Here is a 71,420-nt window from a genome sequence, read left to right on the forward strand (position 1 = left end):
CCCATCATTTTCTCTTTTGAGATTTCTCATAATTTGGATGTTGGATCTCTTGAACTGGCTTTTAACTTTCTTATCCTTTTCGTCCCATTTCCATCCTTTCTCTTTTTTCTTTTGTACTAGTTTTTTTTAGAGGTGATGTGTTTGGCTCTAGCAAAATATCTCCCAAAACAACCTTTGACAAAGCTGAGTTTATCCTTATTGAAGGAAGGGAGAACACAAATTGATGGAGTCTTAGCCCCCTGAGGTATTCCTGAGACTTTGCAACCTGATTTAAGGCAGGTCCGTCGATGCCAGGGCTTGATTAGGATTGGACAAGGGTTAACAGTTTAGGATTGGGAGTCCCAGCTAGGAAGGGTTTTGAGATGCAGGTTTCAAAGACTCTAGAGGAGTCTTGATGCTATCTGTAGGTAAGCTCAGCATTTACATGGGTTTGCAGGGAGGAAACTCCTGGAATAAACAATATCATTTATACTTTTCATTGCCTCCTGAAAAAGTTCCCTGTAATTATAAAATTATACTTGTAATGAGTAGAATGAAACAAAAAGTAAATACTTACTGTAAACAGTAAGCTGTGTGGGTACAGATGGTTTCAGTTATCAGAGGTCTCTATCTTATTTTCCTTCCTTTCTGTTGAATTTTTCACTTCTACCACAGTATTTTCAATTTATAAGAGTCTTCTTCTGAAAGTTCCTTTTAAAGGTCTTTTTTCTTTGAGGGGACAAGATATCTGCAAGGACAGATGATAGAATTTTTTAAAACAAGTTTTCCCGCGAGCTTCATGGCCTTAACGTCTTCTGGGTCTCTGTTGGTGTCTGTCATTCACACTGGGGCTTTCCTTGACTGAGGATGAGCCCGGGCTGTATAAGAGGAGCAAGGAAACCGGAGCGGAGCAAGGAAACCGGAGCAGAGCAAGGCAGGGTAGGAGGCTGGGCTTGTCAGTGCAGGCTGATCATATAGGATTGCAGGGTTCTGCCCCTCTTGGGCTCCAAAGTTTTCCCACTGAGTAATTATCCAGGTGCCTGTGGGTCAAGGAGAGTGTGGGGCAGGCCTGGTTGCCAGCGTTCTCAGACTGGAGTGGCAGAAGGGGGCTGAGACATCACCATCTAACACTGACATTAACTTAGTTCCCATTTTCAGTACGGTATTCCTGTACTAGCTACGCTTTTTGTTTGTTTCCTCACACTCTCTCTTTCAGGGACATCTGGTACTGCCACCACCTAATCTTTCCTAGGGGTTCTAAAAATTGGCTTGTGAAACTTCTCTGGTTGTAAGAGTCCACCTGCCAATGAGAGGACACAGTTTCAGCCCCCGGTCTGGGAAGATTCCACATGCAGCGGAGCAACAAAGCATATGCCGCAGCTACTGAGCCACGCTCTAGAGCCTGTGACCCACAACGAACAGCAGCCCCGACTCGCCACACCTAGAGAAAACCCGAGCGCAAGAATGAAGACCCAGCAGAACCAAAACTTTTACATCTTAAATCTAAATAACTAAAATTAATGAATTAATTAAAATAAAAATTGGTTTACTATGGCTTCCTCCACGAATAGCTTAGGGGATCATTACTCTGCTAAGTCAGTTTCCACAAAATGTGGTTGCTGTCATCTGCTTACCCAGGTTCTTCGTCTTGTGGGTTTATACATTTTTAAGTTACTGTGCTTTCAGAAGACTTGGGATAGGCAGCAGAGATAAATGGATAGTGTTCATCCAACTCTGACTTCCCTGGTGGCCCAGATGGTAAAGCGTCTGTCTGCAATGCGGGAGACCCAGGTTCAATCCCTAGGTTGGGAAGATGATCTCCCTGGAGAAGGAAATGGCAATCCACTCCAGTACTATTGCCTGGAAAATCCCATGGACAGAGGAGCTTGGTAGGCTACAGTCCATGGGGTCGCGAAGAGTCTGACACGACTGAGCAACTTCACTCACTCACTCGTTCAACTCCATTTAACTAGGAATCTGCATTATGTTCCTAAGGTCCCCTTCAACTCTAAATCCTATGATTTTTATTACATTTTCATTAAAGCAAGAGTGAACATATTTGGGAATAATTCTGAAGCAAGAATAACAGGATTCTCATGTCCAAATGTATTAGGAGAAGAGAGGGAAAAAATAAAAGAAGAGAGGGAATTTGGTTTTTTTTTTTCCTTCCCAATAATCAATTTGGGAAGGCTTCATGGAAAAGGCAAACTTTATGGAACTATTTATATGATAAGAAATACACATTTTGACATGGAATAGATGAAAAAAATTTAATAACTAAACCTGAAAACTTACTTATTTACACATTTTAAGAACAGCAGAAGTGAAATAAAAAAAGAAGTTGGGTGAGCCTACAGCAATCTTATTTTTTATCCAGAGTGCAACAAAATGAGGGAGGAAAACAAAACAACAACAACAAAAAACAACAACAGCAATTGCTTAAAGAAATGGAAAAGCCAATCTTATAAAATTCATAGGGAAATGCAAGGAGCCTTAATCAGCCAAAACAATATTGAGAGAGAAGAACAAAGTTGGAGATCTCACTCCCAATTTCCATACTTACTATATGGCTATGTGGTAAGTCACTTCAGTCATGTCTGATTCTGTGTGACCCTATGGACTGTAGCCTGCCAGGCTCCTCAGTCCATGGGATTCTCCAGGCAAGAATCCTGGAGTGGGTTGCCATTTCCTTCTCCAGGGGATCTTCCTGACTCAGGTATCCAACCTGCGTCTCTTGTATCTCCTGCACTGGCAGGTGGGTTCTTTACCACTAGCGCCACCTAACCTAAAACAGTGTGGTCCTGGCATAAGGACAGATATATAGACCAACAATATAACTGAGAGTCCAGAAATAAACCCATACATCTATGGCCAAAAGATGCCAAGACGATTCAACAAGGAAAGAATAATTTCTTTCATAAATAATGCTGGGACCACTGGATATACCCACATTCCTACTTCATAAAATATCTGAAAAATTAATTCAAAATAAATCAACAGCCTAAATAAAAGAGCTAAAACTACGCTTCATGACTATCTCACACACATATACACATGTACAAGTTTCACAGTGACCTCAACTCTAGCAATATCAAATACAAACACTTCATATTCTCTCATGATTCAGTACCATCTTGTATATTTCCTGCCCCACCCCTGGAATCAGCCATTTTTTTCAAGGACTCCTAGTATGTTAGAGAAGGATGGTATTTGGAAAACAAGATCTGGCTACTAGATGCACTTATTGCTGCTACTAGGGCATCACTGCTTCCAGATTTTTTTCAGAAGACAGAGCTGGGAAGTCTATGAATGTAAGTAGGTGTGTTTCTATGAATTCATACCAACACTTCCAACATCAATACAACACTTCGGGGTTCTTTTGAACCTTGCCTCTTTCCATGTTTCCTTCTCCAACAGTGAGAAATCTGGCTCTCATAATCCCAAATGTATTATTTGCTCAATTGACTTTCTTATTTGCGCAATGTAAACAGCCTCCCAGCCCTGTTGTTTGCCTCCTCACCTTGCTCTTGGACATCACTACACACAACACCAAAGTGCTCTGCTCAGTGCCTTCCTCTCCACTTTGGTGTGTGTGTCCTGGGGTGCAGGACAGCTGCCACGTCACCACCATGCCACTTACTCCCACCATGCCTCCACCTCACTGCCTCCATGCTGGGGAGGAAAGCAAACGAAATGAAAGAGAAGATTGAGGGTTGGGGATTGAAAAAGGACGGCAGATGTTCTCTCATTAAAAAAAAATATATATATATATGTATATATATATATAGCTCAGGACCTCCCTGGTGGTCCAATGGCTAAGACTCCAAGTTCCCAATGCATGGGGCCCAGGTTCAATTCCTAGTCAGGGAACTAGGTCCCACATGCCCCAACTAAGAGTTCATATGATGCAACTAAAGATCCCACATGCCTCAACTAAAACCTGGTGCAGCCAAATAAATAAATTTATTTCTTTTGAAGAAAAGCTATGACAAACAAGACAGCATACTGAAAAGCAGAGACATTACTTTCCTGAAAAAGGTCTGTGTAGTCAAAACTATGGTTTTTCTAGTAGTCATGTATGGATGTGAGAGCTGGACCATTAAGAAGGCTGACAGCCGAAGAATTGATGCTTTTGAACTTGAGAGTCCCTTGCACCATGAGAAGATCAAACCAGTCATTCCTAAAGGAAATCAGTCCTGCACATTCATTGGAAGGACTGATGCTGAAGCTGAAACGCCAATACTTTGGCCACTGATGTGAAGAACTGACTCATTGGAAAAGGCCCTGATGCTGAGAAAGACTGAAGGCAGGAGGAGAAGGGGACGACAGAGGATGAGATGGTTGGATTGCATCACGGACTCAATGGACATGAGTTTGAGCAAGCTCCCGGAGTTGGTGATGAACGGGGAAGCCTGGTATGCTGCAGTCCATGGGGCCGCAGAGTCAGACACCATTGAGTGACTAAACTGAACTGATTTCTTTTAAATTTCAGATAAACAGCAAAAAAGTCTTATTAGTATAAATACATCCCCAATAATTGCATGTGATATACTTTAACTCCTCAAATTGATTGTTCACCTAAAAACTGGGCTCCTTGTATTTTTATTTGCTCAATCCAGCAACCATATGACCATATTGTGAAAGGTTTTAATAAATATAAGAATTCAGACTTCATTCCATAGCTAACAAGGATCCATGAAGACTGTAGCACAAAGAAGGGGCCATAGTAAAATGGTATTTGAGACCAGCCAGAAGACAACATAATGGACATGAAATTTTAGCAAGCTCTGGGAGTTGGTGATGGACATGAGTTTGAGCAAACTCCAGGAGTTGGTGATGGACATGAAATTTTAGCAAGCTCCGGGAGTTGAAGATGGACATGAGTTTGAGCAAGCTCCGGGAGTTGGTGATGGACAGGGAAGCCTGGCATGCTGCAGTCCATGGGGTCGCAAAGAGTTGGACATGACTGAGCAACTGAACTGAACTGAACTAAGAAGACAACAGCAACTGTCCTGGTAGGAAATTCTGAGATATAAGACAAGGATGGTAGAAGGAAAGAAAAAGGGTAGGATCTTGTGACTGGTTACAAATAGGCAGATGAAGAATGAGAAATCCAATATGACAGATGTTTAGTCTGGATGTCTAGAAGAATGACAGCTACTGATGGAAAGAGACAGGTCTGGAGGAGGAACTGCTTCGGGAAGAAACAAAACTAGGCTTTGAGATGATGCTTGTATATGTAAGTGAATGTTAAAACAGGAAAAAATAAGTCACCTCTTCTTCAGCACCTTCTCCCGGGCACTGCAAAGATGGGATGTTACTCCTTATCCTCACAGCCACTTTGCGGGGGAGGTATTATCACCACAGTTTTCTTATGGACAAAACCAATGTCACCGGCAGGCGGCAGAGTTAGGATTTAAAGTCCCAGGTCATCTAACTAAAGTCTGGGTTTATTTCCTCTACTCCACACTGCCTGGGATTAGAGATATAGAAGCAGAACTCCAGAGAAGTCAAGTTCTCTTGCTCCATCAACAATGCCTTGTTTAGACCCTTGGTTATCACTTCCCCTCCCAGTACCCTCTGTGAAAATGTCCTTCCAATGATGCAGTCATTATTGATGGTGATCACTTAGACTTCCAGTGGTGGTCTTTGGGGTCCAAAGACTACACAGAGTCAGAGAAGAAAGGGACAGAAAGAGTAACCTGTTCTTCAGCTCTACAGCCACATTTCCCCCTCAGTTCTGGAATATAGTCTCTTAAAGTTTTTCATGAATATGGAACTTTCTTTTCTAAAATCACACCTTTCTAAAGAAGCTCAAAACTTGATCATTGGTTCTAGCTGATGTATAAGCTTGCTGTTACCTCGTTTTTCTCTTGCTCCCCATCCCTGACACCTTGGCCCCAAACTCCTCCCCAAACAGTGGAAGTCCTCGTGCATGTCATTTCACGTGTGAGGCTTACCAAAGTCATCCTGTTCCCACTGATTCTCTGAAGTGCCACTGACTTCTCTAGCAGGGCAGTGGTTAAGACTCCCTGCTCCCAATGCAGGGAGCACAGGTTTGATCCCTGGTCGGGAACTAAGATCCCATGTGCCATGTGGTGTGACCAAATGATTCTTAAAAATAAACAAAACAGTTCTAATATCAGTGCTTTTTAACATAGAGTCCTAAGAAAACAAAGCTTGAAGCAGAAGATTTTGTTCTGAAGCTTTGTTGATGGGTGGAATTCTAAGGAAGAAAGTATAAGAGAAAAAAGAAGTGAGGTAGGGAAAAGGTGAAAACAACATAAAGGATGTGTTACCAAGATGGCCATAGCTTCACCGCAAAGCTGGCTGCTTGACCATGGCATTGTGTCTCCAGGGAGGGGGCACTTATGAAGCCATTATTTCTCAGAACAGCCCATCACACAGGAGGAGTGAGCAATGCTGACTCCGTTCATCTCCTGTCTCTCATGGGCTACGTTTTATCCATCCCCAGACAGAACTCCCCTACGCTTCTGGACTGTATTACTCAACCCCCACCCCAACCCCTCCCAGGTAGCTTCTTGGGAAGCCAGAGCCTCTGCAGTCCATTCCAGCCAAACTCCCGGCTCTTTAGTTCTTCCTCCTGGTCAGTACTGCCTGTGGGGAACCCTCAGTTTGTGAGGGCTAGACGGGAGCAGGGGCTGTTGCTTTATGACTGTAGGATAACTGATAGGGTTTCTGTGAGAACTCAGTCAAGTAATACCCAGTGCCTGGCATTCAGTATGCACTCAGCAAATGTTAGCTACTCTTATTAATAGTAATTAAGTGAAACTTTTGTGTATGATCGTCTTGTGATCCGTACACTGTTATGAACATCCTCCTCCAGTCCCTCCCCCTGCTCTAAGCCTTTGTTAGGCACCACGGGACTCAGTCCTCACTCTGATACAGACACATCTGAGTGGTTCAACAATGCCATGGGCAGTGGTCCACAGCAGCGGGGGACAGTCAGGCAGCCAAATGGATTTGCAACAAATTGACAACAGTGGTGGCCACTGGCCAGGCAACACACAGCTATGCAATGGAGCTGAGTATCTTACCTTTAAAATATACATAACTAGCAATAATGCCTTTCATTGTTTTGCCACCTTAAAAAATTATTTTAAACATTTAACTTGTCTCTGAAATCCATTAAGGAAATAAATTGTTATTTTTTTGTTGTTGTTTATAAATCATAGCCATGTAGCTGAAGGATAATTTGCCCATTCATGGAGTCATAAATTTGTTTCTGAAACCATGAATACAGGAGACCTCAAATGTCAAATGAATATCTGAAGGATAATACTCTCTTTGGGAAATTTGCTACATGATCCTCTAAGTTTGGTTAATCATAAATAAATATCCTTCACTTAATGATTAATTCAAACCTTAGTCTTGTCACTGTGGAAAAGAGGGCTCCCTTCTCTATGTTTTCTTTATGAGACAGTCATTGCCATGGATATAAGGCTTGCTTCCCTCGATGGAACAACAGCTCTTGACAAATGGAAATATGATTTCAGCAAAGAAATTGCTGTTCTATGTGTTACAAATGGCTTCAATATTTTGTTTTGATTCCTGTTTAAAATATATGGAAAGGATTTTTATAGTCAAGGTAAATCTGTGTGATGAATGTGATAGACATGAGCCTTGAAACAGTCAAAAGTGAATTTGGGGCTTTCATAAAATATGCTTTTACTGTTCTGTATATAAGAGCTGAACTTTTAAAGATAAAAACTGATAGAAGTTATGATCTAATAAAAAAATATAAGTTGTAACCTGGGTGGTTTCTAGTGAATTTCCTAAATCATGCTTTTCTTAGTGATGATAACAAGTGTTTATCAAGAGAGTCTGGTACTTGTTTGAAACCTTTTGATGGCCTAGTTGCCCCTGCTCCTGGATCTACATCATCTCCATTACCTGAAAACAGCTTTGGCTCCATCATTTCTGATCTTTGGTGTGGTACCTTAAATGTGGTACCCTCAGGCCACCCTCAGCAACTACCAGCCAGAACTAACCCAGTCCTTTGCCCCATCCTTCTGAGACTACCTTTGGCCTCAGGAGAGGAGTTGGGACATGAAGCCAGGTGCCACTGAAGCTGCAGAGAGATATAAGAAATATGTGGTAGAGTTATGCAGAAAGTACTGAACTTAAAGTTGAAAGACAGGAAAGAGAAATAAAGTCAGGGAATCAAGGAGAGAACATTCCTTAAACATCTCTGTGTTTCTATGCCTTAAAGTTAGGAAATTTAATCCCCACAACAATCCTTTAATGAAGTCATTAATCTTCATTAGTACAATTGTGAGAACAGCGGCTCTGAGAGGTTAGGTACCTCTTTCAAAGTCACTGAGCTGTAGATTTCTTAGGGAAAGCCTGTAGATCTCTGTGGTCACTGTGTACATGGATGAGTGGCATGAGACAGTGGTAAGGAGACTGGATGAATTCCTACTTAGCTATTTAAAAAAAAATGAAATTTTGCCATTTGCAACAATGGACCTGGAGGGTATCATGCTTAGTGAAATACGTCTGATAGAGAAAGACAAATACTGAATGTTATCACTTACATGTGGACTCTAAAATATAAACTAGCGAATATAACAAAAAGAAAAGGACTCAGAGATACAGAGAATAAACTAGTAGGGGGATCGGCCATTAAGAGATACAAACTACTATTCATAAAGTGAATAAGCTACAAGGATATATCGTATACAAGGAATATAGCCAATATTTACTTGTTATTTATTGATTTTTTATTTTTGGCTGTGCTGGGTCTTTATGATGCCATGATGTTCGTTTTCTGAATGTTGAGCTTTAGGCCAATTTTTCACTCTCCACTTTCACTTTCATCAAGAGGCTTTTTAGCTCCCCTTCACTTTCCACCATAAGGGTGGTGTCATCTGCATATCTGAGGTTATTGATAGTTCTCCCGGCAATCTTGATTCCAGCTTGTGTTTCTTCCAGTCCAGCATTTCTCATGATGTACTCTGCATAGAAGTTAAATAAGCAGGGTGACAATATACAGCCTTGACGTACTCCTTTTCCTATTTGGAACCAGTCTGTCGTTTCATGTCCAGTTCTAACTGTTGCTTCCTGACCTGGATATAGGTTTCTCAAGAGGCAGGTGAGATGGTATGGTATTCCCATCTCTTTCAGAATTTTCCACAGTTTATTGTGATCCACACAGTCAAAGGCTTTGGCATAGTCAATAAAGCAGAAATAGATGTTTTTCTGGAACTCTCTTGCTTTTTCCATGATCCAGAGGATGTTGGCAATTTGATCTCTGGTTCCTCTGCCTTTTCTAAAACCAGCTTGAACGTCAGGGAGTTCACGATACACGTATTGCTAAAGCCCGGCTTGGAGAATTTTGAGCATTACTTTACTAGCATGTGAGATGAGTGAAACTGTGCGGTAGTTTGAGCATTCATTGCCTTTCTTTGGGATTGGAATGAAAACTGACCTTTTCCAGTCCTGTGGCCACTGCTGAGTTTTCCAAATTTGCTGGCATATTGAGTGCAGCACTTTCACAGCATCATCTTTCAGGATTTGAAACAGCTCAATTGGAATTCCATCACCTCCACTAGCTTTGTTCATAGTGATGCTTTCTAAGGCCCACTTGACCTCACATTCCAAGATGTCTGGTTTTAGATTAATGATCACATCATCATGACTATCTGGGTCATGAAGATCTTTTTTGTACAGTTCTTCTGTGTATTCTTGCCACCTCTTCTTAATATCTTCTGCTTCTGTTAGGTCCATACCACTTCTGTCTTTATCGAGCCCATCTTTGCATGAAATGTTCCCTCGGTATCTCTAATTTTCTTGAAGAGATCTCTAGTCTTTCCCAATCTGTTGTTTTCCTCTATTTCTTTGCATTGATTGCTGAAGAAGGCTTTCTTATCTCTTCTTGCTATTCTTTGGAACTCTGCGTTTAGATGCCTATATCTTTCCTTTTCTCCTTTGCTTTTCACCTCTCTTCTCTTCACAGCTATTTGTAAGGCCTCCCCAGACAGCCATTTTGCTTTTTTGCATTTCTTTTCCATGAGGATGGTCTTGATCCCTGTCTCCTGCACAATGTCACAAACTTCATTCCATAGTTCATCAGGCACTCTATCTATCAGATCTGGGCCCTTAAATCTATTTCTCACTTCCACTGTATAATCATAAGGGATTTGATTTAGGTCATACCTGAATAGTCCAGCGGTTTTCCCTACTTTCTTCAATTTGAGTCTGAATTTGGTAATAAGGAGTTCATGATCTGAGCCACAGTCAGCTACTGGTCTTGTTTTTGTTGACTGTATAGAGCTTCTCCATCTTTGGCTGCATAGAATATAATCAGTCTGATTTTGGTGTTGACCATCTGGTGATGTCCATGTGTAAAGTCTTCTCTTGTGTTGTTGGAAGAGGGTGTTTGCTATGACCAGTGCATTTTCCTGGCAAAACTCTATTAGTCTTTGCCCTGGTTCATTCCGCATTCCAAGGCCAAATTTGCCTGTTACTCCAGGTGTTTCTTGACTTCCTACTTTTGCATTCCAGTCCCCTATAATGAAAAGGACATCTTTTTGGGGTGTTAGTTCTAAAAGGTCTTGTAGGTCTTCATAAAACCATTCAACTTCAGCTTCTTCAGCATTACTGGTTTGGGCATAGACTTGGATAACTGTGATATTGAATGGTTTGCCTTGGAGATGAACAGAGATCATTCTGTCATTTTTGAGATTCCATCCAAGTACTGCATTTCAGACTCTTTTGCTGACCATGATGGCTACTCCATTTCTTCTGAGGGATTCCTGCCCGCAGTAGTAGATATAATGGTCATCTGAGTTAAATTCACCCATTCCAGTCCATTTTAGTTCCCTGATTCCTAGAATGTCGACGTTCACCCTTGCCATCTCTTGTTTGACCACTTCCAATTTGCCTTGATTCAGGGACCTGACATTCCAGGTTCCTATGCAATATTGCTGTTTACAGCATCGGATCTTGCTTCTATCACCAGTCACATCCACAACTGGGTATTGTTTTTGCTTTGGCTCCATCCCTTCGTTCTTTCTGTAGTTATTACTCCTCTGATCTCCAGTAGTATATTGGGCACCTAATGACCTGGGGAGTTCCTCTTTTGGTATCCTATCATATTGCCTTTTCATACTGTTCATGGGGTTCTCAAGGCAAGCTCAACATTCAGAAAACGAAGATCATGGCATCCGGTCCCATCACTCCATCGGAAATAGATGGGGAAACAGTGGAAACAGTGTCAGACTTTATTTTGGGGGGCTCCAGAATCACTGCAGATGGTGACTGCAGCCACAAAATTAAAAGACGCTTACTCCTTGGAAGAAAAGTTATGACCAACCTAGATATCATATTCAAAAGCAGAGACATTACTTTGCTGACTAAGGTCCGTCTAGTCAAGGCTATGGTTTTTCCAGTAGTCATGTATGGATGTGAGAGTTGGACTGTGAAGAAGGCTGAGCGCCGAAGAATTGATGCTTTTGAACTGTGGTGTTGGAGAAGACTCTTGAGAGTCCCTTCGACTGCAAGGAGATCCAACCAGTCCATTCTGAAGGAGATCAGCCCTGTGATTTCTTTGGAGGGAATGATGTTATAGCTGAAACTCCAATACTTTGGCCACCTCGTGAGAAGAGTTGACTCATTGGAAAAAACTCTGATGCTGGGAGGGATTGGGGGCAGGAGGAGAAGGGGACGACAGAGGATGAGATGGCTGGATGGCATCAAGGACTCGATGGACGTAAGTCTGGGTGAACTCCAGGAGATGGTGATGGACAGGGAGGCCTGGCGTGCTGCGATTCATGGGGTTGCAAAGAGTCGGACATGACTGAGCGACTGAACTGAACTGAACTGAACTGGGTCTTTATTGCTACTCACGGTCTTTTGCCGGGGTCCAGCCCTGGTGGATCCAGGGAATTCGAAGCGGGGACGGCGTTGGCATGAGAAAAACTTATTTATTTATTAATATAAGATTAGATTAGGAAGAAATAGTGTAGTAAGAGAATTAAGTGGAGAGAAGAGGCTGATTAACTTGGGTTACGTGGAAAACCAATAAAGTTCCAGACAAAGAGCTTGCACCATCTACATTAGGCCGCTGGCGCCTGTTTGAATATCGGAGAGTGCCCCGCCTTGGGCTCTGTCTCTAACGGATCTTAAAAGCCGGGACAAGTAAGTAGACATAGTGAGCCTCCACGCCCCAGATGGGAATTCAGCCTGAAGTTAGAGTAAAGAGGAGACACGGGGGAAACCAATCCAGCGACTGGCTCTCCTTCTATTGTCCTTCAAGGCCTTTTATACTTTTGATTATACATAGAGATCAATGGGTAATACAAAATTATGTAGTGTTCGCAGCCCAGACTCTTTCTGTATATCTTTTTGTATACAAAAGGTCTCAGGTGGTTTACATTATCTTCTGGCCAAGAGGCTTGTTACCACTTTTTGGCTCTCTTCCTTAATGAATGTTAATCTCATTTCCCCTAAGTGTTTTTCTTTAATCTGCATCTCCTTAAAGCGCTTAAGTTACATCTCTATAGAACAAAGGTGCAGTGGGTTATAACAAAGAAGATACTTAACTCAAAGATCTAATGTTGCTAATACCAGGTCTACTACTTGTTTTTCTATATACCAACTATATCTAAAAATAAAGGATATGAAAATCTGGCAGCAAGTATTGGCTCAACAAATGAAACCTTTAATCAGTCCTATCCTAATGATTTTGACTCCTTGGAAGCCCTTACATTCCTAGGATGTTTTAAGCTTCCTGTGCCTCCTGCACAGGAGGCCTCAAACAATCACATAGGCAGCTGTACGAGTCCTGCAGGCAGGCTAGAAAGCCATCAGAGGGGTTTTTGGATTGAAACACTCTTTCAAATGCAGAAGACTAAAGCCTTGAATTGAGTTTTTCAAGAGAATGTCAGAAGAGTGGAAAAGCAGGCAGATTCTTATTTTTGGGGGGTGGATGCTCAGGAAATTCCAGGGGGAAAACCTGAGGTCTGATTAGCCTTGCCATCAGAGCTCTGCCGCATGACATTGTCACGGGTGGAATTCCTCACGCTGGCTCCCGGCAGTCTTTCTCTAGTTGTGCCAAGCAAGGGCTTACTCTCTAGTTGCAGTACCCAGGCTTCTTCTTATGGCGGCTTACTTATCTTGCTGTGGAGCACAGGCTTTAGGGAGCGCAGGCTCAGTAGTTGCAGGATGTGGACTCAGTTGTCCTGCGGGACGCGGGATCTTAATTCCCAGACTAGAGATGAAACCCACGTCCCCTGCATTGGCAGGCAGATTCTTAACCACTGGACCACAAGGGAAGTCCCAGCCAATATTTTCTATTAACCATAAATGGAGTATAAAGTATAAAAATTTTGTATCACTGTTATACACCTATAACACCTAAAATACAATATTGTAAATCAACTGTATCTCAATTTTTTTTTTTTAAGACAGGAAAAAAAGAGATTGGAAAGTTAAATTTCACCCATATAGTGAAGAGTCTATACACTGTGTCTTTTCACTAAACTATACTAGCTTAGGTACTTGCTAGCTCTGTAACCAAGGGCAAGTGGACTTATCCTCTCTGTGCCTGAGTTTCCCTGTTTTAAAATAGAAGAGAGAAGAGTGATGCCATCATACATACCACAAAAAGTTTTGTTAGTTCCAATGAACTCATGTTAAAAAAAAAGAAAGAAAGAAAGAAAGAAATTCATTAGCAGAAAAATGCCTTACAAACTCAACTCAGTTCTCCTCTCTAGATGCAAAATTTCACAGTCCAGCTGTGAAATTTCGCAGTCCAGGAGCATACAACATAAACACAACTTACAGAAAATAACCACAGCAGTGTAACTCAAGGTTTAACTGTCTTGGTATATCAAAAGTCCTCCAGCCTACTGGAGAATACCCCAATTGCCACAATTTAATGGAAATGGTCTTGAACTACCATCCTTTATAAAACGAGAAGAACCAGCATTGTTTTCAATGTTTCTGAACTTCCTTGGACTATTTCTCTCCTTATAATTTTTAGCTCTGTTTTACTCCTGATGATTGCTCTTTCTCTGCTGACTCAAATGCTTATACCACACCATCTGTACTAGATACCATCTGGATTCTTGATCAAAATACCACTGGTACCAGATCATATATAGAGCAGACTTTTCCTACAGGTTTGGGGGCAAAGTTCATGGGGTTAAATATTAAGTATCCCTGTTCCTTAAATGACCTTTGAACTTTTCTTCCTGTAAATTCCTCACTGGACATCTATTCACAAACTAACCAGCATCATTCTGCTCCTTTTTATTTTCTTTGGATTTCATTTTCTACCTGCTACCCATACCCTTGCCAAACCTACTATACATATGTAGCAATAATAACAACACTGTACCAGGCAGTATAAGTGCTTTATGTATGTTCTTTCATATAACAAACACTTTCTTTCCCTGTGTTTGGCCCCTAGGTATCCAGGCCAAAACCCTCAGAGCTTCATCTTTTTTGTCTCAACAAATATTAAATGCATTTTTTGCTTGCTTGTTTGTTTCATTTTGCTAGAACAGTGCTAGCTCCTAGAGCTTTGGTAACAAATAAAACAGACTTTAGTCTCTGGCACCATGGAACTCCATATTCAAAGAGATGATAAAAGTAAAGACAATTCTGTTTTGAGAGACTTGTCAAAAACCTTGAGGTTTTTATAATAATCATTTTTATACTTGCTGCAATAGATGACAACAAAAAGACAAATAGCAAAATAAGACAAAAATACAAAGGATGGCACACAGCAGGACATGATTGGCACACAAGTCTTTCAGAAATAATAAATATTAATACTTTAGAAGCTGCTGAGATCATCTGGATTAAACTGGTGGACCCTGAGGCACTAGATTAGAGAGGTAAGGAAGGTAGGGAGGGCTGGGATAGGATGAAAATAGACATAGTGTTTGAGACCCTGGGATCAAATCATGATTCTTTTACTTACTATGTGACTCTAGGGAGCAACTCAATCTCTCTAAGTGTATATTTCCTCCTTTGGGAAACTGTGATAACAACAGTAACTTTCTTAAAGGATTGTTTTAGGAATTAAACGGAGGGGGGAGCAGGGGGAGGGTTTGGGGGAGGGTACACTCCAATCTCATTAAGCAATGCCAGAAGCCTGATAAATGCCAAGCAAATGTTCGTGTATAAAGGAGCAAATGCTCTGCATTTAAGATCCTTACACTTTCACTTCTCATGTAGTTTTTTTCGTATACATTATTATTATTTCAAAATTTCTAGCAATTTATAAAGTGGATATGATTATCATTATCTTCATTAAGCAGAATTGGAAGTTGGGCTTTTCAGATATTAGGAACTTGAATAGGGCTTGAAAGGGACTCAGGCCAGTCCTCTGAATCCAGATCTCCCAGCTCCTAATCTTTTCATTCCAGTCTTAAAAGTCAGTTATTCCCACAGAATATGGGAATATTTAAATGTATAAATGTTTGACAACCAATACCTCAAGCAAAGACTCTCACCAAGAGTAAGTCAGGCATGCAAAGGAGAGTCAGAGTGGGAGTCAAACGCAAACTGTCTACCTCAGCTGCTGTTCTGTTCGGTCACTAAGTCGTGGTCCTACTCAGTTAGGCCTTTAGAAATAATCCGTCAAATATAAGTCAACCTGGTGAAGGTGAAAGTCACTCAGTCGTGTCCGACTCTTTGTGACCCCATGGACTCTACAGTCCATGGCATTCTCCAGGCCAGAATACTAGAGTGGGTAGCCTTTCCCTTCTCCAGGGGATCTTCCCAACCCAGGGATTGAACCCAGCTCTCCCACATTGCAGGCGGATTCTTTACCAGCTGAGCCACCAAGTCAACCTAAATGTGCACAAATAGGGTACCTCCTTACATGGTATACCAGGTAGCCAAGAAAATGAATGAGGTAGATCCATGTGTACTGGTCTAGAAAGATGTATACACACAAAAACAAAAATGGCAGGCAGTGGAACGATATACACGAAGGGGGCTTTATGGTGCAGTGTTTGAGAGAGCAGATTCTACTCATTGGGTGACCCAGGCTGCCACTCTCCTTTCCTTGTTTCCACATCCTAACCAGCCCCTTCCATACCCTCTGTTTCTCCTGGTCCTCCCGATCTTTTCTCTTGCCCATCCTTCCTCAGCCTCCTGTCTCCTCTCTGCCTGGGGCTCCTTAACTGGGGATGGAAACTGGGAGACGGTTGTGAAAGTCGTCAAGCACGTGCTCTTGGGGTTGACCAGCACTTCACACACATCCTGGGCCCGCCCAGCCTGCTTCCACCCTCATCAGTTCAGTCCAGTCACTCAGTCGTGTCCGACACTTTGTGACCCCTGGTCACTGCTGTGCTAGTGTGTGAGTGCCTCTTGGCCCCAGGAGGCGGCGTTGCGTTGGTCCCGATCCCATTCAGTCCTCACTTTTCGTTCGTTCTGCTTGTGAGACTCTCCTGCTGATGGTGTTGTCACACTTACTGCCGGTACAGTGTGGTCCTCTTGTGTGCCAGAGTGTAGATCAGATTCACTTCAAACAGGAGACAGAATGAGAATGCCGGCCCTTACCCCTGAAAGCAGATAAGGAGAGCCCTCCATCCCATACCCTTCCTTGTGTGAACTAAATTTGGCACAGAACGCAGTAAATCCCTGGTTGTGAATTCAGCTCCTTAAATGGTAATGATAGCAGCCATGATCTTCGTCTTTTGAGTGTTGAGTTTTAAGCCAGATTTTTCATTCTCTTCTTTCACCCTCATCAAGAGGCTTTTTAGTTCCTCTTCACTTTCTGGCATTAGTGGTGTCATCTGCATATCTGAGGTTGTTGATATTTCTCCCAGCAATCTTGATTCCCGCTTGTGCTTCATCCAGCCCAGCATTTCGCATGATGTACTCTGCATAGAAGCTAAATAAGCAGAGTGACAATATACAGCTTTGTTATACTCCTCTCCCAATTTTGAACCAGTCCACTGCTCTATGTCCAGTTCTAACTGATGCTTCTTAACTCTCATACAGGTTTCTCAGGAGACAGGTAAGGTGGTCTGGTACTTACCAAAAATAAGAAAGAGAAGATAGGAAAGGAGACAAAAAGGAAGGCCAAGAGGTTCTGAGCTCAGATAATTGTGAAGTGGAAGAAGGCAGATTCGCTAAGGGGACATACAAATAGTATTTATATATATATAAATATATATAATTTATTGAGGGGAAATTCACATAACATAAAATTATACATTTGAAAGTGAACAAACCAGTGACATTTAGTACATTCACAATGTTGTGTAACCACCATTTCTATCTAGTTCCGAAACATTTCCATCATTCCACAGTAAAACGGTGTACTCATTAAGCAGTAACTCCCTACTCCTCCTCCCCGACACCTCCCCTTGGCAAGCACCAATCTGTGTTCTGTCTCCATGGATCTATCTATGCTGAATATTTCATATAAAGGGAATCATACAAAATAGAATCATATAATAATAAGCCTTTGTGTCTGGCTTCTTTGTCTTAGCATGTTTTCTAGGTTCGTCTATGTAGGATATATCAGTACTTCATGATTTTTATGACTGAATAAAATTCCATTGTATGTACATAACACTATTTGTTTATCCATTCAGCTACTGATAGACATTTGGACTGTTTCCACCTTTTGACTATTGTGAATATTGCTACTGTGGGCATGCATGTACACGTACTTGTTTCAACACCCGTGTTCTGTTCTTTTGGGCATACCAAGGAATAGAATTGTGGGGCCATATGGTTATTTTATAACTTTTTGAGGAGCTCCTACATTCTTTTGAAACTCTTCCTTAAGGTTATAATATTATAAATAATATTAGATATAAGAAATATTCTAAGTCAGAGTGTCTCAACTTGAGCACTGTTGACATTTGGGGCCAGAGAATTCTTTGTTGTGGAGGCTGACTGTGCACACTAGAATGTTTAGCAGCATTTCTGGCCTCTACTCAATAGAAGACATCAGTAGCATCCCCCAAGTTGTGACAGTTAATTATACCTCAAGACATTGACAAATGTCCTCTGGGAGGAAAAGTGTCATCTCCCCTGAAAACCATCATTTTAGAAGAGTCAGTAAACTTGAAGCAAAATGGCACTAAAGCAGAATACTAAAATAAAACAAGGGCCTCTAAGAAACAGACATTCCTTATAAGTCTGCATACAGGAAATATTAGTATGTAATGATTTTAAGGAGTTTTCAGGTTTACAAATGTGTGACAACCAGAAAAATCTTATCATTCAATACTCATATAATTTTCATATATACCTTTAGTATCATAAACCCAGCTCATCCATAGAATTTCAAGAAATACAGCTTTTTTACCTCAGTACACATTACATACCAAATCACATTTATAGCATACTACATCATATAATTCTTAAGATGGCAACTAGAAGCAAGGTTTGTAAGATATTTTTTGATGTGGTAATATTTATTATTTTGACTCTAAGCTCAAACAGAGCCCATAAGAAATTTCTTATTTGGTTCAGCCAAATAATGGAAAAATGAGTGCTAGTTTTCATTACTGACATATAGTGAATCAAAATGAAAATTTTATGTTTACTGTTAAAGATCAAAGTGCATTAGTTATAGGATGAGAACTCTGAGTACATAAATACCTTTGCCATCAAAAAGCCATCCAGATTAGGACTTTTATGGAAATGAACCAGCTTTAGACACAGACAGCACTGGTGTAGAGATGACAGCAGTTATAAAGTGCGATAGGACTGAATTCTTTATCTTCCCAGGGACCAGAAAAAGAAGGAGGGTTGTAGGTCCCATTCAGAGAAGTACTGAAATGAAAAACCAGAGAGATACACAGTGGGTCAGATAAAAACAATGCAACAAGATGTATCAGTAAGTTCTACCAAACAGGTGAAAACAAAAACAGAAACCTATTAATAAATCCAATCACAATGACCAATAGAGTAGGACAGAATTAAGTGTATTTTTTCGTTCATGCCCAAGATAGTACTAGCAAGAAACCCTATACAGTGTGTCTGCTTCTGTGCCCAATTCCAATTCCTAACCATAGTCCTTTGCAAACATCACTGAAGCAAAATTTATGCTTTGTAATGTGATTTAGAATTGAATGTATTCAAAAAAGTGAGATGATATTCCAAAGCCACTTCCCTCTTAAGAAAGGAAAACACTGGGAAGGTCATGTATACACTGCTATATTTAAAATGCATAGCCAACAAAGACCTATTGTACAGCACATGGAACTCTGCTCAAAATTATGTACCAGTCTGGATGGGAGGAGGGTTTGGGGGAGAATGGATACATGTACATGGATGGCTGAGTCCTTTCTCTGTTCACCTGAAACTACCTCAACATTGTTAATAGGCTATACTCCAATACAAAATAAAAAGTTTAAAGTCTGGAAAAAGAGAAAACAGCTCAGGCTTGGTTGCATATGTATGTGTGTTTCAGCTTTACTGAGGTATAATTAACAAGTAAAGTTGTAATATATAGAAAGTGTACAGTGTGATGAGTTGACATTTGCATATACCGTGAAAGGATTCCCAACATTTTGTTAATTAACACATCCATCATCTCACATATTTACTTTTGTGTGTGTATGATGAGAACACAAGTTCTACTCTCTTAGCAAATTTCAATTATATGATACAGTATTATTAACTACAGTCACCATGAGATACATTAAATTCTCAGATCTATTATCTTATATCTGAAAGTTTGTACTATTATACCAGCTTCTCCCTATCCCCCCAGCCACTAGGCACAGGCAACCACCATTTCTGTACGTGCAATTTTTATTTCTTTTTTTTATATTTCACATATAAGTGAGACCATGCAGTATTTGCCTTTTTCTGGCTTATTTTGCTTAGTGTAATTGTTCATCAACATTGTTGCAAATGCCAGGATTTCTTTCTTTTTTAAGGATGAATAACATTGCACTGTATACTTCTACATTTTATTTATCCATCCATCTGTTAGTGGACACATAGGTTGTTTCCATACCACGGCTACAAGAGTAGCCATAATAATGCTGCAATGAACATGGGAGTACAGATAATGACTTTGTTTCCTTTGGATATATATCCAGAAAGGAGATTTCTGGATAATATGGTAGTTCTATTTTTAGTTTCCTCAGGAACCTCCAAGTGACTGTACCATTTTACATTTCCACACACTATGTAAAAGGATTTCCTTTTCTCCACATCCTTGCCAGCATTTGTTGTCACTTGTCTTCTTTATGACAGCCACCCTAATAGGTGTAAGGTGATACTTCATTTTGGTTTTTATTTGCATTTCCTTGCTAGTTGGTGATATCAAGCACCTTTTCATGTACCTGCTGGCCATCGACCATTTGGGTGACTTCTTTAGAAAAATGTCTGTTCAATTCCTCTGCTCATTTTTAAATTGGACTATTTGGGGGTGGTTGCTATTGATCTATATAAGTTCCTTGTATATTTTGTATATTAATTCCTTACTGGATATGTATTTTGCAAATATTTTCTCCCATTTCGTTAGTTGACTGTTCATCTTTTTTTTTTTTTTTTTTTTTTTGCTGTGCAGAAGCTTTTTAGTTTGATGAAGTCCCAGTTGGCTCTTTTTTGTTTTTGTTGCTTTTGCTTTGAGTTTCAAATCCAAAAAAAAAAAACAAAAAATCATTATTAACAAAAACAGAAGTACAGATCAATGGAACAGGATAGAAAGCTCCAGAGATAAATCCACACACCTATGGTCACCTTATCTTTGACAAAGGAGGCAAGAAAATACAATGGAGAAAAGACAACCTCTTCAATAAATGGTGCTGGCAAAACTGGACAGCTACATATAAAAGAATGAAATTATAACACTTCCTAACGCCATTCTCAAAAATAAACTCAAAATGGATTAAAGACCTAAATGTAAGGCCAGATACTATAAAACTCTTACAGAAAACATAGGTAGAACACTCTTTGACATAAATCACTGCAAGATACTTTTTGACCCACCTCCTAGAATAATGAAAATAAAAACAGAAATAAATGGGAAATAATTAAACTGTTTATAAAAGCTTTGCACAGCAAAGGAAAACTATAAACAAGATGAAAAGACAACCCTCAGAATGGGAGAAAATATTTGCAAAAGAAACAACTGACAAAGGATTAATTTCCAAAATATACACACAGCTCATACAACTCAATATCAGAATAACAAACAACCCAATCAAAAAATGGATGAAAGATCTAAAGAGACATTTCTCCAAAGAAGATATACAAATGGCCAACAAACACATGAAGAGATGCTCAACATCACTAATTATTAGAGAAATACAAATCAAAACCACAGCGAGTTAACACCTCAAACTAGTCAGAATGGCCATCATCAAAAAATCTACAAACAATAAATGCTGAAGAGTGTGTGGAGAAAAGGGAACCCTCATGCACTGTTGGTGGGAACACAAATTGATATGGCCACTAAGGAGAACATGCAGAGGTTCCTTAAAAAAATTAAAAATAGAATAACCATATGACCCAACAATCCCACTACTAGGCATATACCCTGAGAAAACCATTAATTCAAAAAGATACATGTACCCCACTGCTCATTGCAGCACTATTTACAAAAGCCAGGGCATGGAAGCAACCTAGACGTCCATCGACAGAAGATGGGATACATATACACAATGGAATACTGCTGCTGTTGTTTTGGTCACGAAGCCATGTCTGACTCTTTTGTGAGCCCATGGACAGATTGAACCAGCATCGCCTGTGGCTCCTGCATTGGCAGGCAGATTCTTTACCACACAGAGCCACCAAGGAAGCTCCCAGTGGAATATTACTCAGGCATAAAAAGGAACAAAATTGGGTCATTTGTAGTTACATGGATGAACCTAGAGTCTGTTATACTGAGTGAAATCAGTCAGGAAAACAAATATCATATATTAATCTAGAAAATGATACTGATGAACATATCTGCAGGGCAGGAATAGAGACAGAGACCTAGAGAACAGGCTTGTGGACACAGCAGGGAAAGGGGAGGGTGGGACTAATCGAGAGACATATATACACTACATACCCACATGTGTGAAATAGCTAGTGGGAAGCTGCTGTATAGCACAGGGAACTCAGATCAGTGCTCTGCAATGACCTAGAGGGGTGGGATTGGGGGTGGGGTGGGAGGGAGGTTTAAGATGGAGGAAATATATGTATGCATATAGCTGATTCACTTTGCTGTACAGCAGAAACTAACACAACATTGTAAAGCAAGTATATACTACAATTTAAAACTTTTATTTTAAAAAAATCATTACTAAGACCAATGTCTAGGGCTGTCTATGTTTTCTGCAAGGATTTTCAACGTTTCAGGTCTTATGTTCAAGTCTTTAATCAATTTTGAGTTGACTTTTGTGTATGGTATAAGACAGGAGTTCAGTTTCATTCTCCTACATGGGTAAACATGAAGGGGTAGGGAGGTAGGCAGAGTGGAGCTTTAAACACTGGGGCCATAGATGTGTAGTCTAAACCCTTCACTGCTTAGGGGGAAGCTTAGAGTTGGGAGTTCCTTTCCATTACATGGTGCTCTGCCAGGGGTGGGGTTTGTATTGAGAGTATGTCTCGGCCTTTCCTACCGAGTTCAGTGTAGGTATTTTCTCAGTCATAGGAGTTATTCAGCTAGTTTCTTGATTTTTCTTAGAGGAAATTATTCCACATGTAGCTGTACACTTGGTGCGTACATAGGAAAAGGGAAATTCAAGCCTCCTTTGTTGCCATCTTGGTCTGGAGTCACTCCAAAGATTTACTATGAATGAACTGGACAAAAACATTCTCTTTCAGATTCTAGATACTAATGATGCTCAGTAAGTGACTTTAGGCAAAAAGTCAGTTGCATTTCTGAGGGCAGAAATGAGCAGGAAAGAGTATTCTATTAATTCTTTAGTGAGGTTCAGTGATGTACTCATCATTAAACAAAAATTAGCAATTTTCACCTTATTCATTTACTTTAGATTATGCCTACAATGACATCTACTGAACTGCCACAAGAACAGAGGAATCATAACTATGCCAGAGCAATGATCTATCTAGATTATGATTCATCTTTATCAGGGCAGCAAAAAGATTAGTTTTTCAGAAGATATTGGTTGCCTTCTCTGGTGAAGGCAAACCCTCCAAACCCAGGAGGGTAATATCTGTTCACCTGGCATAGTTACCTGTTAAGAAGCTAGTATCCAAGCCTCTACTTGTATAGTGAACATATGTAAGATCACATACTTAATGACGACTTCCAAATCTATCTCCAGTTCTTATTTCTCTCCTGAACCCCAGGCCTAAGTCACTTCACATGATGTTTCCACAGGTACTTCTTTTTTTTTTTTTTTTTTCTAGTTACATAGATTGAAACTTTTATTTTATTTTATTTTATTTTATTTTACCAGATTCATTTATTTTTTTTTAATTTTAAAATCTTTAATTCTTACATGCGTTCCCAAACATGAACCCCCCTCCCACCTCCCTCCTCCACAGGTACTTCTAAGTCAACATATTTACCTGAATTAAGCCATAACCTCTCCCCTTTACTCCCATTCCCAGAATCAATCCCCTTCTTGTCAGTTAATATATGACAGCCCTTAGATCTACTTGCCCGAGCCAGAAAGGGTACAGACATTTGAGAGTCCTTTCTCTTCCTTACCCTTTTCTTTCCTTCAATAAACAAACCTATTGATTCTCCTTGGTCTAACGCATCTTCATCCTCACAACTACTTAGTATCAGCTCTCATCATCTCCTACTTGAGAGTATTATAGCAATGTGTTTATTGGTCTCCTCGACCTCCAATTGGCTACCCAACATGATCTTTTGAAAAAACATCTCAGCATGTGTTCATAATTCTGTAAGCCCAAATCTAAATTCCTTAGCACTTCATAGAAGGCCTTATAAGATCTTTTAGCCTCATCTTCCAGAACTCTCTTTATTCCCCCCTATATCAGTACAGGTACACACACCTTTTGCTTTTGCAGAACCAAACATTCTAGTTCCTCAAATCTTTCCTTTCTGGGTCCTGTAACTGTTCTTTAGGTTATGATATACTCCCCTTAGTTTTCAACTGACTGCTTTTGGTATTTTTTCTTTGTCTTTGATTTTCTATCATTTGAAAATGATATGTTTAAGTATAGTTCTCTTGGCATTTATCCTGCTTGATGTTCTCTGAGCTTCCCAGATCTGTGATTTGGTGCCTGACATTAATTTGGGGAAAATTTCAGTCATAATTGTTTCAAATAGTTCTTCTTCTCCTTTTGATATTCATAATACCTGTATGTTACACCTTTTGAAATTGTCCCATAATCCTCGAATGTTCTATTTTAGGTTTTTTTCCGGTCTTTGCTCTCTTTGCTTTTCAGTTTTGATGATTTCTGCTGATATATCTTCAAGCTGGAAGTGCTTTTCTCAGATGTGCTTAGTCTACAAATAAGCTATTCAAAGGCATCCTTCACTTACGTTACAGTGTTTTTGATCTGCAGCATTTCCTTCTGGTTCTTTCGTAGGATTCCTGTATCTCTGTACTTCCATTGCTCATCTGTTCTTGCACGCTGCCTACTTTACCCATTAGAGCCCTTAGGGTAGTAATCATTGTTGTTTAGTCTCTAAGTCATGTCCAACTCGTTTGTGACCCCCTGGACTGTGGCCCTCCAGGCTCCTCTCTTCATGGAATTTCCCAGGCAAGAATACTAGAGTAGGTTGGCATTTCCTTCTCCAGGGATCTTCTCAGTCCAGGGTTGGAACCCGTGTCTCCTACATTGGCAGGTGGATTCTTTACCACTGAGCTACTAGGGAAGGTCCATATTAATCATAGCTGTTTAAAATCCCCACTCTGATAATCTGAAAATCTCTGCCATGTCTGGTTTTGATGCTTGCTCTGTCTCCTCAAATTGTATTTTTTCCTTTTAGTGTGTTTTGTAATTTCTTCTTGATAACTAGACATGACATACCCATAAAAGGAACAGCTGTATATAGACCTTAGCAATGTAGTGGTGAGATGTTGGGGAGGGAAGGCATTCTATTGTCCTGGGGTTAGGTCTCAGCCTTTTAGTTAGCCTGTGCCTCTAGACTCTGAACTTCACAAGTGTTTCTCAGTCTTTCCTCCTTCCTTGAATGGGACAGGATGGCTAGAGAGGGCTGAAGTTGGGTATTTCTCTTTTTTTAGGTCAGGCGGATTCTGATAATACCCCAGGTGGTTAGGCTTTGGTTAATTAGTTCTTCCTAAAGGCAGGTCTTTTTTAAAAAAAAAAAACAGAGTGCTTTGGTGTATTTCAAAATAGTTCATTTTCCCCTCCACCTGTCAGAAGCATGAGGTGGGTTTTGTCCGATATTTACTATGAGAACCTAGTCTAGTTCCAAGAGGTAAAACTTCCAAAACTGTGGGGTTTCCCCTGAGAAGTGGGTTCCCTCAGAGTTTTTAACACTCAGCCTTGTCCTCCCCGAGGCTTCAGAAACTGCAGTTTCAGCTTTTGCTGCCCCTGCACGGTTTCTGTGGCTCCAGTAAACCATGACTCCCTGTGTTTGCCTGTCGCTCCAATCTTGGGGTCAGCGGTTTGCCTTGTGTTTCTTACAGATTCAAGAAGAGTTACTGATTTTTTCAGACTGTTCAGCTTTTTTTCACTTTCATCTTAAGATGGAGTGGTGACCTCTAAGTTCCTTATACACAGAACCGGAAAACTATTCTAATAATTTCCCACGAATTGGTAAACAAGTTCATTTTTACACTACCTGAATGCATCATGATTTTGTCAATTTCAACTTTATTTCTCTCAGTCTTCATTTCTGTCTGAAGAAGCTCTTAAGTTTTGGGCCACTCAGGACCATTGTCAACCTTCACCTACAACCTATCTATATTCAAATCACAATAAATGCTTCACTTCTGATCAGGGAAACCATTCTCCCTTACTTCTTCTGCTACCCCTCCACTTCTCCGTACCCCATCAATACAGGGTATTGTCATTTGTAAAACTGATGATTTGTCCATGCTAGAGCTAACAGTGAATATGCATCTAATAATAGAAAAGAAGAGAAATCTAGACCACCACAAATACCTATCCCCCTTCTTATATGTTCTCTTCAGTATCTATGTGATTACCCTCAAGACCTTACTTTTCCCCAATCCTAGAAATTCTTGAGTGAAAGAGCACATAAAAGAGGAGACTCGAGCAGGGATCCAGTGCTCACTCACCTCTGAAAGAGCTCTCTGCAGCACACATAGGTCTCATAGGTTCGGTTGGTAAAACTTGTGTTTAGGAAGGAGACACAGTCAGTTTCTGCTCCCCTGGGGACATAGAGGATCCCTGGATAAAGGAGACAGAGATGCTAAGGGGAAGGTTTTACACATGTTCCTTGAAGGCTCTTTATTCTCTGGGTATAAATTGAAAACACTGTACATTTGGAGCCTTTTCCATGCATATGTGAGACAGATGGTTAAATCAGGTATTCTGAGACTAAGCTGGGACACTTACCTGCCACACAGGCACTGATAAGGGATACACAGGCCCCTGTGAAGAGGGCACTGACCACAACCTTGGACAAGTCACTCTTCCGGTGGGGTACCATTGATGCTGCAGATAACAAGACAAAACAATTCAGTCTCTTCCCTGCCAGGCAACTGGGTATACCCATGAGTCCTGATTAGAAGAATGCTGAGCATCAAAACAGCAGATGAATCGCATTCTTACTGCCAGCCACCAGATGCTTGCCAATGGGGTGCTTAGAAGTATATGTATTCATAGGTCACTAACTTAGACACTCCCCAGGTCAAGGATGGTGTGTCTGACTCTAACTTCGGTTGTTCTGTGAACATTCCTAAGATGTATCTGAACCAAGAAAAGCTCTGCATTGCTCCAGACAGTGCAAATGCCTTGGGTGTTCACTAGAAATTGGCATGCTTAGGGTGGACAGAATTAGACAATTTTGAGCCAGAGAGATGAGACCGGCAACATTCATCTAAGCCTTAGTCATGTGGTATTCTACCACTAGATGGCAATCTCACAATCAGGTGGTAATCGGGCATCAGAATTAGGAGACAGACAACTGGGTGACAGAAGGGGAAAAGAAACTGAAAGGAAACTGTTTCACCTTTAAATTGTTTGATCAGCCACCAAGTAAATCAACTTCATGATTCTAGCCCAGAACATGAGTGCAATAAAAAATACTAAGCTGTATTTTTCTTATTTGTTGTTCTTTAGTCGCTCAGTCATGTCCGACTTTTTGCAACCCCATGGACTGCAGCACGCCAGGCTTCCCTGTTCTTCACCAACTCCCAGAGCTTGCTCATACTGAGTCGGTGATACCATCTAACCATCCTGTCCTCTGTCATCCCCTTCTCCTCCTGCTCTCAACCTTTCCTAGCATCAGGGTCTTTTAATGAGTCGGCTCCTCATATCAGGTAGCCAAAGTATTGGCGCTTCAGCTTCAACATCAGTCCTTTCAAATGAATGTTCAGGACTGATTTCCTTTAGGATTGACTGGTTGGATCTCCCTGCAGTCCAAGGGACTCTCAAGAGTCTTCTCCAGCACCACAGTTCAAAAGCATCAATTCTTCGGCACTCAGCTTTCTTTATAGTCCAACTCTCACATTCATACTTGACTACTGGAAAAACCATAGCTTTGACTAGACGAACCTTTGTCGGCAAAGCAAGGTCTCTGCTTTTTAATACATTGTCTAGGTTTGTCATAGCTTTTCTTCCAAGGGACAAGTATCTTTTAATCTCATGGCTTCAGTCACCATCTGCAGTGATTTTGGAGCCCAAGGATCTTCCAAACTCTTGGAATCCACCAGTTCTCTTTGCCCCGCCTTCAAGGACAGCTCCACTTTCTTCATATTATTTCCTCCAACCGTCGCCAGTTAGCAATATTCTTAGCAATCTAAATGTAATCTGTGTATGCTTAAAATACTCATTCCTCCTACACCTGGTGACTTGTAGCTTTAATTCCAACACTTCACAGCACTTGCTGTATCTACCTTATATGTCTCTGTTTTTATTTGTTCTATGATTCCTTGCACAAGGCCTATTTCTATGAAGTCAACTGGTGAGCAGCATAATTTCAGAAAGTACCTTCACTACTGAACAAAAAAACAAAATACTTTTTACTTATTTATGTACTATGTCCATTTAATGGCAAAATAAAAACAATACCATTATAGTGTTCCTCATAGGAAAAAGAAAAATAAAATTGGTTTCTTGGGCCTCCAACAGGAAAGAAAAAAGATAACAGAAGTTGAGATTCTAAACCCAGCCTTGGCTCCACACATAGCCAGGTAGCATGATTACCTGAACTCCAAATTAACTGCCAATGGGGAGGACCATTTCACATCAGCTTCTCTATCTGGGCTCAGCTTGTACTGAAGCACCAGGGCTGCCTACTATAGATGCTGGGACCTGGCTGGCATATTGGGTAGGTGGGAAAAAGAATTAACTTACTCAATCCTCCCAGTGTGATTCCTATGGAACTAAGATTGGCAAATCCACAGAGTGAAAACGTTGTAATGATTTCAGCTCTCACCTAGGGAAAACAAAAATAAATAAACTCAGTTCCATGTGTGCAGTTGTATAATCATGATAGAAGTTCCAGAGTACTTAGAACCCCCAATCTTGTCCATACCACTCTAAGGAATGTGGAAAGGATGCTCAGAAAATAACCACTCCCTGAGTTATTACAAGGATAATGACATGAAAACCACCCTGGTTTCTTGCCCAGTGTTCTTGTCAAAGTCTTTGGAGCCTATGAAATCTATGAGAGAAGCTGGGTCAGTGTGAAGCGGGGTTGGGGAGGAGAGGAAATGACCTCAGGGCAGCTCAGGCACAGAAGCTAAGCACACTGTTACTCTCTTGCTTTGGGTCAGACTCTGCTTTGACTCTGTCTCTTCCTAGGGTCAGGCCTGGGACCCTGGAGAGGGATCTGTGTGTATGAGACAAACTTTTGTGTAATACTTTGTATCTGTCCACAGACTGTTTATGCTTTTCCAGACTGGCACTTACAGAAATCCACTGCTTCTTGCCTTCGATCCACTCCTCCACTCCAGAGAGACGCTTGTTTTTGTACTGAGACAGTTGCTGATAGGCCACAAACTCATTCGTGAAGAATTTTATCCCCACCATCTCAGCCACCATTGGACAGTCTGCCCACTCGACACCCATCATGAAAACCATGGGCCTTAAGACATAGGAGCAGATGACCTGGATGAGAGAAAGAGATATCTCACATCAGGAGCCCAGGACTTCTCTGGAACCTTGACTCAATCCCCTAACCCCTTCTCCCTGTCATGCTCCCTTAGCTCACTGTGGGTCAGAAGACATGTGCAATTCAAGGACTTCTTAAATACACCCTAGAAGGACTGCCCAGGTAAATGGAATCCATTACCTGAAAAGTGAGTCCCTGTATGTCTACCATTTCCCCTAGCCAGGAGAGGGCAGCATTGATGAAGGCCAACACGGCCAAAAAGGCAATCAGGTTGGCTGCTACGTTAGTAGCAAGGCCTACGGCATCTGTGGCTCCATTGCTGGCAGCTTCCAGGACATTCTTCTCCTTCCTGTGGTTATTGGGCATAAGGGAAGAACACAGTGTCTAGAGTAATCTCAGCCCCTCAGAAAAGAGATGTCCCAGTGACCCAGGAGTACAGGAGTGCACAGGAGAGTGCAAGAACAGCTTAAGAGGTGATGGGGGTTCCTAGTGACCCTTTCTGTGGAAATTACTAATTTTCACAGTATCAAATTCAATCATGAAAATGTACTGACACAAAGAACAGAGGATAATGGCATGCAGAAGGCAGAGGAAATGGCAGGGTTAAACAAAAGAAACGAACCAACATGATTAGCTAGAGGCAAAGGTAGACACAAGGAGATATGGAATCATATTATTCCCTCTCCGGGAGACGTGGAGCCTGAACCACAGGACCACTCTTGATTCTGCATGCGACTCCACCATCTCCCAAATTATATGCTTCACTGGACTCACCCACGGGGCAATTTTACCCCCTCCTTATTCTTGAACTTGGACTCTTCCACTTCCGGATATACCAGCTTTGACAAAGCAAGAGCAGAAGGGGCAGCCATCACAGAGGCAGAAATCAAGGATGATGCATCAATCTGTAAGGCCAGACTTAGGAGTCAGCATCTACAGAACCCAGACTTGGGCTCACCCAGGAGTGATCAAACAGACTACGCTTACCCCAAAGGATATGAAGGCTCCCAACACAGTGCCTGAAATGGTGGCAAACCCTCCAGTCATCACTGCGTGGATTTCAGAGAGCGTCATGTCTGCAAGGTATGGACGGATGAGCAGAGGTGCCTCCGTCTAAAAACAAGATGGAGAGAGTCAGATTCAAGAGGGGTGCAGTTTTCCACCCCAGAGTGCCCATCCTAGCCCTGGGCGCATATCCCTCCAGTGTGGGTGCCCTTCAAACTCTGAGCTCTGCTTTTAGGCTCTCCTAATGTCTAGCTCATTCCCTGTAGCACCTAATTATATCCTGGCTGGCATTGTTCAATGTGTTTTCATATGTGTTTGTCTCATCTACTTAAAAATTAGAATTCTATAGATGAGAAATGGTATATTTCTTCTGTAGACTCTCAGTCTAAAACTGTATACCTAATGGATGACTTTATGGAGTACACTGTACTTACTAATAACTATTAACTGCTTAAAAAGTATTCATTAAATGAACTGCTACATAAATGAAGCCCAACGTTGATGAAACAATCAAAAGAAATAACATTTGTGAAAACGATATGAAATTATGAAGGCCCAACTGTGCAAACTATATCTAGTATTGTAAAATAGGTAATATTTACTATTTAAAGAATGACAACCATGTACCTAGTGTTATAGGAGATGACAGGGACATTTTATGAACAAGGCAAAGTTCCTGCTCTTAGGCCTTCATAGTCTAGCAGAGGAAATCATATTGATTATGGAGAATTTCAGCAAAATGTTGCATGCTATGCTAGAAATATATGGAAGTACTCTGAGACCATTTCAAATACAGTTAATCAGCCTAGGACCTTAGGAGAGAAAGACTTCAATACCAATTCCTTGTCAGTTTGACAGGCCATTGTCCCTAGTGTTAAGTTGATCAGTCAGTAGCAAATACTGAGCACCTACTCCATAGAGACAAATGTATCCAAAAAGTATTACAGGGAAGAGCTTTGGTGTCGGCCCTGAGCAAGGCTCCTTAGAGACCGTGGAAAACAAAGGTCACTGGAAGAAACCAGAATATGGATAAGACACCTTTCATAGTCCCTGAAGGGGGATGATTTAGACCAGGACATTTCCCTAAATCCCTGTGTAAGAAGTTAGATCTGTGGTTAAGTATGTCCCCATTACACGCATCACATAAGTATTATTAGAGATGAAGGGTGAAAGCAATGAGTTGCATTTCCTTTGAGCTTCTTAATTTTGCTTCATCAGAATGAGTGGCTCCCCAGTCTTCATTTATCTGACTTTTCAAAAGGAAAGCATACATTTCTCAGCCCATTGTCTGCCATACTTTCTATTCCCCAGAGAAAAAATCAAAAGTCCTCAGGATGCTTACCATACCCACAAAGATGTTTCCTGCCACAGCCAGGGTCTCTGTGGCAGTGGTGCCCATGGTGATTTGCAAAAACCAAGCAATCTAAAGGGATGCAAACACCCAAAACATCAACATTGGCAGAAATCTCAGAGTGTATCCAGCAAAACCCCTCCTCCATTAACATTGGTAATGAAATTAAGGCCTAGAGAAGAAGAGTGACAAGGCCGAGACCACAAAGCAAGTTACAAACAGATCCTGGACCAGAACTCAGGGCTCTTTGCTTCCAGAAAAAATAAATTAAACTCAGTATGAAGTGGTAGCTCAGCCCATTTTTTCTCCCTGCTGTGCCCCTCAGCCTGTCCAGGACCTGGTCCTGACCATCTGATATCAGGCACGCTTGAAAGAGTGTGATTTTCACATTGGTTCTAATGCTCAAGATATGAAATGCTGCTGCTGCTACTGCTGCTAAGTCGCTTCAGTCGTGTCCGACTCTGCGCGACCCCATAGACGGCAGTCCACCAGGCTCCGCTGTCGCTGGGATTCTCCAGGCAAGAACACTGGAGTGGGTAAGTATCATCTTCATGCCTCTTGACAGATCACACGATAAAAGCCCACCTCCTGGCTGCATAGCAGAATGACTCACCTTCTGAACAACCCACTGCACAAGGCCCAGGTAGTAAAGGATGGACATCACACATCCAAAGAAAAGGATGATGGGTAAGGCCTGTAATGAGAATGATGGGGCAGGCAGTGAGATCCTACAATGAACATGCCATAAGCAAACTGTGTTTCAGGCATGTACACAGGGATGATAACTTCCATTCATCCCAAGTGCAGCTGATACAGTATAGATACTCAGTGGATATTTAAACACAAGCTAGTTTAGGAATAAATTTTAAGTGTATTGGAAATCTATTATGCCATCAATACTAAGCCACAAGAAGATGTTTTCTGAACCTTCCTCTCCCACCCCTATTTCATTCCAATTTCAGCAAGGCACTGAACAAAGGGCAAGAGATTGACGCTGCTTCCTATATGGATGGGATCAAATCCTCTTCTTAGGGTCATTGGTATACAAACTGTCTGATTTCTTGGAGATACGTCTTCATCATCTGTTTTATCCCTCTTCCCACCCCCCACCCACCACCACTGACCCTCTTTCTTGCTCATGAAACAGACATGACCTGAAAGGCGAAGACATCTTTGACCAGAACATCCCCAAAAACAAAACTGGAGCCAGCCACTGTATAGCTGAGGAAAATCTGAAAGAAAAAGGAGAGAGAGATAACAAGAGTGAAGTCACGAAAGACACAAGGAAGATAAGATCAGCCTCATGTATGACTAGGACCTACTGCTGCTACTGAAGTTGGCCTCCCTTTAACAGCATGGGAACCAGGCTATGTCCCTGTGAGTTACTCAGTGAAGGACAGAGGACTCAGCAGTTCAGTTCTCTTCATTCCTATGCTTAGCTGTACCCCCGTGTACTCTCTCCTTTCCTACCAGATCTCATTAACAAGACACAGTGTGATCTCATGTTTTCCCCCAATCTCCTTTCTCTAGCGTTTGCAAAGAGCAGTGCCCTCACATTCGACTTCTCATACCTGAACCTGTTCTCCCAGCCACTGAAATGCATTAAATCCAGGATCAGTTCTGATGACCAAGATCCCAAAGACGAACTGAAGACCTAGGCCCCAAAGCACTGCCCTCCAGGACACCTGGGACCAAAAAGAACAGTATTCCAATGTGAGTTCTAAATCAGACTTGTTAATTACCTGGCTGGTGTTTTAAACATGGTTATATGTACTCTGGAACCAATCTAGGATGTTAACAGTAAATCTGGGGTAAGATGGGCATAGAGAGAATGTGGTACAGGGCAGTGATATGCAAAGAGCCACATACATATATATGTTTTTTAAACTTACACCTACAGGTTGGATCTCACACAGCCAGACACACACACATATACATATAAAAGTATCATAAACCAATACTTTAATATTACTACGTGCAGTACTAGTTGATTCTCTACTGTATTTTATTTTCTTTCTTTCCTTCTTTATCTTTTGTTTTGTTTTGTCTTTAACACCGGCCTGCATCCACAAAATTGATATCAAGACTCAGTTTGAAAATAAGTGGTCCAGGGCCTCTTAGAACCTTAACCTTAACTTAAGAGCAAAATTATCAAAGGAGAAAATTCCAGAGATTGTTAAGAACTTAGTTCTGTGCCTTTGTAATCAATACTTGGCACATGCGCTTTGTAATTAATAACACATGGTCCTTGGCTAGGTATTACTATGCCCACCCCTGCATAACCCAAACTCACTGCACTATGGTGTTTGGAGCAGGCAAAGAGGATGATGATGAACATGCAGATTCCCGCAAAGGAGATCAGCTGCTCTGGCCTTTGGGCTGTGTCCAGAGCCAGCCATAGGATAAGGCCAATCAAGGAGACTCCTGCCAACACCCTGGAGAGGGAATTTCAGGATAATGCCATCAACTCAGTGAATGAATAAGAAATAATCAACTTAACCTCTAAAAAACAGAAATTCATCAAACGGATAAATTCATCAAAAGGATAAACACAATAGGTTAGACACAGAGACATGTCTTTAGAATCATTCATCTGGTGGTTTTCCAGTTACCACCTCTCCCCTCCCCTCAACTCTTTTACTCACAGATGGAAGGTCAAAGAGTCCAATCTGAGGACACAAATCTCATGACTTCCTCAATCTATCATATTAGTAACAAAAAGACTTATTCTTCAAGATTGCTCTAATGCAAAACCAAAATATTTTCAAAAGAAGAAGGAAAAGTCTCCTATGGATCTCCACCCAGTTTCCAACCACTTGAAGGGGCAGAATAAAGGCTAAGGCTAAGCCACAAATCAACGACTTATGGCCTTATGGTCCCTTGATGTACCAAACATGCACAGTCAGTACACAAACTAGTCTCCTTAAGTCTGAGTGTTGGAGTCATTTCAGTTCAAGGAGTAAGAATTAGAGGGCAAATCACATGTGAAACGAAAAGAAAACCAAAACACACACACACTGTCCATTGAGATGCTGCGGGAACAGCAATGACAACAGGATAGAGGACAGGTCAGGGTTGAATACTGGGGCTGTTCTCTCTGTGAACTCAAAGTGAGTTAAACCTGGCTTCCAGAATCCATCCTGCTAATGAAGAAAGTACTTCAGCTCTATCTCTTCAGTGTCAAATAAATGCATGATCCAAAATTTAGGCTGTAGTCTGCGGTGTTTCTCCAAATGATCACTGTTGCAAACATTCTGAACAGCTATTTTCTGTGCATCCATTGGACAAAAGGCAGAAAAGAGGAAGATACAGGGAGTCTGAAAGTCATTCTCTCACCCCAGGTCTGTGATCAAAGGACACGTGCATGCCATAGTTAGTTAGATGAGCTGTGGCTGCTGTAGCATTTGGTTCAGTATACACTAAACAGTGCTAAACTCTAGGGAATTATAAGACACCTGTGGGTGCAGGAAGTCTGGAGGACTAGAGGGGGAAAAGAGCATAAAAAGTATCCAGAAATTAAAGGAGAAACACATGAGCACCAAATCAATTTGACAGTTTAATGCAGCTTTGCCTTGATTACTTCTGTGAAGAGGAATAAGGTTTTTCTCATTTCCAACACCAGCCCTGACAATAAACAGACTAAAACCCTTCCCTGAAATGTAACCCCTCCTGACCTGCAAGCAATATTAAGACAGGAGATTTTAAGAAACTGGACTAAGTTCAGTGCTCAGAGGCCCACTGCTATTTGCTTTCTGAGCCTTGGTTTTGTAAAGTATAGGAGAACTTTTCTCAGACAGCTCAGAAACCAGGAAAGAAGGAAAAGGGTAATGGATTGGGGTTTAAAGGGGTAAAAGGGTAATGGATTGTGGGATCTGGGTCCCACAAGTTGTGGGACCAGAGATATTGAGATTATCTTACCATTTCATCCAAAACTTCAGGCTGGAGTTTTCAAGGGGCTTGAGACATCTCGTCAATTTTTCACCAAAGAGCCTTTTCAGAAAGCGGTGAACCAGGACCAAAAGCACCAAACAGGTGAGGACGAACAAGGCCAGTGCTCTATGGAAATCCAAGATGCAAGCTGCCAGGAAGTAGGCAGTGTAAGCTAAAAAGAGAAAGTACAAAGTAAGGATCAGCAAGGCAGAGACCCTAGGAACCAATGAAGACTGAGTCATGAATGTCTGGGTGAGGCACGAAAAGCCCTCCAGCAACCTCACCACCAGCCCTGTCAGACTGAGCTGCACTTCCCAACGCCAGGGTAGATGGCTAGCTGTTTTCTTGGGGGATTTGGAGTAACCAACTTAGTTTGAATGCTGCATATTTTTATTTGTCCCTGATGAAATCTCATTCCTGTTTTATCTGGTATCCTCTTTCTATTCCTTGGTATGGGCTTCGTCAGCACCTACTTTTATACACTTAAAAAAATCTTTTCTCAAAACTTTATAACCCCAGTCATTTTAACCTTTCCTCTTGAGCAGAGGCATGGGAGCAGGCTGCTGCTAGGAAGTACAGCCATGAAAGTCCTCATTTTATGGCTCCCTGACTCACCCCAAATATAATTTTTATTTTCACCATCCCAGCTGCCTCCAATATTGATGTCAAAGCCCCATACATCATTGACAGCATATTTTAAACAGAGGTTTCCTATGTGTTTTGTTTGTTTATTTGTTTGGCAGGGTTTTTTCGCTGTGTCTCATGGCTTGCAGGATCTTAGTTCCCACACCAGAGATCAAACCTGGGGCCCCAACAGTAAAAGTGCTGGGTCCTAACCACTGGACTGCCAGTGAATTCCCAAAAGGTTTGCTATGCTTTAGAAACATTTTATATCATTGGTCTTATTGGCAAACCAGCAAATAAGTAACATATACTACAGGCTTTTTTCATAGACTACAAGAACCACACCCTTCATCTACTCAAGACACTGCAATAGAGACAAGCCTAGATTCTTAGAAATATTTAAGTCTATTGAATAGTACAGTTTGAAAAATAGCTTATTCTCAGATTTTACTTATTCCTAGAAGTACAACTCTATACATTACAATTCACTACAAGTAGTTAAGAGCTATACATTGTATAGCCTTTTAGATCAACTTATGAATAAATAGCTTCTTTCCATCTAGGAGTAGTCTTGACAGAAGGTCATATTTCTGAAATGACTGTGTCTCTCACTTCCACAGGTTCTCAATACCTTACCCAAACACAGCAGGCTCAGCAGGATCTTCTTGAACAAGCCAGCATGTGTTTTACAGAAACTTCTTGCCCTGGTGAAAGGCTGTAGGGTCCTCCTGATGAGAAACCAAAAGTTAAGATAACAAAATTTACTACATCCTGTTTGCATCAATTCCCAGAACTTAGATGGTCCAGCCTGAGGAAGAATTTTCTCTTAAGAAATTCATCCAGGGGAAGTTAGGCAGTGTCCCAGCAATGCCAAAAAGGCTGGGTCAACCTTGCCAATGGGCAGCAGCTCAGGACATTCCTACCCAGCCTGGACTAACAATATCCCTGATATCGTTAGTCGAGGGGGAGGAACAGGAAGACACTCTTGGACCTTTCTGTTCTCTGGAGACAAGGGACTGCTCAGCTTCCAGATTCAGAAATGGGCCCATCATTCTGAGGGAAAATAAAAACCACACAAATCCATAGCCCTAAACAGTCAATCAGACATGAACTGACGGACCAGAAGGAAAACACTACCATTCCCAAGAATCCCACCCCCAAGAATCCCTGGCTGAGAGGACCTGAGAGGGGACATCTGGCAAGTAGGTCTTCTCAAGTTTAATTTAACAAACCTTTATATAGTGTTTTCTATATGCTGGACTCTTTCTAAGAAGTTTAAAAGTAGTAACTCATTGACTCCTAATAAGAACTCTTGAAGTGGTTACTATTATCATTCCCATTTTACAGATGTGGAAACTGGAAAGCAGAGAAGAACCTTTCCCAAGGTTGTGGAGGTTGTAAGGAGCATAGACAGAACATAAACTCAGGCAATGCGGCTTCAGAATCTGAGCTCTTTACCTAAGCCCCAGGCTCACCTGTCTCTGCCATTCCTAAATGTCCTCAGCACACTGGAATCATATGAGCATAAAGTGCTAATTTCCAAATTCTCAGAAGATCCGAAGAAGATGAGTCCAGCAAGAAGGTCTCAACTGGCCATCATGCTGAGACAGAACAGCTTAGCCAGGGCTGGGACCAATCACTAACTCCAAATGCCTTGAGGACTTGGCTCACAAACTTCTATGTTCTATGGCTGCCTCTCCTATCTAACACACTCCTCTCTCTTTCTTCTTTTTTCTTCTTTCATCAAGGAGTCCAACACTATGTTAGTTGAGTAGAGTGAATATTATCAGATATAGGTAAAGGAGAAAATATTCCTTATCACCTCCTGACTTAATCAGTCCAAGAGGATACCTTGCCATCACCTTATGACCACATTCAATCATTTCCTAAGAACTACCAGAAATCAGTGAACAATACTCATTTCTGCAAAACCCATGAAAAATCTAATTCGAGAACATCAATTTAGAGCTGAACTTCTGTTTTTAAAAATAAGGATTGAAAAAAAAATCATAAGGGACATTTCAAAGAAAAAGAGAAAATAAGATCTCAGTCTATTTTAAACCAACTGAGAAGCAGTGGATAGAAGTATGTGCACAGGTATTCATGGTCCTGGCATCTTGCTTGGCCCACGATCTTGCTAACATGGCCCAGCTCTTTATATAGTGGTTCAGTTTGAGAGTTAGTAACTGTGTTATATCCAGAAACTGAATTGAGAAAAATAATCTGTCTGATAGATGGTGACACTTGATACTCTGTCCATAACTTGCTGTGATGTCGGTACCCACTGATAAATTCTTCAGGTGTGTGTATGGAAGGCTTTCCAGACATGGACTAATAATAACCTCATTCACATGCTTACTGCCTGCAGCCTCAGGTGACAGCGTGAGAAAAAGTAGGGTAAGGATGTTAGGTAGTGCTAGCTCAACACTGCATTAGTGGGCACCATAGGTCAGGGCTAGCAGCAAAAGTGTTCATGCATTTTTCTCAGTGACCCTTTCTACAAGATGTGGAAACTCCCCTTCAAAAAGTTCATCTGACTGTTGACAGAGAGGCGCTGGGCATAATCTTGCTTGCTCGAGCTTGAAGTAAGAACCAGAAGGAAGGAAATGGGTCACCCAGTATGAAATGATGGTCTGAGTAAAGGGCAAGGGTTCAGGTAGAAGTGACCAGAATCTCTTCAAGGAGGCCAAAGTTTCGATTTGATAATAGCAAAAAAAAGAGTTCAAGAAGGCAGAGTGGAAGGATATGCACTCATCTTCTTTGAGAACACCAAAACTGTGTTGAACAACCACTGACAGGAGAACACTGGAACTCACCAAAAAAACAGATACCCCATTTGATGACAGCATAAAAAGAACTGTACTGGGTACCACTTTGCCAGATTCAAAGTTGTGCATACAACTGATTTAAAACTGGATGTGCAAGACTGCTGGATAGTGTTGCAGAGGAGTTCAAGAACAGTTACCAAAAGTGCCCAAGGGAGAATGGTGACTGAGAACAAAAAGGCTATTAACAAACCAAAGTGGAAAGCCAAATAGGAGTTGGAAAACCAGCAAAGGCAAGAGAAAGGTCTCTCAGATGGAGGTCAGCAAAGCTACAATGGAGGCAGAGACTCTGTGCACCTGGGGATGACCAGTGCTGAGAACCATCAGCCTAGGTAGAGTGAGAAGGGAACTTAAATCAGAACACAGATGGGCTTAACTGCTCAGTTGTGATGGACGTGTTGCCTTGGAAAAGAACTCTCTTTCCACACAGGACCCAAATCTTTCCTTGACACACAAGTAAAGTCAGATTTCTTATCACTAAGAATAGAAATTAAATGCCAACAGTCCAGAAAAACAAGAGGGACCTAGTCAGTGGCATTTTCAACCAGCTATTCTACCTAGCCTTAATTTCTTCCTTCCAGAGGTCTTATCCCTCCAATTTAGAGGTAGCAGGGGTTCTGAAAAGCAGGGAGTCTTCCCAGTAAGGCTCTCTCTCATTAGAGAGAGTCATGACTCTCTCCCCAGTGGCCTTTGTGGGCCAGCCCTTTAGTTCCATTGTTAGAAAAACTTTCTCCAGGTTTGTATCATACGATTAATGCCCATCATAGAGTCCTTATGCTATACAAGCTGTCCCTATTTATACCTTCTTTCAATGATTTCAGTAGGAATTTGAGGACAAAGGAGCTCTGGTTCATTCAGCAGTTGAATTCATGCTCAGGTTCTAATGAGAAAAACAAAAGAAGCCTGGAGGGGTCGGGGGAGGAGTTCCCAGGAAGGACCGGCTGCCTAAAGTTCTTCACGCAGGACTTACATTGACACGCAACTTAGTCCGCCCAAGATGTCCTTCCATACCTCCCTCCCAGTAACTTGTGCAGTTCACACCCACCCATTTATCTTGCCATTCCCACCCATCCCTGTCAGGCTTACCACCATCCTCCCAGGAAGTCAGAACAGTCACTCTGATAGGGCAGCCAGAAGAAACAACAGACTTAGTAGGAGCAGTTGGGCAGCTAGGAAGAAAAGTGAAAAGGGGAAATGATCAAGGAGGAGGCAAGGTTGACGACATTCAGTGATGTGTAAAATCAGGTTGCATGGCAAATAAGATGGCAGTGAACAGGTGACTGGTTCTGTTTGAAAAAGCCATTTACGGGAGAATGACTAGATGAAAACAGAATTGGAGGGGACTGAGTGAGTGTGAGCATATATGGACTACTTAAAAAAATAATAATAATAACTGCCTCCGAAGGAAAGAAAAACCAGATACTATTTAGTAAGCCCTTTTTACCAGGTACTGCAAGAATCTGTCAATCACCCACCCCCCAAAACCACAAGGCTAATGTTATGCTCATAAGCGAGGAAACAGCCTGCTAGCAGAGTTAGAATTTAAAACCCACCTCTTTCCATTACCCCATGTGACTTCTAATTAGACATGTAAGACTGGAATACCAGAGGGAGGGATCATTCCAGAATTCCAAAGTTATAATTGCTAGGAGAGTAGAGGAGAAGGAGCAGGCAACCATGCCAGTGAATGTCAAACAAGCTTTCACAAGAAGAGGACAGATGAACTGATCCGAAGGTAAAAGGGAAGGGGCTTGCCAAGGGGAGATGTTGCAAGGAGTCAGAAGGAAAGGCTGGGGTACCTCAAGAGGAGGAAAAGTATCCTTGAGTGAGCCTAGCATTTTGAAAGAACAGTATGATTTACTATTGCTGAGAAGCAGGGAGCATGTGGATGGATGGTGGGAAGAAAGCTTGTAAAGAAAACAGAAGCCAGGTCATTTAGATTTTGTCTTGTACAAAGGAAAGACCCACTGAAGAACTTAAGCAAGGTAATAACATAGGCAGGCTTCCTCTTTGTCACAGTGGTAAAGAATCCACCTGGAATGCAGGAGAGGCAGGAGATGCAGGTTCGATCCTCTGGATCGGGAAGATTCCTTGGAGTAGGAAATGGCAACCCACTTCAGTATTCTTGCCTGGGAAATCCCGTGGACACAAGAGCCTGGCGGGTTCGAGTCCATGGGGTCGTAAAGTATCAGACACAACTGAGCATACACAGCAGAATAACAGCAGATATACATTTTCTAAACAGAAGCAAAAAGGCAAATTAGTTGTCTGAGAAGGCCTTACAAATGGCTGAGAAAAGCAGAGAAGTGAAAGGCAAAGGGAAAAAAAGGAAAGACAAACCCATTTGAATGCAGAGTTCCAAAGAAGAACAAGGAGACATAAGAAAGCCTTCCTTACTGATCAATGCAAAGAAATAGAGGAAAACAATAGAATGGGAAAGACTAGTGATCTCTTCAAGGAAATTAAGAGATATCAAGGGATATTTTTCATGCAAAGATGGGCACAATAAAGGACAGAAATGGTATGGACTTAACAGAAGCAGAAGATATTAAGAAGAGGGCTCAAGAATACATAGAAGAACTATACAAAAAAGATCTTCATGACCCAGATAATCACGATGGTGTGATCACTCACCTAGAGCCAGACATCCTGGAATGCAAAGTCAAGTGGGCCTTAGGAAGCATCACTACCCAACAAAGCTTGTGGAGGTGATGGAATTCCAGCTGAACTATTTCAAATACTAAAAGATGATGCTGTGAAAGTGATGCAGTCAATATGCCAGCAAATTTAGAAACCTCAGCAGTGGCCACAGGACTGGGGAAGGTCAGTTTTCATTCCGATCCCAAAGAAAGGCAATGCCAAAGAATGTTCAAACTACCAAACAATTGCACTCATCTCACATGCTAGCAAAGTAATGCTCAAAATTCTCTAAGTGAGGCTTCAACAGTACGTGAACCAAGAACTTCCAGATGTTCAAGCTGGATTTAGAAAAGGCAGAAGAACCAGAGATAAAATTGCCAACATCCTTTGGCTCATCAAAAAAGCAAGAGAGTTTCAGAAAAACATCTACTTCTGCTTTATTGACTGTACCAAAGCCTTAGACTGTGTGAATCACAACAAACTGTGGAATATTCTTAAAGAGATGGCAATACCAGACCACCTGACCTGCCTCCTGAGAAATCTGTATGCAGGTCAAGAAGATACGGAACAACAGACTGGTTTCAAATAGGAAAAGGAGTACATCAAGGCTGTATATTGTTATCCTGCTTTTTTAACTTATATGCAGAGTACATCATTGGAGAAAGAAATGGCAACCCACTCCAGTGTTCTTGCCTGGAGAATCCCAGGGACGGGGGAGCCTGGTGGGCTGCCGTCTCTGGGGTTGCATAGAGTCGGACACGACTGAAGCAACTTAGCAGAGTACATCATACGAAATGCCAGCCTGGATGAAGCACAAGCTGGAATCAAGATTGTCAGAACAAATATCAATAACCTCAGATATGCAGATGACACCATCCTTATGGCAGAAAGCGAGGAGGAACTGAGAAGCCTCTTGATGAAAGTGAAAGAGGAGAGTGAAAAAGCTGGCTTAAAACTGAACATTCAGAAAACTAAGATCATGGTATCTGGTCCTATCACTTTATCGCAGATAGATGGGGAAACAATGAACACAGTGACAGACTTTATTTTGAGAGGCTCCAAAATCACTGCAGATAGTGACTGCAGCCATGAAATTAAAAGACGCTTGCTCCTTGAAAGAAAAGCTATGACCAACCTGCTGCTGCTGCTAAGTTGCTTCGGTCGTGACCAACTCTGTGCGACCCCAGAGACGGCAGCCCACCAGGCTCCCCCGTCCCTGGGATTGTCCAGGCAAGAACACTGGAGTGGGTTGCCATTTCCTTCTCCAGTGCATGAAAGTGAAAAGTAAAAGTGAAGTTGCTCAGTCGTGTCCAACTCCTAGCGACCCCATGGACTGCAGCCTACCGGCTCCTGCATCCATGGGATTTACCAGGCAAGAGTACTGGAATGGGTTACCATTGCCTTCTCCGATGACCAACCTAGACAGCATATTAAAAAGCAGAGATGTTACTCTGCCAACAAAGGTCCATCTAGTCAAAGCCATGGTTTTTTCAATAGTCATGTATGGATGTGAGAGCTGGACTATAAGGAAAGTTGAGCACTGAAGAATTGAATCTTTTGAACTGTGGTGTTGGAGAAGACTCTCGAAAGTCTCTTGGACTGCAAGGAGATCCAAACAGTCCATCCTAAAGGAAATCAGTCCTGAATATTCATTGGAAGGACTGATGCTGAAGCTGAAACTCCAACACTTTGGCCACCTGATGCGAAGAACTGACTTGTTTGAAAAGACCCTGATGCTGGGAAAGATTAAAAGTGGGACGACAGAGGATGAGATGGTTGGATGGCATCACCCACTTGATGGACATGAGCTTGAATAAGCTCCGGGAGTCAGTGATGGATAGGGAAGCCCGGGGTGCTGCCATCCATGGGGTCACAGAGAGTTGGACATGACTGAGTTACTGAACTGAGCTGAGACAGATCACTCTGGAGGCAGTGGGATGGGTGACAGGCTGGGGCCGGTAAGGAAGTAACTGAGGGTACAGGGGAGGTGCGCGCACAGGAGGTGAGTGCGCAGTTGTTTGAGAAAGAGGATCAACATCAAGTGGAGAAAAACTGGGATGACGAATGAGGTTCCCATGGGGAGTGACTCAGGCAGGACACTAACACGCACCCAGAGAGAGGAGACAGGAGGAGGAACGGACCCGAGGAGGAAATGTGAGTTTATCTATCTTTGTATGCCTAAAGCCCAGGCAGGGCCTGACTTAGTAGAAAAATGTCACACCTATGCTGAGAGGAATTTCATTTTAATGTTAAATATGAAGTATACACACCACACCTAGATGAAGATATTTGGTAAGTGCTTAGATATATAGGTCAGAAGCTTAGAACAAAGATGCAGACATCAGACGTGGCTTTATGTATCCAGACATTAAGTGTAGGAATGAGAAGAAAAGACAAAAACAGGCTCTGCAAAACAATAGACAAGAAGAAACATCCAGAGAGGCAGGAGAATGAGGAGGGTATAGTGCCATTAAAATCAGTAAGTGGGGACTTCCTTGGTGGTCCAGTGGTTAAGAATTTGCCCTGCAATGCTAGGGATGATAGTTCCATCCCTGGTCAGGGAACTAAGATTCCCCATGCCATGGAGCAAGCAAGCCTGCGCGCCACAACCACTGAGCCCACGAACACTGCGATGAAAGATCCTGTCTGCCATAACTAAGACCCAACACAGCTAAGTAAATAAATATATTTTTTTAAAAATCAATAAATGAGTTTCCAGAAAGAAAGGATCAGAAGGGTCATGCTGCTCAGATGACCAGTGAAAATGTGTATACATTGGACTTGGTAAGTAAGTTTTCACTGCTCACTTAAATAAGAGAATTTCAGCTGAGCAGTGATGGTGAAAACTAGATTGCACTGGGCTGCACTGAACGGAGAGGTGAGAAAATGGAAACAGCAAGGAAATCCCATGTTTCCAAGAAACTTGGCCATGAAGGAAAATGATATCACAAGTTTGAGGTAAGGCTGATTTTTGGTTTTGTTAGTTTTATTATAAGAGGAAAGAAATTTGAGTACACTTATAGATTGGGGGAGGGTCTAATGGGGAAGGAGTAATTGAAGAAGTAGAAAACAGGGCCCTTAGAAGGGGATAGAGAAGGATGGATAAGGAGATTAAGAAGATGGGTAAGGGGCTTCCCTAGTGGTCCAGTGGTTAAGAATCCCCCTTCCAATGCAGGGCACTCGGGTTCCATCCCTGCTGAGAAAACTAAAAAGCTACTGAGCCCACACACTCTAGAGTCCATTTTCTGCAACAAGAAAAGCCCGTGCACCACAGTGAGAAGTCCCTGCCCACGTGCTGCAACGAAGAGCCTAAGCAGTCAAAATAAAAAAAGAAGAAAGGTAAAGAGGTTAGCTTCAGACTCAGGAAGAGTAAGCTTTCTGATAAAGGAGGGGAAAAGATAGGGATTCATGCAGGTGCAGGTATATTTAAGTTAGAACATACAGGAAGATAACAATGTTTAAACAAAAATAATAATATTATAGTATGCAGGACTGATGCTGAAGCTGAAGCTCCAATACTTTGGCCACTGGATGCGAAGAGCCAACTCATTGGAAAAGACTCTGATGCTAGGAAAGATAGAAGGTAGCAGGAGAAGGGGATGACAAAGGTTGAAACGGTTGGATAGCATCACTGATTTGATGGACATGAGCTTGAGCAAGCTCCGGGAGATGGTGAAGGACAGGGAAAGGACGGGGAAGCCTGGCGTGCTGCAGTCCATGGGGTTGCAAAGAGTTGGACACAACTGAGTGACTGAACAAAAGGTAATTTATAATGTATGGAAGCAAAATGTATAAAGAAACAATGGTAATATAAAGGCTGGAAAGGGACAAACAGAAGTAAACTATTATAAAGTTCTTATACTATACATGATGAGGTATAATATCACTTGAAGGTAGACTTGATAAGTTGACCAAACCAACCACTAATATAGCAAAACAAAGAGTTATACCTAATAAGCCAACAAAGGAGATAAAATGGAAACACTGAAAAATATTCAGGGAGTTCCCTGGTGATCCAGGGGTTAGGACTCCATGCTTTCACTGGTGAGTGCCCAGGTTCAATTCCTGGTTGATTATAGAAAGCTTACTGTCAACTCATAAAAATGTGATACATAAAATAAGTGGAAAAACAAAAATACAAAGTAGTAATGTCCACACTGATGTATACAACTGATATATATCCATTTGAATATAGAAGTGAAATTCTGGAGAAAAGAAATTTTAAAAATTAAGCTTGCTTTCTCTATGAAGTCACTGAGTTAACTTTCAAAAATAAAGAGAAGAAAGAAAACATATATCCATATATTCCCTTTAGAAACTATCCGATATCCTCTTCTAAGCTTCTCAATGTATGGCTTCTGTGGTTTTTTGTTTGTTTGTTTGTTTTTTAATAAATACAGACTCTTTTCCACACTAGGGAATATGGGTTCCATCTAACCTATTTTACCCCAACAACTTCTACGGACTTTACTTCTGCGACTACAACCATGACCAAATTCAAAGACTATTCCTACTCCTTCCTTGACTATTACACAGAACACTGCAGATTAATTGTACCTTCATCATTGACACTTTTTTCTCTTTTGACTTCAGAGATTGTATTTTTTAAATTTTATTATCTCTCTTGGTAGTTCCTTCTGTTCTTTTTAATAAATTTCTGATTTCTCTTTTTCCTCATCCCCAAATCTGAGTATTTCAGAAGAGCTATTTTAAAAAAATTCTATGTGGGAATTCCCTGGAGGTTCAGTGGTTAGGACTCAGCACTTTCCCTGCTGAGGTCCTGGGTTCAATTCCTGGTCATGGAACTAAGATCCTCCAAGCTGTGTGGTACAGCCAAAAATAAATAAATAATTAAAAAATTATAAGCCTCAATTTTCTAATTGAAAAAGGGGATGAAAATTAGTATCCACCTGTTGTGAAAATTAAATGAATTAATCACCTAAAGCATTCTGTACAATAGTAAATACTCAACAATTGTTGGTTGTTGTTATTCTCATTGTTGTTATTTTTGTTGCCAGTCCAACCAGTGCTGATACTACTGAACTCATTACTTATGGCCCAGGTATATTTAACAATTAATTACATAAAAATAGATGGGTGCACATGGTAATGGCAGATGGCTATGAATCTTATTTCCACAATAAGATCACAAGCTCTTGAGAACAGGGCAAGCCTGACCTCCTCTAAATCCACTGACCACACTAGCCAACCCTAGCCCCCAACTGAATCAACGCTAGAACATCTGTACCTCAGTTGTGTGGGAGGTTCTAATCCACCCCTAAGGCTGTGTCCTTGTTCTTCAGTCCTCTTGCTTCTCTCCGGACTTATCCCTTCTTCCTGTAAGCAGAGGTAGAATTGAGGTCAGTCATAAGGCCCTGTCAGGGGTGACAGGGATTGCGAGCAGCCAAATACCCTATGTGAGGCCATGTGTCAGTCCACAGAGACGTGCAGAAACTAAACTCGTGAATTACCGTGAGTTCCAGCCCTGGGTTCTCTATGCCAGTCTCCACAGTAGTCAGAGCAAAGGCCTCTTTTCCATTTGTTTTCTCCATCTCCTGTTCTCCTGAAAGATGAATTCAGAGCCAAGAGTGGAAGATTAGTTGTTCTGTAACGTGAGACTGGATAGAACTTTTAGGGCCAGTTAGCCACAGGAAAAACAAAACTAAAAATATGTAGAGATTTAGCTGACTTCTTTAAAGACTGAGACTCGAGAAGATTGGAAGCATAATTCTAAAATAATGAATTGTCTATTGTCAATAGCTAAGGAAGGGGAAATAACATAGAAGAGAAATGAAAGGCAGAGGAATTAACATGAATCAATGGCTCACAAAGAGCTCCAGGACCTGGACTAAAAAGGACCATCTTCAGTTCCCTTGAGGAAGAGCGAGAGGGCAACTACTCCTGTTAGCCTCCAGGAGGCCCCACTGAGCTGTACTAAGAAGAAAACAAGGAGGCAGAGGGCTGGGAAGACCACGCCCACAGCACATTACTGAGAAAACCAAGATGAACAGATTTTCAAGTTCCTGACCATAATGCAGCATGACAATCATTTCTGGAGTATCTAAGAGAGTTCTTCATGAGAGAAAATAAACCTACACATGGAATACTCAAGATGAGTGTTAATTATCCCCAATAAAGAAAGTTTCAAAACAAAATGAGAGAATAAAGAAATAAAGCAGGACTTCCCTGGTGGTCTCCTGGTTGAGAAACTGCCAGCTAATGCAGGGGATGCAGGTTTGACCCCTGATTTGGGAAGATTCTACTTGCTGCAGAGCAGCTAAGTTTGTGTGACACAAGAACTGATCCCTTGCTCTAGAGCCTGAGAGCTACAACTACTGAAGCCCTTGGGCCTAGAGCCTGTGCTCCAAGAGAAGCCACTGCAGCAAGAAGCCCACGCACTGCAATGAAGAGTAGCCCCTGCGGGCCACAGCTAGAGAAAGCCTATTTAGAGCAGTGAAGATCCTGCGCAGTCGGAAAAAAAAAAAAGGTACAAGCTCATTTACTGGAATCATCCATTTAAGAAAAAGAAACAAAACAAGCACTCGAGCTCACTATAAGCAACCTTTATCTAAACATTCCAAGTCATAATACAGGTTCATCTGAGACATTTTTTTTACTTTGTAGAAATTTTCCTTCCCTGTGGAATTGTGTTTTGTTTTTGTTTTACTGTGATCCTTTCAACCATTTAAATATAATTTCATTAAGCATCATAAATGGATAACTTTTGTTTTATAAATCAGGGCCTTCCTGCATAGATATAGACCTACTTGAACTTGGTCTCAGCAGGCTCAATTAAAAAATCTGGCAAATCAGGCTCCTGCCCTCCCCCAAGATGATTACTTACTCCAGTTTGTAGACTTCTTCTGGTGCCTCAGAGAGGACAGAAAGAACTCAGTTCCATGCCACCCTGACTCTGAAGTCAGGGCTGGGAATGAGGGAGGGTGATTTCCTGATTGGCTCATTTTGCCCTTGGGCCCTCCTTTGCTGTGCTTGCCCTTGCCTGTAGAGAAGGAGTGCAACTCTCAAGTTAAATATTTATATGCTTTAAAGACTGTTCTGCAGAGTCAGGTCTAAGAATTCTGCAGGAATTCCTAACAGGCATGTCAGTAAAAGCACTGCCCAAGTACTGAACTAGGCACAGGGGAGAAAAATAAGCAGAAGAAAAGTAAGAGAAAGATCTGTGCCCTCAGAAAATGGATCATCATTTGGTACTGGGAAGACAGTTTCTAGAAAACAACAGAACACAGGACTGCACAAGATTTGATTCCAAATGACTGCTAGGAAGTCTTTTGCTGTGTGGCTCTGGGTGCTGAGGACACAAAGATGAATGGGATACTGTCTCTACTGTGAAGGAATTACAAATCAGTGAGCAAAGACATGTGTCAAAAAAGGCTTTACACAGCTGATTCCATTGGTCCTGAGCTGGGAAAGTCTTGAAAGGTAAGCAGAGAATCACTGACAGAGAACAGGAAAGATATACTACAAGAGGGAGAAACACACAAAAAAAGGCACAGACGTGAAGCCTTCTTGACATACTAATAAGGCTGTAAAAATACAGCTAAAGAATAAGGGGATATTTTTTGAGAAAGTAATGAAGGAAGGACAAAATAAAGTAAGAAATTAGTTAAGGAATGAATGGAGAAAACATGAAAGAGATCGTAATGGTTTATCAAGAGATGTCTGGAGATGCAATCAAGTGCATGCTGAACGTTTGGGCTTATCTGGAGCCAAGTGGGGAGGCAGGAGAAGGGACTGGAAGGATGCCTGTTGAAGACAGGAAGACCAGTCAGGAGACAAAAGCTGGTCCAGACAAGCTGGTCAGACATGGAGAGGCTCTAACCAAAGTACTGGATGCAGAGGAAGAAACAAATCTATAAGGAGTGATGCCTGGTGGGGCATGGAGGGAGTGAATGAAAGGGAGGAAGTAATTCTCCAAAATTGTTCAAAATAATCTAACTTCTTCCTACTCCTACCTACTCCTAGTCAGTAATACTGAGCTATATGTTGTTCCCTAAACACTTGGTGTTTCCTTCTGCCTGTATAGTCATATGTTTGCGGATGCTGTTCCTTCTGCCTCTGACATACTACCACTATCTATTGCTGTTGTTGTTCTTCAGTTGCTAAGTCCTATCTGACTCTTTGTGACTCCATGGACTGCAGCAAGTCAGGCTCCTCTGTCCTCCACTATCTCCTGCAGTTTGCTCACATTTATATCCATTGAGTTGGTGATGCTATCTAACCATCTCAACCTGAAGCCTTCCTCTCCTTTTGCTTTTAATCTTTCCCAGCATCAGGGTCTTTTCCTATGAGTCAGCTCTTTGCATCACGTGGCCAAAGTATTGGAGCTTCAGCTTCATCATCAGTCCTTCCAATCAATATTCAGAGTCGATTTCCTTTAGGATTGACTGGTTGGATCTCCTTGCAATCCAAGTGACTCTCAAGAGTCTTCTCCAGCACCATAGTTCAAAAGCATCAATTCTTCAGTGCTCTGCCTTCTTTATGATCCAACTCTCACATTTATACATGACTAGTGGAAAAACTAAACCTTTGACTATAGGGACCTTTGTTGCCAATGTCTCTGCTTTTTAATACTGTCTAGGTTTGTCATAGCTTTTCTTCCAAGGAGCAAGCATCTTTTCATTTCATGGCTGCAGTCACTGTCCACAGTGATTTTGGAGCCTAAAAAATAAAATTTCACTGCTTCCCCCTTTTCCCCTGCTATTTGTCATGAAGTGATGGGACCGGCTGCCATGATCTTAGTTTTTTTCAACGTTAAGTTTTGAGCCGGTTTTTATTTATCTAGCAAATTCCTGTCTGAGAAGGCAACGGCAACCCTCTCCAGTACTCTTGCCTGGCAAATCCCATGGACAGAGGAGCCTGGTAGGCTGCAGTCCATGGGGTCGCTGGGAGTCAGACACGACTGAGCGACTTCACTTTCACTTTTCACTTTCATGCATTGGAGAAGGCAATGGCAACCCACTCCAGTGTTCTTGCCTGGAGAATCCCAGGGACAGGGGAGCCTGGTGGGCTGCCATCTATGGGGTCGCACAGAGTCGGACACGACTGAAACGACTTAGCAGCAACAGCAGCAGCAAATTCCTGTACCACCAAGTCTCTGTTGCAAGGCTGCTTTTTTCAATGAAGTTTTCCAAATTCTCTCCAGTTCAGACTTCAGACCCCTTTCCCCACACTCCTGCTGCAACATGCTTTTGCAAAGGTCTACAGAGCGTTTAGTGCTCTACATGTCTACTTGTTTCCCACCAGACTATGATTTCATCAAGCACAAAGTCTCTTTATCTTATTTGCCACTGTAACCCTGGTAACAGCACCTTCCCTGGGGGCCAAGAGTATGGGTGGGAAGCTCCAATATTTTGGCCACCAGATGCGAAGAATGGACTCATTAACAGACTCATTGGAAAAGACCCTGATGCTGAGAAAGAGTGAAGGCAGGAGGAGAAGGGGATGATAGAGGATAAGATGTTGGATGGCATTGCCGACTCGATGGACATGAGTTTGAGCAAGCTCTGGGAGTTGGTGATGGACAGGGAAGCCTGGCGTGCTGCAGTCCATGGGGTGACAAAGAGTCGGACATGACTGAGCAACTGAACTGAACTGATCCCCAGACTCAAGATCTGCCACAATATTGTTGTTGTTATTTAGTTACCAAGTTGTGTCCAACTCTTTTGCAACCCCATGGATTACACCCTGACAGGCTCCCCGTATAGTGGGTTACCATTTCCTTCTCCAGGAGATCTTCCCAATTCAGGGGTTGAACACACATCTCCTGCACTGGCAGGTGGATTCTTTACCGCTGAGTCACGAAAGAAACCCACTACAAAATTAGGCAATCAATAAATATTTGTGGGGCTTCCCTGGTAGTCCAGCGGTTAAGAATTCACTTTGCAACGCAGGGGACACCAGTTCAATCCCTGGTCCAGGAAGATCCCACATGCTGAGAAGCAACTAAGCCCCCTTGTGCCACAACTACTAAGCCCACGCACCTTGAGCCTGTGCTCCACAACAAGAGAAGCCACCACAATGAGTCCATGCACTGCAACTAGTGAGTAGCCCCTGTCTTGCTGCAACTAGAGAAAAGCCCACATGCAGCAATGGAAGACCCATCACAGCCAAAAAATAAAATAAATACATGAATCTTTAATATATAATATTTACAAATAAATATTTGTAAAATAAGTGAAACAAACAGATTTCTGGCATTGGGCGTGAAGATGATGATAACAAACACCAAAACAGGAAGATAGATCTCTATTTCCCTAGCTCCATGCATTTGTGTACACATACACACACACAAAAGGCCTAGCAGAGTAAATGTGTGTTATATTCTGTAACCGAGAGCAACTCATTTTGCCTCTCTGGACCTCTTCTGTTATTCCTGCCCTGCCTAATTGCCCAATGCTATTTCACAAGATTATTAAGAAAATTTGATATACTAATGGAAAAATAATTTGAAAAACAGTAGGAAACTTAGAATTGTAGGCTATTATTGTAAGTCCCTATAGAAACTCAGGAAAATTAAAGATATTGTCAAGGTCGCATCTGACAACAGTCTTAATAGGATTATGAAATCTCTCAAACTCATTCTCAGTCAGTTCAGTCATTCAGTCATGTCCAGCTCTTTGCGACCCCATGGACTGCAGCATGTCACACCTCCCTGGACATCTCCAACAGTCAGAGCTTGCTCAAACTCATGTCCATCGAGTTGGTGATGCCATCCAACCATCTCATCCTCTGTCGTCCCCTTCTCCTCCTGCCTTTAATCTTTCCCAGCATCAGGGTCTTTTCCAGTGAGTCCGTTCTTCACATCTGGTAGCCAAAGTATTGGAGCTTCAGCTTCAGCATCAGTCCTTCCAAAGAATATTCAGGACTGATTTCCTTTAGGATTGACTGATGTCATCTCCTTGCAGTACAAGGGACTCTCAAGAGTCTTCTCTAACATCACACGTCAAAAGTTCAGTTCTTCGGTGCTTAGCTTTCTTTATGGTCCAGCTGTCACATCCATACATAACTACTGGAAAAACCATAGCTTTGACTAGATGGACCTTTGTCGGCAAAGTAATGTCTCTGCTTTTTAATAGGCTATATAGGTTGGTCATAGCTTTTCTTCCAAGGAGCAAGCGTCTTTTAATTTCATGGCTGCAGTCACCATCTTCAGTGATTCTGGAGCCCCAAAAAATAAAGTCTGTCACTATGTTCATTGTTTCTCCATCTATTTGCCATGAAGTGATGGGACAAATTGCCATGATCTTAGTTTTCTGAATGCTCAGTTTTAACCCAGCTTTTTCACTCTCCTCTTTCACTTTCATCAAGAGGCTCCTCAGTTCCTCCTCACTTTCTGCCATAAGGATGGTGTCATCTGCATATCTGAGGTTATTGATATTTATTCTGATAATATTGATTCCAGCTTGTGCTTCATCCAGGCTGGCATTTTGTATAACGTACTCTGCATATAAGTTAAAAAACAGGATAACAATATACAGCCTTGATGTACTCCTTTCCCAGTTTGGAACCAGTCTGTTGTTCCATGTCTGGTTCTAACTGTTGCTTCCTGACCTGCATACAGATTTCTCAGGAGGCAGGTAAGGTGGTCTGGTATTCCCATCTCTTTCAGAATATTCCATAGTTTGTTGTGATCCACACAGTCAAAGGCTTTGGCATAGTCAATAAGGCAGAAATAGATGTTTTTCTGGAACTCTCTTGCTTTTTTGATGTTCCAACAGATGTTGGCAATTTGATCTCTGGTTGCTCTGCATTTCCTAAATCCAGCTTGAACATTTGGAAGTTCTCAGTTCACATACTGTTGAAGCCTCACTTGGAGAATTTTGAGCATTACTTTACTAGTGTGTGAGATGAGTGCAATTGTGTGGTAGTTTGAGCATTCTTGGCTTTGCCTTTCTTTGGGATTGGAATGAAAACTGAACTTTCCAGTCCTGTGGCCACGGCTGAGTTTTCCAAATTTGCTGGCATATTGAGTGGATCACCTTCACAGCATCATCTTTAAGATTTGAAATAGCTCAGCTGGAATTCCATCGCCTCCATGAGCTTTGTTTGTAGTGATGCTTCCTAAGGCCCACCTGACTTTGCATTCCAGTATGTGTGGCTCTAGGTAGGTGATCACACCATTGTCGTCCTCTGGGTCATGAAGATCTTTTTTGTATAGTTCTTCTATGTATTCTTGCCACCTCTTCTTAATATCTTCTGCTTCAATTAGGTCCATACCATTTCTGTCCTTTATTGTGCCCATCTTCGCATGAAACGTTCCCTTGATATCTCTTAATTTTCTTGAAGAGATCTCTAGTCTTTTCCATTCTATTGTTTTCCTCTATTTCTTTGCAGTGATCACTGAGGAAGGCTTTCTTATATCTCTTTGCTATTCTTTCAAACTCTGCATTCAGATGGGTATGTCCTTCCTTTTCTCCTTTGCCTTTAGCATCTCTTCTTTTCTCAGCTATTTGTAAGGCCTCCTCAGACAACCATTTTGCCATTTTGCATTTCTTTTTTCTTGGGTCTTGAGCACTGCCTCCTGTACAATGCTACAAACCTCCATCCACAGTTCTTCAGGCACTCTGTCTAGAGATCTAATCCCTTGAATCTGTTTGCCACTTCCCTTGTATAATCAGGGATTTGATTTAGGATTAATCAAACTCATTCTAGCTCGCACTTTATCTCTGTTTTCATTTTTACTTTAGATAACTGCCAGTTCTGGAGTCAAGCCCAGGCATAGTTATAGGCACAGATCCTAGCCTTCAGTCCAGGTAAGATGATGCCAGTGATCACATCTGTCTTCTCTTGCCCTTCCTCTTCCCTCTTTCTTTTTCTGGTAAAAGGTGTAAAGAATAATCCATATTCATCTTCTAAATGCAGGCTACAGCATTCATCTCAATTTTCTAGCAGATACAAATTTCCTTTAAATGCAGGTACAATTAATAACTGGAGAAGATTTCAAAATGGCAACCCACTCCAGTATTCTTGCCTGGAAAATTCCATGGACAGAGGAGTTTGGCAGATTACAGTCCATGGGCTCACAAAGACTCCACCATGACCGAGCTACTGAGCACAACTGATAACACCCAACTACCAAAAGGGAGAGAATTAATCTGGCTGGTCAAAGTGAAGTGAAGTCGCTCAGTCATGTCTGACTCTTTGTGACCCCATGGGCTCTAACCTACCAGGCTCCTTCATCTGTGGGATTTTCCAGGCAAGAGTACTGGAGTGGGTAGCCATTTCCTTCTCCAGGGGATCTTCCCAACCCAGGGATCGAACCCAGGCATCACAGGCAGACACTTTACCATCTGAGCCACCAAGGAAGCCAGCTGGTACTTCCTCTCATTGCCCCAAGGGCTCACAGACTTGGGCGTCATTGTTTAAATGTTTTCTTCTTGTCTTATCACTTAGAGTTTGATAAGTTGTCTCAAAGTGCAGATGAGCAAGAATGAAATGATTTACCCAGAGTCAACAGCTAGTTAGTGACTAAGCGAAACCAATATTCTGAATTCCTCACTTCTGTTTCTGTATTATTTGTGGGCTGTAGGGTGAAAGATAAGAGATATTTCTGTTTCTGCAGTTTTTTCAAAAGAATTTTCCTGTACTTTCACAGCTCATCCTTATAACATTCTTATAAGCAAGTCAATTACTTATCCTGTTCTAGGTACAAAGAAAATTATATTCAAAGAAGATGAGCAGGGTTTCTGTGGTGGCTCATTGGTAAATAATTCACCTGTCAATGCAGGAGACATGGATCCAATCCCCAGTCCAGGAGGATCCCACATGCTGCAGAGCAACTAAGCCTGTGTGCCACAACTATTGAGCCTGTGCTCCAGAGCCCAGGAACCACAACTACTGAAGCCCACACACCCTAGAGCCTGTGCTCTGCAACAGGAGAAGCCATCGCAATGAGAAACCCAAGCACCACAACTATAGAGCAGTCCCCACTCACCACAGCTAGAGAAAGCCCAAGAGCAGCAATGAAGACCAAGCACACCCAGAAATAAATAAAATGAAATAAAAATGAGCAATTTGTCTAAAATCATACAGCTGATTAGGGCAGAGCCAGGACTGGAGGTTTGCGATGGTCATTACCATGGACGCTTAGCCTCATAGCTCTCCTAAAGTCTAAGGGTTGTTCCTAAAAAACCAGATGGTCTGTCACAACCCCATCTGAGAAATAAGTAGGGTATAAACAATAAACAATTTTATCCTCCCTGCTTTCACCTCTCCCTTCATTACTAGTAGAAAGCAAGCAGGACTAGAGAGCATATAGAAATTTCCAATTTTGGTCTTAAAGAAGCAGCTTGTATTCTACTAACCCTCCTGCTGAGAACAAATAAAAAGGCTAGAAAGTGAAAGTCACACACTTGTGTCCAACTCTTTGTGACCCCATGGGCTGAAGCCCACCAAGGCTCCTCTGTCTGCAGAATTCTCCAAGCAAGAATACTGGAGTGGGTTGCCATTTCCTTCTACAGAGGATCTTCCTGATTCAGGGATCAAACTCAGATCTCCTACGTTGCAAGCAGATTCTTTACCAACTGAGTCACTAGGGAAGACCCCCAAAAAGGCTAGACAGATATTTAAATCAACAGGAGAAAACACTGGAGGGCAACCAGTGGAGGCAGAACTTGAAGGCCTATGATCCTTGAGAGAAGAGAAGCGCAACAGTTGAGTTTCACATTCATCCTAACTCTTTTTCTGAGGACATTTTATTTTCCAAATCACAAGCAGTCTTTTTGGAAGGGAAAAGAAAAAAGAAAAAAAAAAAAAGAAAAGAACCATGAAGAAAGAGCCTAAAAACCTGCAACCAAATTTCAAAGTCATTGGCCAACTCAAAAATTTTAGATGTTCAAAACAAGAAACCAAGAAACTCAGTGAAAAACAATATTTGGAGTGGTTAAAGACCAGAGATATCAGCAACTATGTGCTGCCAGATAGACAAATATTTGTTTTGTATCTTGATAAACACATCAAGTTTTCTATTGAGACCCTAAAGGCTCCATAGCCTAGTAATAAGAAACATGTCTAAAGAATAAATACTATGCCCTAGGGGAAAGACATGGCACCCCACTCCAGTACTCTTGCCTGGAAAATCCCATGGATGGAGGAGCCTGGCAGGCTGCAGTCCATGGGGTCGCAAAGAGTCGGACACGATTGAGTGACTTCACTTTCACTTTTCATTTTCATGCATTGGAGAAGGAAATAGCAACCCACTCCAGTGTTCTTGCCTGGAGAATCCCAGGGACGGGGGATCCTGGTGGGCTGCTGTCTATGGGGTCACACAGAGTCGGACACGACTGAATCGACTTAGCAGCAGTAGCAGCAGCAGGGGAAAAACAAAGCTGAAATAGCAAGCTTAAGACAAAGCCTCGACAGGATCAAGTCAATCCACTTCTACCTTATCTGAATGAGGAAAGAAATGCTAATCCTCTTCAAGTACATATAACATCATCCAGAGCCCCTACAAATGTTCAATTACAATGTCCAGCATCTAATTTTAAAATATAAGAGATTCTAAAACGAAAAAAAAAGAAGGATCAAATGACCAACCCCCTCAAAAAAAAAACAGATCATAGAAACAAATTCATAAATGATCCAGATATTAGAAATATCAAATAGGGCCTTTAAAATAACTATGATTAAACTTTCAAGAAAATAAGGGGAAAGGTGGAGAAACAGATGAAGAGATGGGAGATTTAGAAAAGACAATTAAAATCTGTAAAAAATAAATGCATATTCTAGAAATTAAAGGCTAACTGAAATGGTTTCATGAACTACGTAAAGCAAAAGACAGGGTGAATGAACTCAAAAAGTGGTCAACAGAAAACATCTGAACAGCACAGAGAGAAAAAATTGAGGGGAAAAAAAAGAGAATAAGACTTCCATCTCCTATTAAGGAGGTAGAGAGCTGGAGAGTCTTGCTCCCCTCATTAAAACAACAATTTCAAAAATCCAGATAATCTGAAATTTTACAATTTTTGTTTAGCCAATCAGTAACCTGGGTTACAAGTCACCCACCCAGTCTATGGCGTTTTGTTATGGCAGCCTGAGCAGATTAAAACTGAGGCTTATTATGAAGAGACAGTAATTAAGGCAGTGTCATGTCAGAAAAGGCACTGACACATAGTCAATGGAATAGGGTCCAGAAATAGACCCACAAATATATGGTCAGCTGGTTTTCCACATGTTATAAAAGCAACTCAATGTTAAAAGGATAATGTTTCCAACAAATGGCACCACAGCAACTGGGTATCCATATGCAAAAAAGAAAAATTAATTTCAATTCATAATTTGTGCCCTGTTTTAAAAGCAACTCAAAATGGATCAAGGACTGAAATCCCAAATCAGAAAGTATAAAGCTTCTAGAGAAAATAAAAAAAACATCAAATTTTTGTTATCTTGGACTATACAAAAATTTCTTGGATATAATGTAATGTCAAAAGCATAATCCATAGAAGAAAAAACAATAAAATGAATTTCCTCAAAATTAAGAACTTCTGCTCTCCAAAAGACACCTTAAAGAGAATGAAAAGATATACCACAAATAGGTATAAAATATTTGCAAATTTCAAATCTGATAATAAACTTACAACCAGAATATTTTTAAAACTCACAAAACTGAATATTGAGAGAAAAAAACAAAAAACAAAAAACAAGCAAACAACTTGATAAACGGGCAAAAGATTTAGATATTTTACCAAAGAAAATATCAGGTGGCAGAAAAGCATACGGAAAGATGCTACCTCATTAGTCATCAGGAAAAGGCAAATTAAGACCACAATGAGATACCACTGTATACCCATTAGAATGGCTAAAACCAGAACGGCGGGGGGGGGGGGGGGGGGGGGGGGGCGGGGGCGGGGGGGGCGGGGGCGGGGGGGGGCGGGGGCGGGGGGTGGTGCGGAGGAAAAGAAAGAAAGAAAAGAAAAAAAATTACAATACTAAGTACAGATGAGTTTGCAGAGCAACTGGAATTCTCACATACTGATGGAGGGAATGATCTCTACAAGTGTATACAAAAACAAATTATAAAAATCAACTATATTTCTATGTATTAAAAAAATGAATTTTAGCAAAAGATACCTTACAATACAATTTTTTAAATAGAGTATCTTCAAATACTTCTCTCTCTCCCCCATCTGTTCTTTCTGGGACTCCAATCAGATTTGTAGCAGGCCCTTGATGACATTCCACAGATTTCTAACACAGTGTTGTGTCTCTCTCCTCTATGCTTATTTCAAATAGTTTCTATTGCTATGTATTCAAGTTCACTAATCTTTTCATCTGCAATGTGTAAGCTGCTACTAACCCCATCCAGTGTACTTTTCATTTCAGATGATGTATTTTTTTTTAATCTCTAGAAGTTTAATTTCAAACATATCTTTTTTATATCTTCTTTTTTTATACCTCCTATTTCTCTCCTACTTAAGCTCTCCTACTTTCTCTCCTACCTACTTCTTCCATCTTCTTGAACAATATTTTAATACATATGGGATGGGATATACAATAAATATTAAAATATTTGCTTCAAAGTTTTTGTCCTCTATATCTATCATGTGCCATTTCTGTGTTTTTTCTATTGACTGATTTCCCCTTTTGTTACAAGCTCTATTTTTATGCATTATTACATAAAGTAAATTTAAAATTTAAAAAAATGGTAATTTCAAGTCAGAGGACAGTTAAAATGAGTTTTACACATTTGGGTGCTGCATTTTTTTTGCATTCCTTTAAATACTTTTGGACTTCATTCTAGAATGCAGCTAAGTTATTACCTGGAAACAGTTTGAATCTAGCAAGTCGTTGTTTTTTTTTTGCTTTGTTGCTGCTGCTGCTGCTGCTAAGTCGCTTCAGTCGTGTCCAACTCTGTGCGACCCCATAGATGGCAACCCACCAGGCTCCCCCTTCCCTGGGATTCTCCAGGCAAGAACACTGGAGTGGGTTGCCATTTCCTTCTCCAATGCATGAAAGCGAAAAGTGAAAGTGAAGTCGCTCAGTCGTGCCCGACTTCGCAACCCCATGGACTGCAGCCTACCAGGCTCCTCCATCCATGGGATTTTCCAGGCAATAGAGGTTCAAAGCAGCCTTTAAAGGGATCTCCTGGGTAGTTCAGTGGTTAAGACTCTGAACTTCCACTGCAGGGAGTGTGGGTTTCCTACATGGAACTAAGTTCCCACCTGTCTTGAGGCCAAAGAAAAACAAAACAGCCTTTAAACTAGGACAAATTTGGCTCTACTACTGAAACAATCCTTTCCTGAGAACTTGACTCAATGCCCCAAGAGTTAGGTCTTTCCACTTGAGTCAGTAGTTTCCCAGTCCTGTGCAAGCTCTAAGGATTTTTCTGATTGCTCTTTTCCAGTTCTTCTTTCTCAGATCTCAGTGGTTTCCTCACATGCCTGTCCTTATCAGCCTTCTCTCTGTTACTTTCTCCTCCTCTGTACTCTGTCCTGTGAATACCAGCCATCTTGAACTGAACTCTGAACTCCATGAGATCATCGGGCCTGGAAACCCTTTCCAGGCAAGCTAAGACAATCACAGGGTTCATCTTATTGCCCTTTCAAGGATCACCATCCTGTGCTGTCTGTTGTCCAATATCTGAAAATCTTTTCAGTTGTTTACGATGAGAGTAAATCTGGACCTTGTCACTCCATCTTGGCCAGAAGTGGAAATCTATGAGTAATTATGAGTGCCGACTATTGTGCTGGATGCAGCCTTAGATGCTGAGGACACAGTCGTGACCCACACAGACAAGGGTCCTGTCCTCCTGGAAAAAAGCTTTTTTGAAAAAAGAATAAGAAAAAAAAGGACCTCCAGGGAAGCCCCTATAGCATCTTTTTAATCTTATTTATTTTGCCTGCAGTGGGTCTTCGTTGTTTTGTACTGGCTTTCTTTAGTTGTGATCAGGGGTTACTCTTTATTGTAGGGAGTGGCCTTCTCTCACTGTGGTAGCTTCTCTTGTTGTGGAGCACAGGCTCTAGGTGCATGGGCTTAAGTAGTTGCAGCACACGGGCTCGTAGGCTTAGATCCATAGCATTTGGAAACTTCCTGGACCAGGGATCGAACCTGTGTCCCTTGCATTGGCAGGTGGATTCTTATCCACTGTGCCACCAGGGAAGTTCTGGGAAGAAGCTTTTTAATAAAGGCCTGTGAAGATCAGTATTGGGTTCTACAGCAGGAATAGATACAATTAAAAAGTCTTCATTCTGCCTTTCAGGACTTTCAGATCTACAGCTTCAAAAAATAGCAGATTACACTGGAGGGCAGACGATAGGCAAAGAGGTGAAGCAGACATCTTTATAAAAACTTTGCCTATCATTTTTTTGTTTGTTTGTTTTTGCTCTCTTTCTTTGTGTGATTCTTTTCATTATTGTTGTTTTGTACTTTTTTTTTATTTTTTGACTACCATTTTGTAAACAGAATGGTAGTTGGCTGTAACAAAGCAGCATTAGTTTAAGAACGAATGTGGGTAACTATTCATGGAATGTGGGTGTCCATTCAACAGAATCCTAAATTGAGTTGACTTATATGAAGTGTTTACTTATGTCAATGCTTGATAGGGACAGCTTTTTCCCTAACTTCAATTCAACAAATAATTATGGACAAATTCACAGCTCAGAGTAGTGTATGGTACCTTTTCGTCCACTCCTATGCAACTTGTATTATTATTCCTATAGTCTTCTGCCCCCAGAAGAATCTCTTTTATTCAAGATCACCTCCATAATTTGTGGGGCCCAGTATGAAACTAAAACATGCCCCTCCTTGATCAAAAAAAAGAATTACCAGATGCTGACAGCAGAGCAAAGCAAGCATGGGACCCTTCTGAGAGTGGGTCTTGTGTGACTGCCTAGGTCGCACACTCATGAAACCATTCCTGCTCCCATCTCACCTCCAAACAAATTCCTCTATGATGCCCTCAACCATCTGTCAGACAGACAGGAAGGCTCTCCAGCAGCCTGGTAACACAATTAACACAAACACACAAACAAACAGTCAAAACATTTGCATCATTTGCAGATCGAATGCACAGTGCTTCTCCTAGGGTTGAAACACAACAGGGAACACTTGGTGGATAACAAATAATGAAGAAACCATGCCCTAAGAAAAGGAGTTAGTTAGCATAGCTTTGATCATCAGGACCTTTCTGGCACCCATGAAATCTTCCCACATGGGTGATCCCTTCTTGAACTCTAAGGATAAGTCTACCAGTGTTCATACCACACTAACATCATTTAGCAATCTTTGGAGAAAAACTTTAAAATGAAGGAATTGGGACCTCCCTGGTAGTCCAGTTAAGACTCCATGCTTCCACTGTCAGGGGCATGGGTTTGATCCCTGGTCGAGTAACTAAGATTCTACATGCAGCATGGCTTAAATAAATCAATAAAATGAAGGAATTATATTTAAAGGAAAGGCAGAGAACCAGCAAACTGAAAATTTCAACTTTCCAATCATTAACTGAGCTACTGTTAAGTGGATACAGATCTACATTATCTTGTTATCAGCTAAAGAAGAGAACAGATTGAGAAATTATCCTGCTTCCAGAAAGGTAACTGAAAAAAATCAAGTTTCAAGGAAAAGAACTTTGCAGCCCTCCCCTTCCTCCCATGCTCAATTACATCTGGCCTTGGCGCCAGCCAGGATCATAAAATAGCTGCTATCTGGAGGAGTGAGGCAGGTTATCTTGTAGAATCTAACAGATTTTTAGAGCAAAATGGACCTTTAAGATTGTCTTGTTAACCACAACAGAACTGACTGTGAGCAGTGCAGGGCATCAAGCTGCAAACAACGGCCTGATCGGCAGGGGGTAAGGACTCTGTGCTCTGCTGGTCGTGCACTTGGGCCTGCAGTGAATCTGACAGTCTATTATACACCTTCCACTTCATGAAGATGACATCCAGTCCCTCTCTCTACCTGTGATTTGAGAAGTCTCCCCTCACTCTCCTGTCTTCCCAAAAGCCTGAAGGTCCTTTCCAATTAGATGATTCACTGATGTCTCAGCACCAATTGTTCTAAACATGAAATTACACTTATCTTGTCAAATGCCATCTCCTCCCAAATTCCCTCTGTTACCCTCTAGGTAAAGCATTCCTTATCCTTACTTTCTTCTTCTGTCCCCGTAGTGGTACTTTCCTCACTTGGCCTTGTGTAGAGCTAGGCATATGCCCGAGCCAGGTACAGGGTCTGGGCTAGAGCTAGGGCCTTCTTCCCTTTCATCAGAGGGGAAGTTCCCTGAGAGAAGACCTTGTGAAGGAGAAAAAAAAAGACACAGAATAGGGTGCAAAGGAAAGCATTTAAAGATCCATCTCTTCAAAGTCACAATTTTGGAAAGAGTGGACCCTAAACACCAGGCCATGAAAATCACTGGGGACAGCTAATGGCAGATTTAAAGGAGTGGTAATGACAAGCGTTTTCCAAGGACCCCTTCATTTTTTAATGTTTTCTATATTCAACTATGATTTGTTTTTTGAAATGTTTGACATTTCTTATGGAATTCTGCTGTTTTTTAAATTTTGTCTATGAGAAATTTAAGGTCTTTTTCTCTTTAGCGTTGTCTCCCACACAGTTTCCCTTCAGAGTAATGAGACATTGAAAGTGTGAAGGGTGTGAAAATAGAGGAGGGAGATGATAAATACCCTTCCATACTGCAAGCATTGGTCTTGGCCAATTCAAAGACCAAGCACTAGATAACCCGTCCTTTCAGTAAAGAGTTTCTAGAAATACCTAATTGAAAGATCAACCAAATGTTCTCTCACCACAGAAAGCAGAGTGAAACTATGGTAAGTCCTAAGGAACTAACCTTTCTGCTCTGTTGTTAAGAAATCTTATTCCTAAAGATTCTTTCTCAATATCCTGTTCGTAATTTCTCTGTCTCTTTGACTCTACTTCCCTCTCTCTTTCATCTCTCTCTGTCTCTCATACCCCTTCCTCTCTGTTTCCCACCTCTGTTACATCTTGCAGTGCATTGCCTAAGTAAGCTATGATAGTCAGAACTCTGGGGAACAGCTTCCCAAACTCCTAGTGGGGACCACTTCAGTCCCTGCAGAGTGGAGCTGGTGACTGAGACAGGCAGAGACGAGGGTGTGTGTGTCAGGGAGCAGGTGGGTGAGCAGTCAAGGCTTTATCCTGGGAGCGACTTCCCTGGTGGTCTCATGGTTAAGATTCTATGCTTCCAACACAGGAAGTCTGGGTGTTTGATCCCTGTTTGGGTAACTAGATCCCATATGCTGCAACTAGGAGATTCCGCATGCCCCAGTGAAAATCAAAGATCCCATGTGCCACAACTAAGACCCAGTGCAGCCTGACTAATTAACTATTTAATATTTTTTAAGGCTTTATGGGAGAATGAATGAGGCTCATGAAGAACTCAGTGAGGCCCTGCAAGCACAGTCATGTGGTCTAGAGATTCAGCATTAACAACAATCTCCCACAATTAGTCTTACAGGACTGTGACTAGAATCTTTATTTTCTATTTGCTGAACTTCTTGGGAGACTTTTGCCTTGGGTTCTGATTAGAAAAACCTAATCTCTAGTATTCCTTATTGATCTGTAGTTAGCTAATTATTTCCCATGGTTAAATTGTGAGCTGGACAAAGTCTAGGAAAGCTGGTGTTCATTTCTCACTTCTGACCCTCCTCCTAGGTGCTCTAAGTATACCTTATTGGTGAAAGTCTATTCTTGTTTGAAAAACAAGTTATAAGGAAGTAATCCTTGGCCAAAATATTTGTTTTTAAGCATTTCAAGGTTTTTTTCTACCTCTCTTTCTTCTTCTTCTTTTTTTTTTTTTTTTTTTTTACTTTTAAGGCAGGATTGGAGCGATTTGGAGTCAGAGACTCCACGAGAAATGACTTCGTGCCTTTAGGGAAAGTATTTTAACCATCTTGAATCTCGAGTTCCACTTCTGCAAAATGGAAGTGATAAGTTAATCTGCCTACAAGATTGAGAGTCTGCTTATTAAATGAAAACAAAAGGGAAAGGAGAAAAAAATGTTTGTATAAATGGTAAGATGTTCCCAAAACTTTAGTACCTGAAGTATAAACATCCTAATATGGATCCTTTTGCTTTTTTTAAAAAAAGCTATATTGTTCATTTATCATATTTCAGGCACTATTCCAAGCCTGACATGTATTTCATTCGTTTTCTCATGTAATCCTATCCACACACCTTTGAGGAAAGTACTATTATTATCCCAGTTTTCCACACAAGGAAACTCAGGCTTAGAAAGATGAAATACTTAAAGAGGTTAAACAACTTGCCCAACTGCTGATAAGTGGAAATCTTAGTTTTGAATCCAAACATTGGGTATTTCTCAAGTAGAGCTGAGAACTCCCAATCCGTAGGTTCCCAAATCCCCTTATCTCCCCTAATCAGAGGGTGGTGATAGGGGCATTGCAGCTGGGGCACTGATTCAGACCCTCAGTTCACATCTTCCCTAGGAAGCTGGTTCAGTTCCTGATAAAGCCTTCTAGAAGCAAGTATTGCAATAAAGATAAGTTTTGATATAATGGCATTCTCCAGAAAGGAATTAAGGCAACTCTGACCGTAGGGAAGGGCAGCCCAGATGCACTAGCTTGGAAGTCTGTAAACTCTGCCTGTGATTCAGTCCATAGGTCAGTTCTCCAGAACTCTTCCAGGCCTGTTGACTTCCAGGCCTAAAAGAACAGAACCTGCCCGCAAGAAAGATGGAACAGAGTGGTGGCCACCATCTCATTTCCGTCCTATCCTCTCCACCTCTGCAAGCCTTTCCAAGGAAACCACTGACCATATCACAAAGATAGGAGAAGGGGCCCTGCCTGGGTCAGATAGGGGCATGGAAAGGAGAAGCCATGTCTGAGACATGCAATAAAGGACAGCACAGATGACTGGGAAGCCAGTCTTTGGCACTAAAGCCCCCTCTCTTCTCCCTTTTCTCCATCCTGTCTTCTTCCTCTCCAGCCTGATCAAAATCTGTCCTCAGGAAAAGATCAGAGATCGGCTGCTTCCCTGGGAACCAAAGTCAGGAAGTAACCATGTAGTTTCTGTAGTTTCTGTGCCCTGTAAAGGGCTTTGCAGAATTGGTGAGCAAAAGAGGGAGGTGGGCTTTGTCACAGTCAGGTTTATTTTCCCTGTGCCTAGATCAGTCCCTGGCTCTTTAGTTGTTGACTGAACAAATTTTGGAGGCCAGGGAGTCCTTTTCTTTTTTTTTTTTTTTTTTCACGTCAGACGGGTAATGTGCCGGTGTCGTAACAAGGTTTGCGGGGAGGCACATGTCACACAGCAGCGTGAACACCCAATCATCACGCTCATGAACTACAAAAGGATCCAGGGAGTCCTTTTCACAACCCTTAAACTGAACATCTATTGGCCCTGGGCTGTGGGCCTGTGGGCCACAGAACTTAGATCTTCTGAGCAGAGGAAGTTTGGATGCTAAGAGATCCAGGCCTGTGTGGGTGTGAAACCAACACTAAGTACTGTATCACTACATGTACCCAGGGTGCCCTTCAGCTCCTAGCAGAGATTTATAAGCCTCACTCCAGCCTCTAGTCCCTGCTTCCAAAATTCCAGAATGCTGGCTATACCACTGGAGGACATGCCCCCACCTTTCTGGGGCACAGAGCAACGGGTCTGGATTAAGACCTCCTCACTGCTAATGCACTGAATCATGCCACCCTCCCCCCAATTCAGGCTCCTCCTGTGGCTCGCTGGTAAAGAATCCACCTGCAATGTGGGAGACCTGGGTTCAATCTCTGGGTTGGGAAGATCCCCCAGAGAAAGGAAAGGCTACCCACTCCAGTATTCTGGCCTGGAAAATCTCATGGGCAGAGGAGCCTGGTGGGCTGCAGTCCATGGGGTCACAAAGAGCTGGGCATGTCTGAGTGACTAACACTTACTTACTTAACCCCCAGTTCATATGATGAACCATTAAACCTTAATGTGACTACATTTAAAGTAAGGAAGTAATTAGCTTTAATGAGGCCATAAGGGCAGGACCCTAATCCAATAGGAATATTGTTGTTATTACTGTTGAATACTTTGGGCACCTGATGTGAAGAGACAACTCATTGGAAAAGAACCTGATGTTGGGAAAGATTGAGGACAAGAGGAGAAGGCAACAACAGAGGATGAGATAGTTAGATAGCATCACAAACTTAATGGACATGAATCTGAACAAACTCCAGAAGATAGAGAAGGATGGGGGAGCCTAGTATGTTGCAGTCCATTGGATCACAAAGAGTAGGACATGACTTAACAACTGATAAACAAACAAACAAAAAATTGTTCTTATAAGATAATACACCAGAGTAGTCACTCTCTCTCTACCATGTAAGGACAAAGCAAAAAGATGGCCATCTGAAGGTCAGGGAGTCCTCATCAGAAAATAAACTGGCCAGCACAAATACATACATACATTAGGTTTAAGCCACTCAGTCTATGGTATTTCATTATGACAGCCTGAGCAGAACATGACACCTGCTTCCTCTATAATACTTCAGATTTATGCTCAGAGAGGTTCCGACGAGCAGAAAAACCTTCTAGGCCCACTCTTACCCAAGCCAAATTCCTTCCTGTTATATATCTTTTATTCCACACAAATGGACACAACACTGCTTTTTCTTATACTTCATTTCTCCCTTGCCACATCTTAGATTTTTTTTTTTTAAGGTAATTTTTTTTCCCCAACTTTGAATTTCAGATTTCTGCTTGTTTTTCCATTTGAGTTTTGCCTTTTTTTTTTTTTGCCTTGCTGCATGGCATGTGGAACCTTAGTTCCCTGACCAGGGATGGAACCCATGCCCCTGCAGGGGAAGCTGGAGTCTTAACCACTAGACGGCCAGGGAAGTCCTGCCACATCTTAGATATTAAGTCGCAAATGAGACAGATTTTGCAGGACAAGAATGCTTTGAAGATCCAGGCATACCATGGGGCCCTGGTGGTAGAGAGAATCTTCTCTCCCTTGGTCTGTCTTGGTCTCATGGTCTCAGCATCAAGAAATTGGGCTTAAGATGTCTCCATTAAAATGGTCATGTTACTTTGGGGTAGGAGGGTAATACTTTTAACACTCTTCAACCATTTAGTAGGTCAGCTGACTCCTGAAGGGAACTGGATAAAGTTGTAAGAAAGAAGGTTCAAGAGTCCTGAGAGGGAAAGCTTAGGAACCAAAGCTTATGTCTAAAAGAGAGTGAAGCTAAAATCAGCAAAGCATGTGGCTTGCTAACATGATAGTGTTTCCCGTTTCCCAGGAGAGAGAAAACTAATAAAGCCCTTGATGCTGGCACAGCATAAACCTCAGCAAAGGCTAATAAACACTTATAAAGCATTTAAGATAAGACCTTAAATGATTAACTGATTATCTTGGAAAGTAAAGAACAGGACCCCAGGGTATGGGACCTAATTATAAAGCCATACATATATATGTGAGGTGAGGCCAGAGTAGGAAGAGGGTGGCAGGAAGGAGCCCTATTAGAACAGGCTGAAGGAGAAGGGGAGGAGTGTGCAGATCAGTAGTCAGAGACAGGAAGTGGGAGAACTCTGTTGACTACAACTGTACCTGTATCACTGCCATGTCTTGGGGTAGTCATGGACAAAAATCACAAAGACTATTGCCCATTCCAAAGAGATACATAACCAACTGCATAGGAGGAGCTAAAAAGAGACCATTGGAAACCTATAGGTTTTTCTATAAAGCTGTTATGAAGTGTTATCAGACTTATTTTCTGCATATTTTCCAATCCCAACATTCTGCCTTATTAAAATGCTGGGCCTTTGCATTACCTTGAAAGTACCTTAGGGCAAGTCACCAGCTGTTCTGTACAATTTCAAGATGCACTGTTGTCCAGTGACTGAGCTTTCATTGCCTTGCTGGTTTCCAGGAAAGCAGACCCCTAAATCACTCAGAATTGACCCAACAATTTTTTCTAAAAATTGCCAGGGTTTCCACTGTCAAAAAACTGCTCACATATATCTAAATAACTTAAGAATATTTTTAATATAAATAAAGCATTCCAACAATTTTCTTTTTAAGAACCATAAAATCTGTACTATGCCTTCTGAGACCCAAGCAAATTAAAGATAATAGGATTGTTGGGGAACTGTTGACCAAAACTGCCTGCCCTGGCCAGGCACAACCAGTTACAGGTTTGCTTAAGTCTCCCACTTCAGGATGCTTCAAAAGGACACAAAACCAGTGTGGGGCCCAAAAACAATCCAGAGAAAACCTAAAAGGGGCCAAGAAGGGGAGGAGATATCAGTTGATAATATGACTCGCCAACCTCTCAGAAATCCTTGTGCTGAAAACCATCATGACTGAGAGATGCACGCACTACCAGGAAGGGCCTGAGTCAGATCAAATGAAGGCACAACCAAGACGATTGGCCAGAAACAACCCAGAAAGCTAACCCTACCACCATAAAACCTGAGACTGTGAGATACATGTGGCAGAGCAATTCTTCCCAGTTCCTTTACCCTGCTGCTCTCTGCCTGAGTGCCCCTTTTCAATAATGCATCTTTTGTTTTGTCAGTATGTCTCCTTTGACAATTCATTTCCAAGTATTCTGAAGTGGGACCCCTTCAAGAGCCCATTGTCAGGCCATTGAAAGAGTCCCATCCAGTGACAAGATGATGCTGGCAATATATATTTACAAGAACAGAGGCTTCCAAAAATCAGAGGTAAGATGAAAACCAATTTTATTCTGAACAACCTTTTAGTTAAATAATTGAGGGTGTGTCCCCTGCACTGGAAGGGTGGAGTCTTAACCACTAGACCACCAAGGAAGTCCCCAGATGCTCTAGATCTTGATTGTGGAGGTGGTTATACATACAGTTGTGTATATTAGACAAAAAGCACAAATGTGTGCAATTTACTATTATCAGTCATCAGACTTTCTATAGACAAAGGAGCTGAGGGGATAATAGGCGGGGAACAAGAAGACACTATTAACACATTATTTTCCATTGGTACAGTTTCTTCTATTTATTTTTTATTTAACTTTCCTTTCTGATTCCTGCACTAGAATACAGGTCTACAAGAGCAACGTATCTGTCTTATTCATTACTATAACCCCAGAAACTAGAACACTACCTGGCACATGAAAGTGAAAGTGAAGTTGCTCAGTCGTGCCCGACTCTTTGCGACCCCATGGACAGTAGCCTGCACCAAGCTCCTCTGCCCATGGGATTTCCAAGGCAAGAGTACTGGAGTGGGTTGCCATTTCCTTCTCCAGGGGATCTTCCCAACCCAGGGATCAAACCCAGGTCTCTCACATTGTAGACAGATGCTTTACCGTCTGAGCCACCAGGGAAGTCCATTAATAAACAGTTGATCAAATGAATGAGAATTAATGTGATAAGGACAACATAAAGATGTGGAAGGGGATCAGAATGAGGGAAGTGCTGGATATAAACTTGAATAATTTTACAATTCTGGAAGTTTATGTCAGTTCTTCCTTGGCGAATTTCCTTCCACTGCAGCAAGAGATGTCTTTCTTCTATAGCATTTCTTGTGTCATTTCTGACTGTTGCTATAGCTAGTATTTTCTCCCAGCTAGAAAATAGCTTTTTGGGGCAAGAAGTATCAGATACAGCTTTGCAGTTCCCCCATGATGTACAGCACTTTAGCTACACTATGCTAGTTTGTTGAATGAATGAATAACTGAAACTTGAGTCCTGAATGTCCAGAGAATCCCTGAGGAATGGGCTCAGTGTTATAGGGGCTAAAGTCAAAGTGGTATATTCAAGAGTAAGTTTCATCTGGCCTCAGCATTCTACATCCACTCCCTGGGGTGCAGTACCTCCTAGTGGAAGTCCAGGGCTGCTGCCTCCTTCCTAAGTGCCCCCAAACATGGGCCCTCAGTGATTCCCTCCCAGAAATCCATCTTCTCCTCCTCAAAACTTCCCTTTCACCCCCACCAATGAAGCACAGTAGACAATGAGGCCCAGCAGACTCAGGCAGGTCCCTTCTGCTACTGCTGCTGAGTCACCCCAGTCGTGTCCGACTCTGTGCGACCCCATGGACTGCAGCCCACCAGGCTCCTCCGTCCATGGGATTTTCCAGGCAAGAGTCCTGGAGTGGGGTGCCGTTGCCTTCTCCGAGGTCCCTTCTACTAAACCCAAAAATTCACAGCGTAAATAATGAAGGGCTCCATTAGAGTCAGGTGGTTCTCTCAATCATACCTGCACTTTTCAAACGCTATGGTGCAAATGAATAATCTGTGGAGAATCCTGTTAAAATGAAGATTCTGATACAGCAGTTCCAGTTTGTGGATCTTCGGCCAAGGTTCTGAATCTGAACTAGCTTCCAGGTGACACCAAAGGATGCTGGTCCAGTCTGTACTGCACCCATGTGGTGACTGGCAGCTACAGCAGTCACAACTCCAGATGCACCAAGTCTGACCAGAAAGCCATGGGGGTTGATATGTTCCCTTCAAGGTTTGCCCCTGGAAGGTTTGCTTGCTTCTTTCCTCAAGGAGAAAAAGCCCTCCCACCTAGAAGGCTGAGGAGGAGGCCACAGACTCTTCCCCAACCTCATAGTGGCTACCGGTACCAATTCGTCCAGAGCGGTCAGATATTTCGCTAGTCACAGCGTATTGTCTAATCTGCATTCTTCTAATTCTTAATAAACGTTTGCACAGTGTTCCTATAATCCCTGCACTCCAAAGTATTGACTAGCAAGTGTGAGGCTTTTTTTGAGAACCCAAAATATGATTTCACCACTGATAGCAAATGAGGAAAGAGAATGAGTAGTACCACACGGAACAACCTCCCAAAATTAAACAGTCTCATAACACAGAAGATGACGGCTGGCTGACTCACTGAAGCCCCTGGGTTCACTTTTTGCCTAGTTATTAATATAATTTCAGCCCTGACCTAATGTCCAGAAGCAGTTAGGGAACAACCGCAGAATACGGCTTCCCAAGTCTAAAAAAGACGT

At 41.7% G+C, this 71,420-nt stretch overlaps 1 protein-coding gene and 1 non-coding gene across 3 annotated transcripts; both read right to left on the reverse strand.

The window, feature by feature from the left end:
* Positions 1-14,642: 14,642 nt before the first annotated feature.
* On the reverse strand, positions 14,643-48,447 carry SLC28A2 (solute carrier family 28 member 2). Of its 2 annotated transcripts, XR_011258457.1 has the most exons (19): positions 48,360-48,447; positions 46,987-47,078; positions 46,764-46,852; positions 36,687-36,778; positions 35,415-35,598; positions 33,790-33,931; positions 33,068-33,181; positions 32,651-32,728; positions 32,110-32,190; positions 31,488-31,568; positions 30,128-30,253; positions 29,915-30,045; positions 29,321-29,489; positions 28,939-29,136; positions 28,381-28,462; positions 26,419-26,517; positions 26,139-26,250; positions 18,583-18,756; positions 14,643-16,855 (listed from the first exon to the last, which is right to left on the reverse strand). XR_011258457.1 is itself a non-coding variant. In XM_069597903.1 (18 exons), exons 2-18 carry the CDS (start codon positions 47,065-47,067, stop codon positions 18,636-18,638), a joined length of 1,980 nt encoding a protein of 659 aa, XP_069454004.1. In that variant the 5' UTR covers positions 47,068-47,078; positions 48,360-48,430; the 3' UTR covers positions 17,133-18,635. The 2 variants fall into 2 exon arrangements, 1 of the variants encoding a protein (XP_069454004.1); XM_069597903.1 differs by lacking the exon at positions 14,643-16,855 and having other exon boundaries at positions 17,133-18,756; positions 48,360-48,430.
* Positions 48,448-65,710: 17,263 nt separating this feature from the next.
* LOC138444486 (small nucleolar RNA U13) lies at positions 65,711-65,815 on the reverse strand. The gene has a single exon (XR_011258509.1). It is a non-coding gene; the product is annotated as a small nucleolar RNA U13 (small nucleolar RNA).
* Positions 65,816-71,420: the final 5,605 nt, after the last annotated feature.

This window comes from Ovis canadensis, chromosome 7, assembly GCF_042477335.2.
Source record: "Ovis canadensis isolate MfBH-ARS-UI-01 breed Bighorn chromosome 7, ARS-UI_OviCan_v2, whole genome shotgun sequence".
Lineage (NCBI taxonomy): Eukaryota > Metazoa > Chordata > Mammalia > Artiodactyla > Bovidae > Ovis > Ovis canadensis.

What these genes read in the sequence shown, in the direction of transcription:
- SLC28A2 (XM_069597903.1), bottom strand. Translation starts at nt 47,067, where the DNA reads ATGGAGAAAACAAATGGAAAAGAGGCCTTTGCTCTGACTACTGTGGAG. An exon ending in GCTCCAAACACCATAGTGCA is followed by an intron (nt 33,182 to 33,789) that starts GTGAGTTTGGGT and finishes TTTTGGTCCCAG; the next exon opens with GTGTCCTGGAGGGCAGTGCT. An exon ending in GGCTGGGAGAACAGGTTCAG is followed by an intron (nt 32,729 to 33,067) that starts GTATGAGAAGTC and finishes TTTTTCTTTCAG; the next exon opens with ATTTTCCTCAGCTATACAGT.